This window comes from Cydia pomonella, chromosome 12 (genome assembly GCF_033807575.1).
Source record: "Cydia pomonella isolate Wapato2018A chromosome 12, ilCydPomo1, whole genome shotgun sequence".
Taxonomy (NCBI): domain Eukaryota; kingdom Metazoa; phylum Arthropoda; class Insecta; order Lepidoptera; family Tortricidae; genus Cydia; species Cydia pomonella.
This window is the reverse complement of record NC_084714.1, coordinates 2,375,500-2,447,588: the sequence shown is the minus strand read 5'-3', so window position 1 is coordinate 2,447,588 and position 72,089 is coordinate 2,375,500. Positions and strand designations below refer to the sequence as shown.

The following is a 72,089-nucleotide window of genomic DNA, read 5'->3' as shown; positions in this document are numbered from 1 at the left end:
ATATATATATATATATATATATATATATATATATATATATATAAAACAACTGGTTCGCTAACTCAGCCTTGCCTCTCAACTATGAGTATTATTAAATTATAAGACTTAGCTATAAGCACAATGTACAGTCAGCATCAAAAGTAGCGGATCAAACAACGCTTCATAAGTATCTACCATTCTGTAACAGGTTAACAAAAAGTGATGTCTTCAACATAGAACAACTAAGACTGTAAAAGATATACTTTTCAACGCGAATTTTAGAAATTTATCCATATTTGGATAAGTTATTCGGAATATCAGATACTTTTGGCGCATTGTTTCATCCGCTACTTTTGATGCTGACTGTACCTGATATGTAAAATGTTATTTTATCGATAAAGTATTAAATTGAAATGCTTTGAACTCCAACATTGTAACATGTTGCGAATAAATAACTGTTGATTTTAACGAATTATTGACGATTATATTTGAATGTGTGCATTGGTGATTTAACTTTTATAATAGCTACGCTTGAAAGAATTAAAATTTCGATTGAATGTGAAATAGCTAGGTGTAGAATATGAGTGTATAACAGTCAATTTTAACATTATGTAATAATTATATTTAAGACTGTTTTACGTATGACTTTATTACTAGTACTTTATTCGATATCATGTATAGTTATATATCATTGGTCGGTTGACTGGTAGAGAATACCTTATGGCATTAAGCCTGCCACGGGAGTTATCTAGAAATAGAAAATTATCTAAACATTGACTAAACGTGTAACAACAAAATTATTATTATAATTAAAATAGGTACCTACTGTATATTGGAAAATGGAAACTGTAAATTGAATGAATTAGAAATTGCAATCATGTACAGTCAAGATATTAAATATCAATACGACAAAGTGCCAAAAATAAGTACTCCCACTACCTTAATGTATGGGCAATAAGGGCGAGTATACATATTTTTGGCACTCTGTCCGTATCGATATTTAATACCTTGACTGTACCTATTTGTTATTTTGCTCCAAGTCTGTTCAGGCAGTTTTAACCATCGCATTGTACGCATAACTCAAATATCTAGATATTGTTCAAGCGTGAGCAGTGACCAGAGATGTGACTTATTTGAAATACTTGTATTTAAAATGCAAATACAAAATGCAAAATACCTATTTTGTATTTTGTATTTAAATACCTTTTAAGGAAAACTATTTTGTATTTTATTTCAAATAGTTTTTAAGACCTATTTTCTATTTTCAAAATACAAAATACTTTTTATTAGGTGAAGTAAGTAGGAGTTACAATCTCTTCTGACGTTACAATCCTTGCAACTCTCTCATTCTTTTATGGCGACCGGTCTGGCCTAGTGGGTAGTGACCCTGCCTATGAAGCCAATGGTCCCGGGTTCAAATCCTGGTAAGGGCATTTATTTGTGTGATGAACACAGATATTTGTTCCTGAGTCATGGGTGTTATCTGTTTTTTTTTTTGTGTATTTATTCACTATGAATTTTTTGAAACAGGGTTTAACACAATAAGCCACTATTGAAAACCTCTAGGGTTTATGTAATAGTTGGCGAGATCGCGCGGACCGATCCGCGTTTGCTTAATACTATTATTACATACTTTGTTATGTTTTCTTGTCGAAGCTGTTATTGTATCTATCGTTTAAATATTTATATGTACTTAAGTATTTATAAATATTTATCATTGTCTAGTACCCACAACACAAGCCTTAATGAGCTTATTACTGTGGGACTTAGTCAATTTGTGTAATAATGTCCTATAATATTTATTTATTATTTTAACATGGAACTGGTGAATCTTTTTAGTAATGCCGCAAATGACCACAAGCGTAGCGAGAGATTAAAAATGTGGAATCTTAAGCGTTGCAAGGATTTCAAGGCACGAGAGGTAAACAAACTTTTTTGCCCTGGTGAAACACAAACGAGACGTTTTCACCAACCAACGAGAGGTATATACTAGCTGTAAAACATTACAAATCTAAATTAATGCTTTTAATAATTGACCGTTAAACACCATCACTTAAAAGTCCATTCAACCGGTAAACATGAGGAGACACAAAATTTGCACTGTATAGGACTGATATACACACTATTTTTAAAGAATAAAGAAAGCCTTTCCAACTTGTAAATTCCGAGCAATACTAACTTTTTAATTCAGACTAGGTATTCACTATTTAAGAGTACCTTTTATAGCAAAGTATTTGTATTTTAAAAAAGCATTTTGAAAATACCTATTTTGTATTTAGTATTTTAAATACAAATTTGAAAACTATTTTGTATTTTGCATTTGAAATAGTATATCAAGGAAGTATTTGGATTTTGTATTTAAATACTTTTTATAAACTATTTTTCACATCTCTGGCAGTGACATAATACGTAAACTAAATAGTTTAGGTATTGTGTTATTTGTCTATTAATATGTGTAAATTATACACGGTGTTTTTTTAAAGTCCGTTAATTTCAAGGGTGCATTCCTGAGCTTAAATTAAGTTACTTTCTCAATGAAACCGGTATTTTACGAGTAATCAAATCCATTTTGGAGATAATCAATGATTTATTTTTATTTGATAAGGCCCCAACGAGTGCGTACACTTGCTTTATGGCCTATTTACATACATACTAATTAGTAAAGTATGAGGCACATTTGCTACTAAACGCAAGTACTATCTCGGACGATCGATATTCGAAATGTCATTGTTATGTCATAGTTTTCAATTGTTTTAAGTTACTATGAAGCAAATTCCGACGTGTCATAATTGTTGCGCGTGAGATGCACTGCAAACCGTGTGAAGTTTGTATCATAACAAGATCAGTACTATAACTAACTATTTTAGCTCAGTAATCCAAAAAGAATCCTGGCCTGCGAACGAGAGCGTGCCACCTGTCCCGATCCTGCGAAACTTCCTGCCAGTTACTGACGCGGAGCTGAAGCAGATCCGCTGCCACACTGTCTTCCCAGCGATACCTGGGCCGACCCACTGGATGACTACCAGTCGGTCGTCCCAAGAACGCCCTCTTGACAGCCCGATCCTCTGCCATTCTGATTAGGTGACCGAACCAGCGAAGTCAGTGGACTTTCGTTTCGCCGATGATATTGGGCTCGGCCAACTCCTCGATCTCGGCATTTTTCCAAGATCTTACATAAAACTTTTCTTTCCGCTACCAGGAGTTTTCTTCTTTCAATGCTAGGGACCAGGCCTCAAAGCCATAGATAAGGATAGGTTAGGAAAACTAACAAATTGTTAAATTAGAATCGGCTTCTATAACAGTAAAGTTGCAAACCTCATATCCATAAAATATCCCATACAATTTATACCGAAGCTGGGTTGGCAAGTAAAATAATAGTTCCAATAAATAATGAGTAAAACTGAAAATTCTCAAGTATGTCATTATTTCCAAGCACGTATGCTGACTCGGGGGTGTATTTACTAACGAAGGTATTTTCAATTGAATTGGATTGAAATCGGATATGCATAAGTTTTTGGTAAAAAAAATATTGTACAAGCTTTTATCGTTGACTGTACTATTTTTTCAAAGGCAACTGATACTACACAATTCTAACAAAACCAAGTAGATTGCGTTATTTTATCAGAGTTCCTATGACAAGTGTATGGCCACCTCCTGTCTCCATCATCAGATCAGCTCAATGTCATCATATTATTGCATTGTTACCCTGTGATGGCGCGCGCAGCCACGCATCACAATACCACGCCACCGCCGCGTGATCTGTCCCGAGCTACCCATCGCGCCGCATGCCGGCCGCCGAGCGACTGAGAGTCGCTGCCCCCGCCCGCGCCCCGCGAGCCGCGCACTATAAAAGCCAGCGCGGTCGCCTAGGTAGCAGGCATGGGAGTCGACATCAGAGTCTCGGGCCACGACCTTCGGATTCTCGCCATCTACCGCCCTCACATCAGAGGAACAGGGATCACTGGAGCCCTAGTCAGAGACCTGCTAAAGCTTCTCAGATCCCCTTCGCCGATCATACTGGCAGGGGATTGGAATGCCAAGCACCAGGCATGGCACGCCACAAGGCAGGACGTGGCGGGCCGCGCCATCTACCAAGCCGCCGTGGACCACAATTTCGACGTGTCCGGACCCGAAGAGCCGACACACTTCGACGATCGGTACGGGACCGCAGACACCATCGACTTTGTGGTTCACAAGAACATCGAAGCAGCCATTCACCAGGAGACCCTGCCCGACTTGCCCTCGGACCACCGCCCAGTCCTCCTGACCCTGGAAGACCTACCCATCAAGGCCTTCACGACACGCCCAAGACGCCACACCTGCTGGGAGACGTACACACAAGCCATGGAAGAGAAGCCCCAGTCCATGGCAGTCTCCACAGCAGAGGAAGTGGAGACAGCAGCCGCCACCATCGCCGCCAACATCCAGGACGCGCTTAACACATCATCGCACACCATCCAGAGCGACGGGAGACGCCCTCTCCTGCCGCAAAGGATCTTGGAACTCATAAAGCGGAAGCACGTCCTGAGGAGGAGATGGCAAACCACACGATGCCCAACTCTTCGAGCAGAGCTTAATGCTCTTGTTAGAAGAGTCAAGAAGGAGCTCAGCGACCATGCAGCCGAGAGTTGGGAGAGCCACATCGCGTCCATAGACGGTGATGTCCCCTCCATTCACCGTCTGTGCCGACAGCTCGGCACGACGCGGGACTCGACTCGCCCACTCAAGAACACCGCAGGACAACCCAGATACAAAGCGGAAGATAGGGCGGAAATCTTCGCCGAGTATCTGAGTAGCCAGTTCCAGCCGAACCCAGTCCAGGACCAGGAACACCACAATGCCGTCTTACAACACTTGGAGAGGTTCCATGAGCAGCCGCTGGAGACAGAAGTGGACCCGGTCTTCTTCTCACCCGGCCAAGTGCAGCGAGCTCTCCATCGCTGCAAACCCAGGAAAGCCCCGGGCCCCGACGAGATCCCGAACGCGGCGCTACGTCACTTGCCACAACGCTCCATTGTGGCAGTGACGCGCCTGTTCAACGGGATCATGCGTTCGGGACACTACCCGACAGCATGGAAGCTTGGTCGGGTGAAAATGCTGCCTAAACCTGGAAAAGACCGAGGAAGACCGGAGAGCTACAGGCCGATCACCTTGCTCAGCACCCTCTCCAAGGTGTTCGAGCGGCTCCTACTGGGCCGGCTCCAGCCCTTTATAGAGCCAAGGCCGGAGCAGTTCGGCTTCCGAGACGGCCACTCGACTACCCTGCAACTGACCAGAGTGCTCCACTTTATGACGGCGGCCATGAACCGGAAGGAGCACACAGCAGCCGTCTTTCTCGACATGGAGAAGGCCTTCGACAGAGTGTGGCACGAGGGGCTGATCTACAAGCTGTCGAAGACCGAAGCACCCCGACGGATAGTGAAGGTGGTGGCCTCCTTCCTGTCCGACCGCCGCTTCACCGTAGCAGTCGAGGACGCTGTCTCGGCGGAGCACCCGATCCACGCGGGCGTCCCGCAGGGCAGCGTACTCTCGCCGGCATGCTACGCCCTCTACACTGACGACCTCCCAGTCGCCGGAGATGTCAAGCTGGGCCTCTATGCGGACGACGCGGCACTCTACACCGCGTCCATGAACCCCACGCACGCCGCTAAGAAACTCCAGAGGTCCCTCGACATCCTCCCCGACTGGCTCTCCAGGTGGAGGCTGTCAGTGAACGTGGGCAAGACGCAGGCACTGCTGACAGGATACACCAACAAGCCCCCGCCGCCCCTTCGCCTCAACGGAGAGGCGATCACTTGGATGCCGCAGATCAAGTACCTGGGAGTCACGCTTGATCGGCGGCTGACGATGAAGCCGCACGTGGATGAGGTGGTCCGGCGCGCCAAATCGGCACGCACACTGCTCCGTCCTGTCCTCTGTAGCAGTCTTCCTCGGCGCACGAAGCTGGGGGTCTACAAGACCTACATACGGTCCCGCCTGACGTACGCAGCTCCCGCGTGGTACGCTCTGGCGGCGGAAACCTACAAGAAGAAACTGCGTGCGCAGGAGAATGCGGCCCTGCGCACCATCCTGAAAGCCCCCCGCTACGTGCGCAACGCGCACATACACAGAGGACTGAAGTGGCGAAGCCTGGACGCCTTCGTGAGCCACCTGTCAGCAAGAATGTTCGAGCGCGCCGACCATTCACGCCACCAACACCTACAGGGCATCGCGCCGCTACATGCCCGCCCGCCGGACAGCCGCCGCTCGCGCCAACTCCCCAGGGAACTGGTGCGAGACTCATCGCCTGACTGAGCTTGAAGGGACCGCAAACCGCAAGAGCAGTCAGGCCGAAGAAACTACCACAATGCCATGACAGGCCAGCACAAGTGGCCAGCCAGTCATGGCGCACGATACCACAGCCCAAGGAAAGGGCAATGAATTGACCCGCCCGTAGTCACGGGCGGCGATTTGCCACCGCCAAGAAGCCTAGATAGGCTGGAAAGGCACCTCATATCTCCAGAAGGGAGATATGAAAGAAGAAAGGACCGGTTAGGTAGCAGGCAGTCGCTCTCACCGCCTTCTGCTGTGAGGACCGCTGCTCTCCCGGTACGAGCCGGCGTGTTTTCAGACGCGTTATGGCTCCCGGTCCCTAGCCACCCTACCCTTCCTGATTCCCGTAGGCCAGTTGAGCCGGCGTGTTTACAGACGCGTTAAGGCACCTGGAGTACGTACCCTTCCTGACCCCGTAGCCCAGTCGAGCCGGCGCGTTTTCAGACGCGTGAAGGCACCTGGAGTACGTACCCCTTCCCGATTCCTTATCCCGGTTGTGCCGGCGTGTTTACAGACGCGTGAAGGCACCCGGGGTATCCACCCCTATACTATCTCGCTCCCGTCAAAACCGCCCCTTCACTCTTAGGGGATACCGATCCCAAAACTCGCGAGTAGCTTAGGGTCCGCGCCGTCCCGTAATCACGTTGATATAAATTAGAAGCATCCCCCGCGTCGTACCTAGCCTAGGACATCTAGATTTAAGGAACCTTTATTTAGAATAAACCGGCATAAAAGCCCGCCGATTTGCATTACAGCATTAACTTTGGTTTCTTTGTCTCACCCTGCACCCTCTCTCTCCTCTAAGCTAACTAGGAAACCCTTGCTCCTGTCTGGAACAAGGGAGTTGTATGAGGCCACGCCCGCCCCGGCGAACGTGACCCCATCACAACCCAACTTACTTGTATGCAAAATTTCAGCTCAATCGGAAATCGGAAAGTGGGTTAGATTTAGCTTTCAAGATTTGGCCCACGCTAATTTAAGGGCAAGTTTAATAAAAGTTTGTATAAAATGGCCAATTCCAACAATATAATGTGATATTGATCTAACATGGATCGTATATCATTCCAATATGAGATGGTTCCAATCTCTTTTAGAGAACCTGCTGAATTGCGCATTATGTCGACCTTCAACCAAAAAAGTCACTTATGACACTGACAGATTCATTAATATCATATCAGTGTCATATTGGAATTAGATTTAATAACTAAAACTGGATGATTGTGAACTCTTGCGCCGTTCCATCTTCCAGGAATGTCAAACAGAGCTGGTGCTGCCGTCGACGTGGCTGAACACCTCAAGCGGCGCAAGTATGCATCCATTGTTCTGGCTGTATGTTTGAGCCGTTTGAGGTGGAACCCTTGGGCCGTGAGCCGCCCACAGCATTTTCAATGAACTGGCGAAGCGCCTCATGCAGGCGACGGGTGACAGGTGGGCTGGCTCTTACCTCGCGCAACGCATTGGCATTGTCGTCGGCAGACGGCCTACCCATAGAACGAAATGAAGTACATAGGAACCTATCTAATGACCATCCGCATCATCGCATTTCCGTTAGTTTTTGATCCAGGCTCCGTTAGTTTTTGAATCAGTATCATATTATATATTTCTGAAGAAACTCTTTAAGCAGACTAAATTCAATAGAGGATTCCCAATAACAAAGTTGAAATATGTTTATATAAAAATGGCTGACTTTGAAGCTTTCCACATTTTTGCGTTATTAACTTTGAAAGCTCGCTTTTTCTGGAAATGTAATAAAAGTATAATTTTCCAACTTAATTTAAGAGATCCGTTTTAGCCGAATATACAACATACTTATTGTCCATTATCAATAGAAAAATAATTGTATTTTAATTTCTTCCACAGAAGGATTAAAAAAGGGCTGATAGTATGAGAATTTATAGTTATATTGCGTAGGCGTAGTTGCTGATTTTTTCAAACTGGGTCTATTTGGCAGAAGATTATATGCAAAATTATCTAATATGATAATTTGGACCACGCTTTCTGAATTCTTCGAAATTTCTACGAACTATTGACATTTCAAACATACACCGTGGACCTATTAAACCCGCCAGATTTTAAAGGTGTTCTTGACCGCATTTAGAGACTAAAATGTCATATAAAGTTTCCTGAAAACTATCTCGTTTTTCGGCCCGATTCGAAGAATGATTAAGACACGTTGAAAATCTTTAAAAGATCGATAACTAAACGGCATGTCAAAATTGATGTTTTTTTCGATTCCGCTGTGAGCCCAATAAGATCTATCTACGATATTTCTAACGTCAAAGTGACATTGGTTGCCCGAATAGAGCTGCTTCTGACAATTATACGACATACAAATGATATCTAAATGAGAACATATCTAAACCAGAACTTATCGTTATCCTATCTCATTCTTCGAATCGGGCCGAATGTAAAATTCAGTGAAAATTTGGTTCTGTTATAACTTATTGATAAACGCATTTTCAGCTGTGACGCTGCCACTAAGTAACTTGGTTTAGACATACCTACTGACAGGCATTAAAGTTTTAAAGGAAACTTGCAATTTTCTTCTGTAAATAAAAAAAATACTTTCCTCATTCGTGGTGAAGTGTTTTTTTTTTCACCAAGATATAAAAGAAATAACGTATCGTATGCAGAAAGGACAAAAAAAATATTTTTTCGCCAAAAAAAATTGTTTTGCCGAATTTCACTAAAACATATCAACAAATAATTTTTTTTGCCCCTTATGCCTTCAAGAATACGTGGTTAAAATCTGTCGGGCTTATAGGCCCACGGTGTATAAAGGCCTGTAATCACTTTCACTGTATATTTGATACTAAATGTACTATAATAATATTTCCAAGTGTTCCCAGTGTTTGGTCCGGGCTGTCACCGCGAGACAAGGGTGGGAAGCTGCGTGTGACAGTTGTTTTGTGACGTCACATCCAGCCATTTTTGTTCTACCTGAATGTTATGGGTTCACGGGACTTTGATGAGTATTGGATAATGTAAAATAGGTTAAATGGGACAAAAAGAAGCGCCTGTAATTTTATACGAACAGTTCTTTCGTTTCTTTCAGCAATTATTTCTTTCATTTGTTTCGGGAACATAAAAAATAATAATTAAAAGAGCTTTGTTCCAACATTACCTTGATAGCATTTAACACATACCTATCCAATTTTTGCCTCTACAAATAATTAGACTTTATGATTATTATGTACCTAACCTAGTATAGCCCCACGGATCCCACAGTCAAACTGTGCAAACAGTTTTGTGGGACGTTGTATTTAATATTAAGTCAGTATCCACTGTATTTTATTGAAATAAATAATAATAAAATAATAAATAAAAACATCCATATCTTAGTAATAACTTATATTAGAATATACATGTACGGACATCTCAGCGATCACCTTCAGGTGAGTGTTGGTACTATAAATTTGTATGACACTTGATTTTCACTTCTAATTGTTACCATAAATCGAAAAAGTCAAATGCGAAGTCAATATTCAGAGAGGAAATGGGGACTACTTTTTCATGGAGAAACGGCCGCTTTCCTCTTAAACCTCAATCAGACTCTAGATGACAATTGTATTTCGACAAATATCAATCGAAAAGTAAAACACTTTCTGATTTCGAATTATTGTAATTATTTGGCTGAATTTGGCGTTGAAACTCTAGGTCCATGGGGTCCCAGCGCACAAGTTTTTTGGAGAAATCGCGAAACGTCTGGTTGACGTAAATGGTGACCGAAGAGCTGGCGGCTTCCTCGCACAACGTATCAGTATTGCGATACAATGAGGAAATGCCGCCAGCATCCTTGGTACAATGCCTCAAGGGCCTATTTTAGATATAAGCTAGTTATAGTAATCATCTGTGTATATCCATTATGTATATTGTTATTGTCAATAAATGAATTAATTTGGCTGAATTTGAAACATTTATCTTCATTGACATTTTATATATGCTAAATATTGTAATCAATTGACTGACTTTGTAAATTTTATTTTTCTTGACATTTTATCTGTTTGTATGTTTTTATTTTCCTGACATCTATTTTTCTAGTGTGTAAGCGAATTGGTGTAGTACTATAAGCTTGCACTGTGTTAAATAAATAAATATAAAAATGTATCGGGATCGTTCATTTCATTCATTCATTCATTTCATTTATTTATTTCTTTAACAATAATATATTGTGTTAGAAAACTTACGAACTAATTACATACTTATAATTTAATTAAACTAAGTAGTGAGTGGACATGTCAGCAAATAAATAAATTTTCTATGATTAAATTAAACAATTAATTCATAAGTGAAATGTAAAAATGAAATAAAATAATGTCAAAATAAAATAATAAGTTAAAAATTCAAAATTTGTAGTAATTACAATTAAATAAATATTTGATAACATGTCAATTCATACAAAAACAAATACTTAAATAAAAAAACAAATATAACTTAATTCATTAAATAATTTACAACACAGATCACAGATGTACTTAACGAAAAGTGATACAATACAATGCAACACAAATGCTCTTTATTGCACAACCTCAAATTATTTTTACAGAGATACATAATACATGAAGACAGAGGTGACAACAGGCGGTCAAGAGTGATGTGATCATATCCTTAACCTTTTGAACGTCAAGAACCTAAAGTCGTCGTTACTGGTCGTGCCCCTGTGGCCTGTGTGCCCCGCCAAGATAACAACTTGCTTGCTTGGCTTGGAGGATTTTAGAGCTTGAGACGCCTTGTCTGTAATACATAACAGTCTGCTGATTTTTGCGGGGGATTTTTGTACGTTACGTTGTAGATAAACGCCATTCCATATTATACATAGGTATGATCATTGACCGAGGTTTTCGATGGAGGGGTAGCTGTTAAAGGCGACTCAAGTTGTTAAATACTCCAAGACCCTTGGAGTGGTAGGCCGTCGACTCCCGACCGTTTATGTCATTCAAATTTCAAATTTGATTCATTGAAATAAAATCAAAATTCCAACAACTCAAAAACGACGTATGCCACTTGAAGAGCTATAGGCGGCGTCATGGCGGACCCAGTCAAAGTAACCTTCACACTTTCGAGTAATGTTTACATTACCTCGCTTGCGTTCGAGTGATAGTTGTGTTTATGACAAAGCGTTCAGAGGGTTAAGTTTCATATAGCCATTTCTATAAACCTTTACTTACTTTATAAAATTGTCACTTGGCTAGGCCCCCTGATTCGATTATAATAATTCAAGATGTAAATTTAATACCGGCGAATATTCAAACAGTGGTTAGCAAAGGACCTAAGAAGTATATTAAAGATAAATTTTGCTTACAAATACAATGAAAATATTAACCATACTTTATTCGGCCCACGATGTAAAGCTACACACGTTACGTTTTTAAAGCGCATTGTGATATGCCTACTTGAATAATAAACTATATTTATCTTTATTGGTACAAGCCAGGATTTGTACCCGCGTCCTCCGGACTGAAAGTCGAACGACAGATCCACTCGGCCACCGGCTTCAGATTCGATTATTTTCATTACCAAGAGGGAGATAGCACGCTTGTCCCATCTCGCACTATCGTCTCACAGAAGGGTCGCATCCTATGGAGTTGAAAATAACCGTAATGACGTCACAACAATGGCGTCACGATCTAAAAACACCTGACGACGGTGGGATTTTCTCCGAGCCCCTTTAACGTCACTCTTTCGTAATAGCGGTGAAGATTTAGTATGTGTTTTTACTGCGGCAACATTTTAGATTAGTCAGAGGATGGAAATAAAATCAAGACATTGTTCTTCTTTTATTTAACATTTTGAACCATAATGAATAGAATCAGGCGTTTTTTGCGGAAATGCATATTAATTATAAATACAAAAATAAAATACTTTGTCATCCGCAAAAAGATAACGTTCTAGTCAATTAGTGTTAACCCGTTATACTTAAAGCCTGACTAGTAATATATGATCACGCGCCATATTGAAACTAAAATGTTTGATACTAAACTGAACTGTCATTCTATACATGAAAATAACAGCGCCCTCTTGACAATGATCATATATTTCTGGTCGGGCTTTACTTGCATATTTTTACATGTAATTAATGTTCCCATCCTCTCACCGTAAAAATAAATACGCATATAAATATAACAACCCACCACCGAAAGTACAAAACTAAGAGTATTGTACTTTTTGTTTTAATTTTTTCACACATTATTAATAAATCTCAGAGGATTTATAATTTTTTGAACGAATGAATGATTTTATTACGTATGTGGAAATGCAGATTACAATAACAGGTACAATTGCATATTAGGAAATACCTCCACTAGACACTACCTTTACAGGTGTACTGTGAAGGTTTGGAACCTTCACAGTCTTTTTGTAAATAACTGGCCGCAGTTATAGATTTGAATTTAGAATTATCGCCCTCCTAAATGAATAAAGATTTGGAGACGGCCATTCGGGGGGTGGCAGGCATTACGCGTAGGTGATTTATAATATGTAAAAGGAAGATAACATATTATATCAGAAATCTACTTCTGCATTTACATTTCTCACCGCAGATAGACCATATCCCTCGTTACAATACACGCTTGCATACACTTAGTACTATTTTAATAAAAACTGAACTTATTATAAAATGTCAAAATAAATTAATACAAAGAATACAATTAAATAATTAAAATTCATAATAACTATGTGATTTCAATGTCCATATATTCTCTTAAACTATAAAAACAAATAAGTCTTATTTTATACTTGCAACAAAAAAAAACTTAACATCCGATCGTAACAGTAACTAGATAAATATGCAAAAAAGTTGAAGCAAAACAACGTTTATGCCACATGTTAACACTGTACGTGGTTCTGTATAAACACGCAATTTGTTTGGTTTCGGCCTCCCGAGACGTGTTGTTTAGTAGGCAAAGTTTACTTACGAAATAATTCATACTAGGGATCCGTGAATTAAAACTATATTATTTATTGACGATGCAAAATGAATACAGCCAATAAAGTCATTTTAAAGGACCACCTCAAATCGCATTCAGCCCAAAGGTTCCCTTCATACTAGCAGCGTTTCCACGCTGTATAGCCAACGAAATTCCCTGCACCAGATACGACCCGGAGCGTGGATCGCAGCCCCTATCCCTAAGCCGGCGACCAAGTTCCTTAATAAACGCTTTTACCACCGATCCCCAGGGTCCCGCAGTCTCTACAGCAATCGGCACAAACTCGTACATTGGTTGGGCATTGTACTTAGCGTTCTTGAGTTTGGCCGCATATTCCACGGCTGACCCAGCAGACTTAAGCGTAAGGCTAAGGTGATACGGTGCAAACGTACTGACACACATGGCGTCCCACAAACTGACCCTTCTGCCATGAAACCAATGTGAGAGTTGTGAGACCGTCTGGCCTTTTGCCAGTACGAGACAATCCTGGAGGCTCTAAAACAGAAGGTATATTGGCTGAGACCAGAGCCCAGCGGACCGCATCATTGATTGAATGATGCCTCGAAAACGCCCTGCGCATCTCAGGCAACTAAGTCCATGGTGACCATCCTCCTCCACTCTCCTCCTGTGGTGGACTCCACCAACGCATCGGTGCGACTCGCAGACTACAACCCAACCGCAAGACAACTGCTATTCTCAGGGAGTCATTAGGTATCGAGCAAGGTGCGCAAAGCGACCTGAGGGGAAGGCAAAGCCTGGAACCACGCCCCCGATACAATAACATAACTACCATTGGATAATCGCACTTTACGAGTATGCGCATGTTTTAATTTTTAGTTCAGTACATTAAGTACTTTAATTTCGAAACGGCTATGTATTTTTGCTTGGCTTTTGGCTTCTATTTTATTGACTCCCTTTAATTATTTTTTATCGTAATTGTGCGTGTTTAAAATAAAATGTAAATTTTGAGTATGCAAACAGTTCCTACTGGAATAAATTGATTTTTATTTCTATCTTTATGTTTTTAATTATTATAAGACTTAGAAGCTTTCCAAAATTTGTATCGAATTTGTTTTCGCTGCTCATATAATAATCAAAAAATTATAAACGATCAACTAAGAGACATAGTAGTGGTAAATATACATTAATAATGAATGGTTATAATAAACCGTTTAAATTAAATACCACTGTAACCGAAGACAATATTATGAACAAACATAAAAAAAAAACTCCAATCCAACACGCACTTGGCCGTTTCTTTTCATCGTAAATCATCGCTGCTCATGATTTAGTGAGGGTTCTAAATCTGGCGGTTTTTCATTAATAAATTACTTGAGAGTTCACCTCAGTCTGAGGTGAAGATACATTGTATTTTTGCATGAACAAATCTCATTTGTAATTTTAGTTTTAATTTTAGAATTTATATTTTGCTAATGTATCACAACTACTATCTATAATATCGACCTTTGACGACCATGATACATAGAAAACAATACATAGAAAACATCCATGACTCAGGAACAAATATCTGTGCTCATCACACTAATAAATGCCCTTACCAGGATTCGAAACCAGGACCATCGGCTTCATAGGCTGGGTCACTATTCACTAGGCCAGACCGGTCGTCAAACATACATCGTTGTCTAAATACCCACAAAACAAGCCTTCTTGAGCTTACCATTTATTGACTTAGTCAATCTGTGTAAGAATGTCCTATAATAATAAAAAAATGTTGCCACGAATCTAGTTCGATACAAACCCGACAGGGTTTCACAGCGCTTTTCTGTTTACATACGATTTTTATATACGATTTTATACAAGGTGCACGCGAGAAAACGGAAAAAAAAATCCGCAATTTTTTTTTTTTGTTTACTTTTTTGTATTTTTTTATACAGTCCTTAAGAGGCCATCAATGCTTTTAATATCATAATGTATTCTAATATCGAGTACATGTTCTTGAAAATGTATGGATTAATATGAATCGATACTTTTATTTTCGTAAAAACTAGTCTATTCTAAGTGTTCCTTCTAGAAGGTGACGTCTAGACTAGGTCCAAAATGGCGACATTGCCATCAAAAAGGCGTTATGCACACGATAAAAAAAGATTTTTGTTTATTTGGCATTAACCCTGAAACAAGGCAAATAAAAAAAAAGTATAAATTACATTTTTGTCTCTAAATACGATCCGGAATATACTGTTAAAATCTTTGCGTTTCCCCGCACGGCACCTTGTATAAAATAAATAAATTAATTAAAAATAAATTACATATATTATTTTAGCACATTAAAAATGCGCTCCGACGCCGCCCGACTCCAGCCGGTCGGTGGGAATCGTACATTACATTACAGTATTGTAGGTGAATTTACATTACAAAGTGCTACTTACGATCTATCATAGTTAGTGTATTATTCTGTATTAATCATCTATCACGAGTCACTCCTCACAACTCTTCACCTGAATGACGTCACTGTACTGCGTCATGACGTCACTAACCGTTATCGACACTCGATATTATAATACATTATGATATTAAAAGCATTGATGGCCTCTTAAGGACTTTCTATGACGATATGTAGGTTATCTAAGCTAGATTAAAAAATGAATAATATTTTGTATATAATACATAGACGTATTTATACAGGCATATATACGTGTAGTAAAGTAACTCTGTGTGCTCACCAAATTGCATGCAAACGGGCTCGCGGCATTTTTGTAGGTTTAGCTTCAATCACACCGTTAGAGAGTGAATATTTGTGCCATTTTCAACCAAAACGGTACGTACTGTCGGATGTCAATAAGCATTTCCATCTTCTTCTTGTCGCGCGCAACGCGCATGTAATATATCTGGTGTTGCAGGCAGACGTCCATAGCCTACGGGGACTGCTTACCATCAGCCGGGCCGTATGCTTGTGTGCCATCGACGTGGTATAAAAAAACAGTTCCGTTACTTATATCGGCCAAATACGAACGTACACTGACATAATAATGAAATTGAATGAATGAATTTACTATATAATAAGCATCTCCAACTGATGTCATTCGGTTATCGTGCATTTCACTCGTAACAGTCCGTACATGTATTGGCGCGAGCGAGATGCACGATACCCAAATAATCATTCATCGTATAGATATCAGTGTGGAATTGGCCTAACAGACAGACAACGTACTACTGTAGCTCAACCGTTGAAGGTAGAATCTTGAAATTTGAAACGCATATTTTCAAAGGTTAGAGCTACACAAAGAAACTAAGTAAGTAACTAACTAACTGCTTTGGCTCAGCGATCCAATAAGTATCTTGATCTCCGAAACGAGAGAACGCCACCTGACCCGATCCAGCGCGGTTTCCTGCTATGAATTGGCACTCAGCCACGACATCACAACAGCGGTACCTGGGGCGCCCGATCGGTCGCCCCATGTACGCTTCCTTGACTACGCGATCCTCCCCCATTCTGAGTAGGTGACCGAGCCAGCGAAGTCTGTGGGATTTAGTTACGCCGATGATATTGGGCTCAGCCACCAACTCCTCGATCTCGGCATTTGCCGGATCCTCCAGGAGCCGTTTTTTAAATTCAATCCCTAAAAAACCGACTTTAAATAGGATGTTGTTGTCGTCTTATGGTACCCCATTGGTACAGAGGTCCTTCATGAGACGTCGCCATCCGCTCCTCTCCTGCGCCTCGCGCTCCGCGTCCCTCCAGCTCAATTCGGCTGCCCGCAGCTCGGCGTCGACGGTGCGCTGCCACATGTGCGCCGGCCGACCCCATCTCCTGCTCCATGCGGCCTCCACGTGAACGCGATCCTTGCCGTGTTGTCCTCTGGTCTTCGAAGGGTGTGACCTATCCAATTCCGGTGGGCGACTTCTTACTTGACCGGGTCTTGGTGGCATCGATTCCATATCCTGGTTGCTGATAGTGTTCAACCAGAATATGCGCAGAATGGATTTACAAACACTTGTAGCTTGCCCATTAGACCATTTGTCTCCTTCCAAGTCTCGCAGCCGAAGAGACAGACTTCTCTATGGAATCGAAGAGGGAAACTTCAAACAGGATATAATAAAATATTATCCTTTTTATATGAGCAAGCAACTGATATATTTAAAGTGCCAAGCGCCAACACTTTGTCGAATCGAATGCCGACCTTGGTGTTGTTCGATAAGAAAGAAAGGAAACTATCCATACTTGTTTGGAGGTCCATTAATGACTAGTATTGAAATATTTGGGCTTGGCACCGATTTCAATCATCATCAATTGGTAGCACATATAAAAGAGATAAAATTAGATTTTATCCTTTTTGAATTTTTATGGTTAATTTGTTATTCTTCCATTTCTTAGTTTGTTGATGAAAACACAAAATGCGCTATACCAATGTACCTATGCCTATCACGTTCACGTTTGAGAGGTCCCTCATGGATCATCAAATTCGGATTTTGCCAAAAATTGCCAACGTGAAACTAAAATTTCAAACACACAACATTTCAAATCTGTTAAGAAATTAAGTAAAATACACAACAAAGGGACGAATTTATAATCTCCTCCTTTTTATGAAGTCGGTTAAAAGGCAGAACTCTCAGGCAAATTGTACCTCCCGTGGCGACGTATAGACATTGTATATTAGTGCTTGTATAGCCGTTCCGCAATTCCGTCAAGCCAGCGAACGATTGAGTGGCACCCGCTGCGTCGACAATTGAATGAACACCAATATGTTGTCGCGACGAACAAAGATATTTCTTTTATAAGAAATTTATAATTTATAAGAAAATATGGTTGTTGCTGTTGCGGTTGTGATTATAATTTAATTAATTCAATGTAAAATATTCTGTGTAACATTTGTTAATATTATTATTATACTTATTTTGGTAACTAACAATATATAAATATTAATATGGTTGTTAAGTAATTAGTGAATCCATGAAATTTAAATATAGAGTAAATGCATGTTAGTAATTAAGATTTAAAAAAAAAGGAATTACTCCTTTGAGAGTTATGGCTTTTTTTATTATGTCACTAATTCATACAAACTAAGTAGCGTAAATGAGTTTTACTTTACTAAAATACTGACGTTTATAATTTTATATTTTTGTTAGAAAGTTACACATTATATAACCTATAAAACTTAAAATCTAATTCTAAATAAAATAAAACTAATCTTAAAATAAATAATGCCCTGCGGAATGGTGCCGTAGATGCTGGCAGCATTTCCTAGTTGTATCGCTATACTTATTCACTGTGCGAGGAAGCTGCCAGCTGTACGATCACAGGTGGCGTCTGCTATTTTTTTTTGCTAAATCCTTGAATAGTGTAGACGCGTTCGGACCCCACGGGCCAAGGGTCTCGACGCCGAAAAGTACGAAAATTTTTGTTTATATTTTAAAATATCCTGAGTATTTTATTCTCCATTTTGTTCGAGCCTTCCTCCCCTGGTTATCTTAAACGTAAATTCACTTTCATCACCCCCCGTCCAGGATGTGAACTCCGTTCCTCCCGTTCTCTCAAACTCTCGATTCCTTCACACCGTACTGGTTTTATGTCTAACTCTTTCGCCGTTGAGGCAATCCGTCTCTGGAATTCCCTCCCTCTCTTTATTCGACAAGCCCCAAGCAAACCCGTTTTCAAACGACTACTTCGCAAGCATCTTCTGTCAGAAGAACTTAAATAAGGTTCACCATCATGTATATGTACATAATTATATGTATTAGTCTATCTTTTATACATTATATAAGTAGTAGTATTTAACTATTTATATATTTTTGATATTATTTGACTTCACGTTTAATTTTTTCCTTATTATTTGTTATTATTTTTTCCTGCACCAACATACACAAATGTCTCTGTTTGACCCAATGGTTGACTGGTAGAGAATGCCTTTTGGCATTAAGTCCGCCATTTGTACATTTTTCTTTATGTGTGCAATAAAGTTTAAATAAATAAATAAATAAAATATTTAAATAATTTTATTAATGGCGGGTAAAAATATGGCGGACGAATGTTCTATATGTCACCGTATTTAAGAATTATTTCGCCTAAAATTTAGTTTCTTCTTCGCAAGTGTGCCTGCGGCCGTAGGGAATTACCACCCTCGCTTCCAAAATTTCACTTACCACTCTCGTTGCACAATGTACTATAGTAACATTCATATATTTATATATTATAATTATGTACTGTAGTAATATTCTCAACAACCCTATACCTAGCTACCTATTAATATCATTAATGTGAAAGTAATTTTGAGTATCTGTTTGTCTGTGTTGTCTCACGCTCAAATGAAATTTCGTACCTACCTATGGAAACAGTTTGAGGCCTAAAAAGGACAAAAGATTTTTTTTACTACGTCGGTGGCAAACAAGCATACGGCCCGCCTGATGGTAAGCAGTCTCCGTAGCCTATGGACGCCTGCAACTCCAGAGAAGTTACATGCGCGTTGCCATCAGACGGGCCGTATGCTTGTTTGCCACCGACGTAGTATATAAAAAAAAAGGTTAAATAAATAATAAAAGTACAGTCAGCGATAAAAGGTTGCGGTTATTGTGGTTTAAATTTAATTTTTGATAAAAAAAAAACCTTATTTTATACACTACGGTGTGAAAGCTGAAAGACCCGCTGAACAAACAAAGCGTTTAGTGTAAATCGATGACAGCAAACAACCCCACCCAATTAACACGAGGGGCTTATTTTTACGAGAAACGTAACGGGAATATATTTACACGAATATATCGTGGGAATAATGGAGAAACGAGAAAGAAAAGAAATAATTGGTCTCATGGGACATAACATAAATACTCTTTATTGCAAATCTAAAAAATAAAGAAACACGGTACACGTTACAAACTGTACGTTTTTAGGGTTCCGTACCCAAAGGGTAAAACGGGACCCTATTACTGAGACTCTTCCGTCCGTCCGTCCGTCCGTCTAGCTGTTACCAGGCTGTATCTCATGAACCGTGATAGCTTGACTTGCCGCTATAACAACAAATGCTAAAAAGTACGGAACCCTCGGTGGGCGAGTCCGACTCGCACTTGTCCGCCTTTTTTTGTAATTCGGCACATAACTTAAAACCGCTGGTGGCCTAGCGGTAAGAGCATGCAACTTTCAACCCGGAGGTTGCGGGTTCAAACCCTAGCTCGTACCATTAAGTTTTTCGAACGACATTTACGAAATAATAATCATATTTACGAGTCGCTTTTCGGTGAAGGAAAACATCGTGAGGAAACCGGACTAATGCCAGTAGGGCCTAGTTTACCCTCTGGGTTGTGAAATGGACACATGCAGGCAGACCAAGGATTTTCTACCGGAACTGAACCACAAACTCACCAAAATACTACTGAAAACACCTAGACATCAACTACGTAAAATAGTAGGATTAATTACGGGACATAACACACTTAACAAACACCTACACAATATGGGTAAAACAGACAGCCCCATGTGCAGAGCGTGCATGGAAGAAGAAGAAACAACAAAACATATTCTCCTAGACTGCAAACAGGTAGAAGTATACAGGAACAAATACCTAGGGACTCCGTGCACACTAGGAGAGGCAATTAGCAACCTGAAGACTTTGCTAGGCTTCGTGGAGGAGCTGGGGTGGTTAGAGTAGCGCTACCTCGATTTCACGCAAAATAGGCACAATGGTTGTCGATTTGCGGAAAATGCCCAGAAGCACTAACTAACTAACCCTCTGGGTTGGAAGGTCAGATGGCAGTCACTTTTGTAAATCTAGTACCTTGCTCACATGGAGAGACTTTATACAACTCTAAGTAATTATAATACTTTTAGTTTGAATTGATATTTGCAAATTAAAACAAGAAGTATTATTTAAATAACGTGCTAGTCAATCAGTGCTAACCCGTTATACTTACTTGCGTATTTTAACATGCAATTAATGTTCCCACCCTCCCACCGCAAAAATAAATACGCAAATAAATGTAATAGCCCGCCACCAAAAGTACAAAACTCACACGTGATATTTGCAGTTAGTTGTATTTTATAATTTTTGATGTGTTATTTTTTCTTGTATTATATGTAAATTATTAAATTTACTAAATTCCATGTTGACGCGTAAAAGTGCCCGTGCGGCCTATTTACTGAATAAGTGTTGAAGTATAAAGTTTGAAAGATGTTTTTTATGCCGAAACTGAAACTTCGGTCAAACGCGGCTTAAAAGTGATTATGATGTTTTCATAAAACTTAATGGATGCCTTTTGTACATAAATTGTTCCTTTTGTGCAATAATGTTTAAATAAATAAACCGTGACACTCAGTTTTGTGTTTTTTTTAACCGCGGTACTATAATAAAAATAAATTTAAAAGTGGAAAAATTACTGTCTTGGGTGAGACTTGAACTCATGGCATCTGGATCGATACTCCAGCGCTCTGCCATCTGAGCCACCAAGACCTCATCCCTAGGCAGCAAATTTTTCCACCATATAGTTCTAGGGGACCCTAGCGACATCTACCGTAAGAACGTTACACTTCTTAGACGGCTACTGGAGTTCCAAGTCATTTTGAAAATTCACCAGTAACGATTTCTGCTTGTTAAAATTAATTTATAATAAAAATGTCTATGAAATTTATTAAAATATACAATAATGGAACTTATATGAAAAAATATTATTGGTAAAGAGATTTAGCATGCAAGTGATATTTGTAAAACAAAAATTATGGTAGAATAAAAAGGATTTTTTTTTATAAACCGCGGTACAAGCGATAATAAGCGCCACCAAGCCTATGAAGCTTATCATTCTCTGGGTTCGAATTTAAGTAAGAGAGAGATGAGATAGACACAGATATGTTTAAGTGATATAAGTACTTATACCTAAGTACGAATATTCCTATGTTCCTACGTTACGTACTCTTTTTACAAAAGTTTTTTACAAGCTTTTATTTACTTTCACCTGACCGTTGTCTATTTGTAATCAAATCTTGCAAGTTAAATTTGACCCACTTCCCGGTTTCCGATGAAGCTGGAAATTTGCATACATATGTAAGTCGGGTAACAATGCAATATTATGGTACCATCGAGATGATCTGATGATGGAAACAGGAAGTGGCCATAGGAACTCTGTGATAAAACAACGTAACCTAATTGTGTTTGGGGTTTTTAGAATTGTCTCGATGAGTAATAGTTGCCTGTGGAAAGAAAAGTACAGTCAGCGATAAAAGCTTGTACCAAAAATGAAATTTTTGCCAAAAACTTATTTCCCTTTTGTTTCTCAATGCCTGTGGTATTGTTAGCAGACTTCTTTATATTACTTTTTTTATACTACGTCGGTGGCAAACAAGCATACGGGCCGCCTGATGGTAAGCGGTCTCCGCAGCCTATGGATGCCTCCAACTCCAGAGGAGTTACATGCGCGTTGCTGACCCTAATACTCCGCACCCTCATTGAGCTCTGGCAACCTTACTCACCGGCAGGAACACAAACAACACTATGAGTAGGGTCTAGTGTTATTTGGCTGCGGTTTTCTGTAAGGTTCCCCAGGTTCCCAGTTGGGCTCTGCTCTAGATCTGGAATGACATCAGCTGTGCTGTGCCCTACCACACAAAGCGAGATGACATTCACAATGCCCATACCTCTCTTTTGGAATGTAGTTTAAGGACGTACCCGCAGGCTCGGGTACTTTTGTATTAAACAGAATCTATGCTATTTTTTCTAATTAAATAGATACAGTCACCTGCAATTAATGTTCCACAAATAATATCGTGTCAGCATATTGTTGCAGGTGACTGTAGCCTTCACCTGATCCTGGAGAAAACCACAAATAACCAGTTCTAATAATTAATAGTCAATAGTTATACAAATGATTTAAATTTGCATAAAATCAACCTGCAAAGTATTTTAGCCCAAAACGCTAATGTGAATGAACACTTTCGATGCTGAATATCTAGCTAGTGGAGTAAATACTTGGCCGTAAAGGTTACCGCGGGACGTGACCGAAAAGCTAAGCTAAATAATACCTGTTCATAATAGGAGATCTACTTTAAATCTTATAATAATTAAGTAGAGATCATTCTCATTATGACAATTTTATTTATTTATTATACTTTAGAAAAAATTTGATCATAATTTTACAGCTGCCATTTTGTGTTTTGCAGGAACAAAACAAATGGTAGGTAAATGTTTTTTATGTATATATAAGTATTTATATACACCGTGTTTTTGTTTTCGTTAATTTCAAGGGTGTATCAATGAGCTTAAATTAAGTAACTTTCTCAAAGACTCCGGTATTCTAACTCCATTTCGGAGATAATCAATAATCAATGTTTGTCTTATAAGGCCCTCACGAGCGTGTACACTTGCCTTAGGGGCTGTTTACATATTGATTAGTGTTTAGTACGACTTCATACATTTGCTGCTAAACGTAAGTACTATCTCGGACGATCGATACTCGAAATGACATTGATATGTCACCGTTTTCAATTGTTTGGTTCAGTTAAATGTTACGGTCGTATCACACAACGCTATATTGCAACATTTAATTACTTTTTTAACAATAAAAATAATTAAAAAGTAATATTTACCCACAACACAAGTCTCATTGAACTTACTGTCGGACTAGATCGGGTTTTGTAAGATTACCCTACACTATTTATTTATTTATATAATATAATATCTACTCTACTGTTTATAACAAAGTGATATGCAGTTTATTCATAAATCTTCGGTGATATTTAGTATAAAACTAAAATTGCTTTCAATTTACGTCAGGCGCTTATAGTTTAAAATAAATAAATAAATATAAATATTATAGGACATTATTACACAAATTGACTAAGTCCCACAGTAAGCTCAATAAGGCTTGTGTTGAGGGTACTTAGACAACGATATATATAATATATATATATTTATAAATACTTAAATACATAGAAAACACCCATGACTCAGGAACAAATATCCATGCTCATCACACAAATACATGCCCTTACCAGGATTTGAACCCGGGACCATCAGCTTCGTAGACAGGGTCACTACCCACTAGGCCAAACCGGGCGTCAAGTTTGGTACCTACAGACGCCATAAATGCCGGCAGCGTACTTATAAGCCCTCTAGTGTTGCGGGCGTCTATGGGCGACGGTAATGGCTTACCATCAAGCAATACGTCTGCTCGTTTGTCTCCTATAAAAAAAATAAAAAATAAAAAAAAAAGCCTTTTATTTCTTGCAAGTAGTTACAGTGTCAACATGATTCGAAAAATTGGAAGGAATATCTCGTAATTATGATAAGTAGTCAACAATTTCCTTATATTTACAAAAATTTAAATTGAATTTTTTAAATAACTCTAAGAATATTCCTACGCTACGAAGCAAGAACCCCTTCTCGGGTAAAGGCCTCCTATACCATTTGTCTCCTATACCATAAATAAAGTTTACGGTGATCAAAAAAAAAGAAATGACAGAAAGAACAGAAATGACATTTATTCCATAAAGCACAAATGAATATGAAAAGAAGATGGAAGAAATAAGATAAAACGATAATAATAAGAACAACAAAACAACAACAGATAAAATCATGTACACATTAAAAACAGAAAATGACACACTTGGGTCCAGCAATGTGCGCAGTAGGGCCAGTAGGGAAAAGACCCTGTCTCAGCATATTATTATACTAACAATATGCTTACCTTACCTTATTAGCACATGCTTACCTTACCTTATTAGGATATGCTTACCTTACCTTATTAGCAAACGCGGCAAATTGCAACGTTATTAGTTAGTAGCCTTTCGGCCCTTTCGTGACAGTGCATCCTTAAAACTTGATTCCCATCGGCTTAATACCTAATTTGAAATAATTGAGCACCTAATAGAACAACTTACGTAGACCGTTTTCACTTTGTCTGACCCGATATCGGACGTCGGATACGACTATCAAGAAACAAAAAAAAAAAGTGCCTTTTAATATAATACATTTAATAGGTAATTGTTTGTTATTCAACAGAAAGAATTAATGCAAAATAAAAGGACTTGATGCCACAGGACATTTTCTAGCAGCTGTTTTTCTCCAAAGGGCATCCGACATCCGATATCGGATCGGACAATGTGAAAACCTTGGCGCAAAACCTTTATATTTCGATTTCAACCGTTATTTATAAACCGGTTTCTAGGATAACATTTACATAAAGCTCTTGTCAGATTAACCGGTTTAGAATAATAAAAGCCGGTTTCTTCCTATGGGTGTCTTTGTTTACGCGGCATACCACCAGGCCGAGCGGCCGTCCCGTCTCTCATCGAATAAACCGGTTTATTAAGGTTACAATAAAGTTCTTAAAACGTTCGCGTTCTTATGAAAGTTCCAAATAAAACCAAAATAAACCGGTATTTACCGCTATTTTTAAAACCGGTTCCGAGCCCTGGTGAAGACGCTTTAAACTACGGCTTACCCAAAAGCTAGGTGTGACGGGCCAGTAGCTTAATACAAACAAGAACCTAATCTAGAAAACCAATGTCACGTCCAGAAAGTTGCGCATACTTTTCTAATTCTATCTCCGTCTTTCTCTCGTTAGCTGTTTCATCTCATCAGGAGTTTAACACCGTGTCGTGGTTAAGTATAAGTTGTTTGACCCGATCATTATCTCGATTCGGGCGAAGTTAGGATCTGATAGCCGATACAATATTATAGGTTGGAAACTGTTTACACAAACTAGACTACCTATATGTATACATGTGACATATAATTTGGGCGCATTCCGTTTTTTTTATGATAGTTGAACAAACACATGTTAATTAATATATTTATTTATTTTAATTTAATATATTTTATTTTTAACTGTTGCATTGTACCAATAACTTAATAGATTGCTCTTATTTTTGCATGAGTAAATTTGCAACAAAAAAGTCCCTAAAATTGGAGGTCTAAAAATAAATAGTTTCCATAATTTGTAATAAGTACTTACTTGTAATAGTTGTAATACAGAATAATTACTCACAAGTAGGCACAACAAAGTAAATGGCTGAATGGGTAATGATTTACTTAGCTGTTTTAAACCTTAATGACTAGAGCATAAGAACTAAGTTCCATTAAAAAACCGTAACGATCTTGAGGAAAAATAATCGACCGGTAAAGCTAAACGCGTCTTGATATAGACTTAGAAAAGTAGTAGAAATTCCTACATGTAAATTATTTCTTAATTACTGCAAATATCACAAATAATAAAGTAATTAAAGTACAAATCATACAATTTTTGAAATGGAAACCTTGGATGAGGCATCTTCTGACAGTAAAATTACTTTTTTTTAACCCACTGAGCTACGGAATCTCATTCGATATCAGCGACTATTTAAATCAGGAGTACTATTTCAACCGTTTTCATAGCGGTTGTTTTTCTCATTCCATTTTCTTTTTTAAATGATTACTGTTAGCACCAGAAGTCGTTAACGGCTGGCTAAGTTTTCAAAAAGAAATGAACAGTGAACACAATTTAATTTAAAAATAATTAATTTATTTATTTTATTTTATTTTTAATCGCTATCTGAAGGTTGTCTGGAAGAGGTCGCTTTTTAGCGATAAGTCCGCCTATTGTTACCTATTCACTTATGTCCTTTCTTTGTTTGTAACATGTATAGTTTCTATTTTCCTCCGTGAGCTTCTACGGATTATCGTCTTATCTATTGTTTAAAAACCGCAAAGGCGCGTGCCACTATGAAAAAATGGTCAAGCCGCATAGGTAGCGTTTATTGAATTACTACTCTATTGAGCACGGAATAAGATTCATTATGAACTAATACAGAATTCTAACAGAATAGCTGTCTGATCTCTATTGGTGCGTCTAAGGTAGGCGACTAAACGCTCTCAAACCAGGTTAACTTGTGACACTGCGATCCGAAACAAAGATACGTATTCGAAGACCTCGCTTGCACTGGTAATGCGAGCGCACGGCTAGCTAGCGCCAAGGAAGCAATGTTATGTTTCTCGAGGAGCAGGTAAAAAATAGGGCCGGATTTTCACACAAATATATTTGGGAGAAACATAACATTGCTTCCTTGGCGCTAGCTAGCCGTGCGCTCGCATTACCAGTGCAAGCGAGGTCTTCGAATACGTATCTTTGTTTCGGATCGCAGTGTCACAAGTTAAGCTGGTTTGAGAGCGTCTAGTCGCCTACCTTAGACGCACCAATAGAGATCAGACAGCTATTCTGTTAGAATTCTGTATTAGTTCATAATGAATCTTATTCCGTGCTCAATAGAGTAGTAATTCAATAAACGCTACCTATGCGGCTTGACCATTTTTTCATAGTGGCACGCGCCTTTGCGGTTTTTAAACAATAGATAAGACGATAATCCGTAGAAGCTCACGGAGAAAAATAGAAACTATATTTCTCTTTGTAGTGCACAATAAAGTACTCGTATTTTATTATTATTATTAATTTTTAAGAGTATCCGTTGACCTAGTCGTGCCAGCTGCATTGCTGAGTGGACTTGATTGGAGTTCACATCTCAATCTCGATTGTTTTACCTTTGCTTTGAATTTGCTATGTGCTTACCTTTGGTTTTTCATTTTTCACACCTCACCCTGTTAGCTACCGGCAGTGTTGTCACATACAATTTTGCCGAAGTGGTAGACCAGGGTGCAAAAATAGGTAGAAATGGGTGGTTTTAAAATGAAAAATAAGTAGATGTACCACTCAATAGCAAGTACATTTTTATGATTAAAAATGTTTCAAATTATTTATTAGTTTTTAATATTGTGATGTTAGTACACGTGTTTATTAAAGAAATTGAACAAAAAATAGGATTACCATTGTTAGTAGGTAATGAACCTGCTTGTATAATCTGTTTCTTTGGCAACTTTTCATTACATCGAATCTAAATTCGGTAGAAATTAAGTCATGTTCCGTCACATGTATTGAGAATTGCTTACAATTGTACCCTTTAGAAAAATAGGTAGATTTCAGGCCGAGGGAGGTAGATAGGTAGAACGCAGGCAAAATAAGTAGATCTACCAAAAAGTTGGTAGATGTGACAACACTGGCTACCGGTAAACTGGGGTTACTTTAAATCGCGGGGAAACATTTTGGTTTCTGAACGATTTCATCATGTATTTCTGTTAAAAAATCAACTCCCTATTTCTCGACCTTAACTCCAAACCTATCTACCTACCTAGTCTCTCCGAAACATGTCGCGCGAGTGACTACAAACACGTGAGTGGAATTGGTAGAATTAGTTTAATGTCCTTTTTTCTCAAAAATCGATGATTAATGTTTCCCCACGATTGAAACTTCACACAGTACTTCTGTTGCTGGCTGTATTTTTTGACCAGTTCTTACCATTCCTAGCTCAAACCAGCGCAAACGCACCGACTGACCACATCTATTGTCCAGTCTGCGTTCAGTCACCGCCGCGGTCAGACGTCATGTACAAAGCTATCGTTTATTTATTATTGATCGCCGCGTGCCGCGGGCAGCCCCGGGCGGCGCAGTATATAGTACCTAATGCTCAGTTGGAGGCTATTTACCCTAAGGGACTGAGGGTGTCAGTACCAGGTATGTTAATCCAGCTTATAGTTCTAATTGCAGAAAAGATTACACCCTTAATTTTATCACATTAGTGTCCATGTTCGGAATTACCCGGCATCATCTTTTAGGAAATCTATTAATCAAGAACGCGCCGGTAAAAATTATAATTTTATTTTTTATTTCAAACACCTTTAGTTTTATATGTAATTTGGATGCCATCAAAAACATAACTTGAAAAAAAAACCAAGTCTCAGTTCTTCTACCGTAAAAAGTATTGAGATCCATGTACTTAATACCAAATCGGTTAATTTATTCAGTCCCTACTTAAGGGATAAAAGATTTTAAATATTAATATGGTCACTATAAGATGTTGTTAGGTTACCTCATTACGTAATAACTTAAGCCAGAAGGTCCTTTAAGTAGGAACTGAATAAATTAACCGACTTGGTATTACATGGATCTCACAACTTTTTTTTTACAAGTTATGTTTTTGATGGCATCTCATTTATTTTTCTAGATAGTCCTATTTTTTCCTTTCTGGTACCTTCTACTTCTTGAATTCCATTATATTATACATATACAGGTACACTGATTCATTCACTGCAAATGTAACTTTTGCAATCCTATACGTTTATATGTAATTCTATACAGTTATTTAATGCAGTTGGTGTATCTAGAAAACTGGACCTAAATTGCAAAATATTTGAGTTTTTCTTTGATTTATACACTAAACACTAATTGTTTTCCAAATTTGAAGTATCTATGTCTGCTAAAAGTGCCTTAGAGTTTTGATGATCGGTCAGTCAGTGAGTGTGACAAAATCAAGAAACATTGACTAGTTATAATTCTTACACTACTCGTTCAACTTTAATGAAATTTGAAATATACTGTGCCTGTAATATAATGCCTGCTTGGTTACTGAAAATTCAGGCTTCTAGTTTTATCCATAACGAAGTTATAGGGGGGGAGGGGGGGGGGGGGTCGAAAATGGGCTGAACTGCTTCGAGAAAAGAATGGTACGGCCGTGCCGCTTTTCTTATAGACTTGGCGGGGGCACTACTGTGCCCTCAGATGTTTTTCTTATAGGTAGGTACCTATATTCCTCCCTATTTTATAAACGGGCAAAAACATATTTTAATAGTCTTCATTATAAAATGGTAAGTACAGCGGCATCATAATAAGTAATTAATGTCAACTAATTTTTAAAGGAAATAATATTGCTTTAACCAACAACAAAAATATTAATTTAACAACTGATATCAAATGATCGTCTCAATTTCCCGTCCATTAGAGTAAAGGTTGACTCACGCTACACAGGGGCAGGGCCGGGCCGGAGCTTCCGGCGCTTCGTTTTCTATGGAAAGCATTACGTCATCACCGGAGCTCTGTAGTGGCCCGGTGCGGGCTCGGACCTGAGACTAGCCGGTCATGCTATGAGCAAAAATCGGACTTCCCGGAGCCTCCGGGCCACCCGGTGACTCAATTCTTCCTTTCGGGTGATATTCCACTAGTCTAAGATCTTTGTCCAATGTGCATTGCGTCTCACTCTCTCATTAAGCAAAATGTCAGACGCAAATACACATTGGACCAAGATGAAAAACCAGAATACCACCCTTCGCAATGTGCATGCTCGGATGTGTCGGTATATATTTGCCAAAATAAGAAGGTTACAAAACGTCATAAATTTGTTTGTTAAATATGGATGGTATAGCCAATACATTACTTGGTCGGGTTATATTTTACTCGGCGCAGAGAGAAGTTAATTAACAATGACTGCCAATCTCTATATGAAACCAAATTTCTGTAAATAAAGCTACACAATTCTACATATTGCCGGTTTTGTGGAAAGCAATAAAAAAATAGTACTTATATTTATTTTAGTCACGCTGGCTCCACATTTTACTTGAGATAGTTGATAGCGCCAGACAAGTTGCCTAAGAATTTGTTACCAATTTTAATAGTAAATGAAGTGGAATAAAAAAATGTTCAGAAGAAGCAGAGCTTTAAGAACTAAATACTGCCGTTTCGTACATATTGTCGGATTATCATATTATTGACAATGAAATAAATTATATAACAAAAGAATAACGTACTATAAGTATATAGAAGTCGTTACGTAGCCGCCTGTTGTCTGCCTCTACATTTAATCAATTGTTTGTTTTTTATTTTCTTTTGTATCTTTTTACTGAGGTGTTCCAATAAAGAGTATTCTATTTATACATCTATCTATCTACGCAAGGTTTATTACAAGCGACTTAGTTAAGTATTTATTTGACCTATGTATATTTATTTCCCGAACAACGCGGTATCCGTGAAGATTCAGTCTTTATTATTTACTTTTCCATGTTAGGTGTTACTACATGAAAGTCGCAACGGTCGCAATACGGGCGACTCGGATATATACGTCAAAATTATATAAGTTGCATAATGTCTTGATTTATTTTGTGAAATACGGAGGTGTTGCGGAAATGTAATTTAGTCGGATTATATTAAATGAGATATCTAGTAATGTTACTGCTTGTAAAAATTATTCATTAATGAGCATGTAGGTTATAAATTAATATAAATATATTAATTTTTTCTCATATTCCCACTTTTCATTTCGTACGAAGTTGATAATAATAATAATGAAATATCTCGTTAATAAATTTGTAGATTACGGGAAACTATTTCTTTTACTTAATTTAGAGTCCAACTGATCTTCTGTAAATCTGCCTGCAGAGAGTACGAACATCATATTTCAGTGCAGTTATTGAATTACTCATAAAGGTGCCTATATTTCATTTGCAATCTGTCGTTGGCGATATTATTGCTAACTGCTCGCGTACGATGCATTCTCCTGAAATAGATAGGCCATACATTTTTTCAGGCTGTAGAGAGCAGCACTAGCATGTATTATAAACCTGAGAGTAACTTATGCATACTATGCCTTAAACAGTTTTTTGACAAGTTTTCACTATGGCATTGATGCATCAAGGCGTTTTGGTTACAGATGGTCTAACGCGAAACGAAATTTCGTTACCTATCTGCCTCTCTGTCTATCGAATATGCAAGAATGATGGAGGCAGAAACCACAATTTAGATTTTCCATTTCGCGGTAGGCCCCGTGTGCGTTAGTAACGCCCTCTACGCAGAGTTTTGCGTAATATTCCCTATTTTATGCCTATTATTACTGTAACTACTGAAATAATACAATAATACTCTTCGTATGTTTTATTGTTCTTAAATTAATGATTAAGACGTGGAACGCATAATTTCATCAGGGGGAAGGGGAAGCCTATGTGCCTCTCTTTCGCACAAAGAAAGATCGCGCAGTGATAGAGAGGCGAATAGATGAACTAATGAAGTGGTTCGCGGTTATAGCCCTTACTGTATTGTAGTATCGTAAGTGTCAGGATGTCAGGACCATGATAGCTATTTAAAACGATATATCATGGTCCTGACATCCTGACGCTTACTCCCAGTTTTAGTACCTTTTTTGTATTATTTGGTACATGACATCAAAAAAATTTTACCTCGCTAAAAATCGAGAAATATTGAAAATAATGTGGTCAAAAAAGTTACAGTTAGAATAAACTTTGTATGTGCACAGTGGTGCAGCCACTCAATGTGAACCGGGCCTTCAATATAGTTCAACAGTTAATATTGTTGGCTAAAACAGTTATGTATTTTAGAGAAGTGTAAATCTTGAGCGTTTCGGGGGTTTGAAGACACGAGGGTTAAACAATTTTTTCTAACGACTGAAACACAACATTTTTTATAGTACATATGGTACTACTTTACCGCACTAGGGCGTTAATTAGCACTTTACGCGCCTATGTCGAAAATTTAAAGTGCCATATGTACTGTAAAACGTTGTATATGTGCGAATAGATAATTGGCAACTCGTTTCGATTTAAAACACTCCTTTCGATCGTGTTTTAATTTACTGCCACTGGTTGTGAATAATTGAACTCGTTATGAATTAATGTATAATTACCACACCAACGCCAAAAAATATTTAAACTTCAAAATCATCACAAGTCGTCGTCGTCGTTAATTTTACATTCCTAGGTGATAAAATATTTCAAAATTTGAATGATTAAATTACTTTGCATTTCTTGTGAATAAAATGTAAGTAACTTTCCCATCCGTTTTTAAAGAATAACGGCAATACATGCGAAAGACCGACTATGACTGTTAACCACCGAATCCCAGCGCTCAAAATGTATTCCACTGATGTCATGCTTAAAACAATCCAACATTTTGAGAATAATATGGTTAGTTATAATTTTTTACCCCTCTCATTTCTTGAAAATATAAGTAATTATGTTGAAACTCAGTAAGAGTTGCTGGAGAGATGCTATCTAGCAACCCTTACTGGACTTGTACTCCCTAACTATAGAGCTATTTTTTAATAAGTAAAAAGAAATGCAAAAATGCAGTTACTTCTTTTACAGTCAAATATCCATTAACTTTATAACTTTTTAATATTTTGTGTTATACGTTGTATCGATATATGTGTACCCGAAGTCGATAAATGAGAACTCTCTATGACAGTTCAAGAATGCCACAATAATTCCGGTCTCTGTTAATAATAGTTTGCTACCTTATTGACGTGCATTTTTACATATCAAACAAACAATAAATAAAAAATATTGAATGTGGATACATTCATCCTCCTTAGACGTGGCTGCTACAGTCTTCACGATTTTATTTGCCGTGTGATCATCGCTTTCCAGTTGCAGCTTGGTGCCATCGAGGAATGTCCATAGTATATGAAAAAAGAAAAATGTTTATAATACCATTCATTGTATCACAATATCGACTAAGTACTACTAGAGGGCACCTTTAACCTTATTTTGGCAATGTTAAATATCCTTACAATTGTCTATTAATGATAGTTTTCAGTAAGTAGCTCATAATTGGGTAGTTTCTCCCCTACACCCTAAATTCATCCAACGAAATAAAATGTTCCGTAGGGTATACATGGTGGCCTATTTAGATCGTTCAGTATGGGAAAGTTTGAAACTATAACACATACGAAGATCTGTTCCTAGGAATCATGCCATCGATTTTCTATATATAAAGACGGGCCAATAACACCTGCTTTGTATCTACTGTTTTATTTTTGAAGATTCTATACCTATGTTATAATTATCACCTACTAAGTTTTTGAAATTAACAAAACTAAAGCTATTTTAGTCTAACAAGCATATTGTTATACTTTCTCTTTCACATATGTAAACTATTGAATGAAAAACAATAGCCCATAGGTAAGCCCATATAATATACCTAAGCCCTAACTCGTAAAATACTTGTCAAGGAGAAGTTATATTCTAATCTTCATGACCACGTTTCACCAAATAGCACTGTTTAAATGCAAATATAAAAATATACTATATGTAAAATATTTGAAGAGTTTCATCCATTATTCCTGGGATCCATTATCAGAAATAGATCTTGACTAAAATGAAGCTTAAAAAATAACTTGCAGAACAATCTCAACGAAGAAGATATCGCCAAACGTGAAATACGCGTAGTTGAGGTGTTCCGTCTGGTCTTCATCAGCAGTTCCACTTAATTAAATGTCACTCACTTTTTTAATGTAAATGCTTGATTTGTTGATACAACAACAAATATATACAGGGTGTTTATTTAGTCACCTGCAAATAATTTACGAGGTGAATAATAGGTCATACATTCCTTTGTACATCTCTACAAATCTTATGATATGAGCTCTGTTCATGGGTTCTGCTCGTTTGCCTCCTATATTTAAAAAAATACTTCTACTTAACATAACGCCATTCCTTTGTACATCTCTATAAATCTTCTGATACGAGCTCTGTTCATGGGCTCTGATCTTATGCCTCCTATATTTAAAAAAATACTTCTACTTAACATAGCGCCATTTCTATGTACATATCTACAAATCTTAAGATACGACCTCTGTTCATGGGCTCTGCTCGTTTGCCTCCTGTATTTTAAAAAATACTTCTACTTAACATAACGCCATTCCTTTGTACATCTCTACAAATCTTATGATATGAGCTCTGTTCATGGGTTCTGCTCGTTTGCCTCCTATATTTAAAAAAAAATACTTCTACTTAACATAACGCCATTCCTTTGTACATCTCTATAAATCTTCTGATACGAGCTCTGTTCGTGGGCACTGCTCGTTTGCCTCATATATTAAAAAAAAAAATCTACTTAACATAGTGCCATTTCTTTGTACATATCTACTTATCCTATGATACAACCTCTGTTCATGGGCTCTGCTCATTTGCCTCCTATATTTAAAAATATACTTCTACTTAACATAGCGCCATTTCTATGTACATATCTACAAATCTTATGATACGACCTCTGTTCATAGGCTCTGCTCGTTTGCCTCCTGTATTTAAAAAAATACTTCTACTTAACATAACGCCATTCCTTTGTACATCTCTACAAATCTTATGATATGAGCTCTGTTCATGGGTTCTGCTCGTTTGCCTCCTATATTAAAAAAAATACTTCTACTTAACATAACGCCATTCCTTTGTACATCTCTATAAATCTTCTGATACGAGCTCTGTTCGTGGGCTCTGCTCGTTTGCCTCCTATATTAAAAAAAATAAATTCTACTTAACATAGTGCCATTTCTTTGTACATATCTACTTATCCTATGATACAACCTCTGTTCATGGGCTCTGCTCATTTGCCTCCTATATTTAAAAAAATACTTCTACTTAACATAGCGCCATTTCTATGTACATATCTACAAATCTTAAGATACGACCTCTGTTCATGGGCTCTGCTCGTTTGCCTCCTGTATTTAAAAAAATACTTCTACTTAACATAACGCCATTCCTTTGTACATCTCTACAAATCTTATGATATGAGCTCTGTTCATGGGTTCTGCTCGTTTGCCTCCTATATTTAAAAAAAAATACTTCTACTTAACATAACGCCATTCCTTTGTACATCTCTATAAATCTTCTGATACGAGCTCTGTTCGTGGGCACTGCTCGTTTGCCTCATATATTAAAAAAAAAAAAAACTACTTAACATAGTGCCATTTCTTTGTACATATCTACTTATCCTATGATACAACCTCTGTTCATGGGCTCTGCTCATTTGCCTCCTATATTTAAAAAAATACTTCTACTTAACATAGCGCCATTTCTATGTACATATCTACAAATCTTATGATACGACCTCTGTTCATGGGCTCTGCTCGTTTGCCTCCTGTATTTAAAAAAATACTTCTACTTAACATAACGCCATTCCTTTGTACATCTCTACAAATCTTATGATATGAGCTCTGTTCATGGGTTCTGCTCGTTTGCCTCCTATATTTAAAAAAAAATACTTCTACTTAACATAACGCCATTCCTTTGTACATCTCTATAAATCTTCTGATACGAGCTCTGTTCGTGGGCACTGCTCGTTTGCCTCATATATTAAAAAAAAAAAAAACTACTTAACATAGTGCCATTTCTTTGTACATATCTACTTATCCTATGATACAACCTCTGTTCATGGGCTCTGCTCATTTGCCTCCTATATTTAAAAAAATACTTCTACTTAACATAGCGCCATTTCTATGTACATATCTACAAATCTTAAGATACGACCTCTGTTCATGGGCTCTGCTCGTTTGCCTCCTGTATTTAAAAAAATACTTCTACTTAACATAACGCCATTCCTTTGTACATCTCTACAAATCTTATGATATGAGCTCTGTTCATGGGTTCTGCTCGTTTGCCTCCTATATTTAAAAAAAAATACTTCTACTTAACATAACGCCATTCCTTTGTACATCTCTATAAATCTTCTGATACGAGCTCTGTTCGTGGGCACTGCTCGTTTGCCTCATATATTAAAAAAAAAAAAAACTACTTAACATAGTGCCATTTCTTTGTACATATCTACTTATCCTATGATACAACCTCTGTTCATGGGCTCTGCTCATTTGCCTCCTATATTTAAAAAAATACTTCTACTTAACATAGCGCCATTTCTATGTACATATCTACAAATCTTATGATACGAACTCTGTTCATGAGTTCTGCTCGTTTAGCTCCTACTTAAAAAAAATCGATTCTACTTATGATCGATGATCGATCGATCGATGATCGATTCTATGATAAGAGTATGACCTCTGTTCATGGGCTCTGCTCGTTTGCCTACTATATAAAAAAATCTACTTAACATACCGCTGTTTCTTTGTACATATATATCTACTTATCCTATGATAGGTACGACATCTGTTCATGGGCTTTCCTCATTTGCCTCCTATATTTAAATAATACCAGACAAATGCGAGCCGGACTCGCCCATCTAGGGTACCGTAGTTTTTAGTATTTGTTGTTATTGCGGCAACTGTGAAAATATCAACTAACTATCACGGTTTACGAGATACAGCCTGGTGACAGACGGATAGACGTACTGACAGCGGAGTCTTAGTAATAGGCTCCCGTTTTACCCTTTGGGTACTGAACCCTAAAAAGGAACTTTTACTTATCATAGCGCTCTTTTTGGATATACTGTATAGTAATATTGAATTTACTGCTCTTCTGACCTATTTCGGTACCTTTTATGTACTTAGTACTTACCTACATACATATTAAGGTTATACAACTATTATTTCTAGAATCAAAAAATCAATACAAACAAACCTACGTAATATACACGTATTTTAAAAACATAATCCTCGAAACTCGAAAGCTCCTCTTTTTGTAAATGCAATGCAAATAAAACGCATTAAACTTAATCATGACGTCACGATCAAGTATCATTTAATAAGGGGCGTTTCGTGTGTAGATAACGATTGTCAGATTTGACTCTCATTTCTAACTTTTGTATTGCTTCAATGTTATGGGTCCCATAAAGACATGTTTCTTTTATAAAAACTTATTATCTAGCCGATCAACGCAGTTGATTGAGGAAGCTGCCATACAAGACAAAAGCATTTTCAAAGCGACTTTCTCTTAGAACACCCCATCTATCCGTGTATCTATCATAATTTATTTCAGGCAACTAGCGGCCCATAGATAAATACCTTAAGATTAGCATACACATTATAAAAATATATTTTAAAACTAAATACTACAAATCACATTATTTTACTGCGGCATGAAACTATTTATCATAAGACATACCCTTTGAGACTGTCTACCCATTGTTTTTGTATATGACAGCTACACATCCTTTCAGCAATGGCTTTTAGGAACTGCAAACTAATAATCTATGGCCCGCTGATTTTACCAGTGCAATCAGTCAACTTCGGGCAGCTTGTGGCATGCAGTTGGGGAGTAACGATCTCACGTACCCGAGTGTTCCTAGGGAGTTCTGTCATTCGAAGGAGGGTGGGTGGGACAGGATTATCTGCTTCTGGGTTGCCTTGGCCGGCCGGCCAGGGTGGAGTCGTTAGAGCTATAAGTTCCAAGGGAGGAAGTGCAAGACGCGAGTTGGCACAGTGGCTGTTACAGCCACTGGGTTGAAAGCGGTGCACGCCTCTCGATACCCCTGAGCCGCTCACACCAGTGTTACTCTTGAGCCATCCCAGATGTCGCTTTTTGTGTCGTCTGCCGGAAATAAAATTGTATACCGTTTTATTAGGTAGGCGTCTGGTTTTTTATCCCATAGCTCAGTGTTTAGCCCATCGCTTTCACACAATAACCTAGTTTATTTTAGATTCCAACAACTCTCAATAGTCCTTACACCCTGTCGGGCCTGCCTCTGCGTGCGTCCTATGACATGGGCAAGGGCAGCATCAGCTCGGTGTACATCTTACATTTCATGAACGTGTCAAAAGGGCCTCTACGTTAGGTTAGGGCTCGGCGCACGCTTCTCAAAGGTCCGGAATACCATTGTTCCGTGATGGGAAAGACATACAAATTAAAATAATAATAATCGTTAATGCAATGCAGTGCTCTATTTGTCAAAGAAAATAAAATTGTTTCAAACTCACAAAACATTCATTCTTATTTTTGCTTATTTTTTCATACATTAAGTATCTTTCTGTAAATAAGATCACAATTTTCTCTCTTGTCAGATTTATTTTACTATTTGAATAACATGACAGCGTCAAATGTCGTAAAAAGTATACAAGTAAAAAGGTTTAAGAAAAGAGTCCGCAACATATTATTTATTAGACCTATTAGCAAAGAATATCCTATTAGTACGGTCGCGGAAATTGATTCTTTAGCAACTTGCTGTTCAAGTAAATTTGGCTGTACATACTTATGGTAAGAGCTGTCCATTGTAACGTGACACGTTAACTGCTAAAGAATCAATTTCCTCAACTGTACTTACAAGCTAAGCCTAAAGTGCCATGGCAATTAATGCAAGCTTACGAATAAATACAAAAACCGGACAAGGGCGAGTCGGACTCGCCCAACGTGATTCCGTATTTTTTTTAGTATTTGGTTTTTTATATACTACGTTGGTGGCAAACAAGCATACGGCCCACCTGATGGTAAGCAGTCTCCATAGCCTATGTACGCCTGCAACTCCAGAGGAATTATATGCGCGTTGCCGAGCCTAACAACCCTCCTTCCCCTCGTTGAGCTCTGGCAACCTTACTCACCGGCAGGAACACAATACTATGTTGTTATAGTGGCAATAGAAATACGTCATCTTTGAAAATTTCAACTGTCTATCACGGTTCATGAGATACAGCCTGGTGACAGACGGACGGACGGACGGACAGCGGAGTCTTAGTAATAGGGTCCCGTTTGGGTACGGAACCCTAAAGATGAAAACTGCTGCCATGTTACTATACATTTAAGAAACACAGAAAATCTGGAATTGACATATTGAAAAAATTATATTGTTATCTTCTTCTGCACGACTTTTTAGTATGAGGAAGCTACTTAGGTACGTAAGGCTACCCCCGATTCATTTGTTATGAGGGGGCTTAGAGCACGCATAGCACAAGGGCTACGCCCGACTTTCTCAATATGAGGCCGCCGCTGTAGCCCGACGTCAGAGCGTTCATATCATTTCGGGCTAGCATGACGGGCTACGCAAGACTCCTTTGCCATCTCACTTACTTAAAAAAAATCTTAAATTTAATACTCTTTTACTTGAATAACCTTTTCACTTTTAGTACATGTATGGCGTGCCTAAAAATTATATTTTTATACATTTGAACTTCTAAACTAAGTAGTAGCTTACCATCAGGCCGGCCACCAACGTAGTATAAAAAATACCTACTTTCCACTTTTCTCTTTTGGTTATCTTATAGTTTTTGAGTAAAATAGCTGTGACATACGGACAGACAGATAGACAGACAGATGGACATGACGAAACTGTAAGGGTTTTTGCCATTTTGGCTACGGAACCATAAAATGCACACTGTAAATTTCAACTACCTAACCCACTCGTATTATAGATCAAAAATTCATTTTCCGCAAGAAGTAAGTAAGCCAGTAAGTAGTTTATTTTTTGTACTTGTTAGACAATTCTATCTTAGTGTACCGAACTCAACAGTTATTTTTTTTACTTTGAGAGCGCACCACCGACATTCTTAGTGGTGTACGCGTATTTCTCTATAGCTGAATGTTTGTAGATGATTATCTTATATCGATACTTTAAAATGTTGTGGTATTCCTACAGCCATTTTAAATATCTTCTCTTTTAAACTTAAGTTTTTCATGCATTCCTGAAACGGAACAAGTCTATGATAGGATTGATGGGAGAAAATAATGCAAAAACGCGGCATTAAGCAAAATGATCATTTGTGATTCAGGGTTAATATCTATCGGGTATCACTGAACCCCAACGGATATATTTTTGCAATACAACACAAATGCACACCTCAATAGAAGAAAATAATACTGAAAAACAATAGGCCTGTCTACTCGCTAAGAAGCACTTAGGGCAGCTTGTGATGAGTCAATCTCTAAGTAATCTGCCTAGTTACCTACCTCAAAACGAGACCGCTTTTCCATACAAACGTAGTCCCCATTACGGATAATATTTTTACAGTACATATGTTGCTACTTTACCGCACTAGTGCGAAAATTAGCATATTACGTTACTGTGTCGAACATTTAAAGAGCCATGTACTGTAAAACGTTGTACGATACATGTGCGAATAAGTAATTCGCAACTCGTGTCGATTTAAAACACTCCCTTCGGTCGTGTTTTAATTTATCGCCACTTGTTTCGAATTTCCTATTTTTCGCACTTGTATCGTAATGTACTATTACAAAATTGGATGTAGAACGAAGAGAATATCAATATCCAGAGAGGAAAATGGGAACTATGTTTGTATGGAGAACCGGTCATCCCTTTTCCTTTTAATAGTTTAATATGCTTCGGCACATGATTATTTGAGACAATATACACGCATTGTATTTCCATTACCTTAAGCAGAGAACACGGTGGCTTCGAAAGAGTCTCGGGTCATGTGGAAATAAAGCTCTTCACATAATGTTGTGTAATTCTCCTTTTTCCGAAAGTGTCCGCGAAATGTCCAAATGCACAATTGCCCAGAGTATGCAGTATTCTCTTCATCAGCTATTATGGCAGCCAGGGCCAATATTTTGATTTTATTATTTATTTCTATATCGACTTGCTTCCCATCGAACCAATTTTTTCAATATGATTGACATTTGTGACATTTGTCATGAACAGTCCGTTATTTGGACGGCTCGGTGAGCTCGGACAGCCCGGCCCGGCCTGTCTCGCGCTCGGAGACTCAACGATAGTGTCAACGCATAGAGATACTATAATATAGAGACGATGGCCCGGTCGCCCCGGCCCCGGAACGGTCCGGCGACGGTGGCGCTCCTGAAAGTCCGTGTGACGGCTCGCTCCGGTCCGCCCCGGCCCGGTCCTGGCACTGTGTAGCGTGAGTCATCCTTAAGTTGACCTCCGGCTCTAAGATATGACAAGCAAAATGAGAAATAAACAATTGTGTAGGTATTCTTATTTATCGTGTATTACATGTAAATACCTATGTAATAACATCAATCTCTTAAGGAAAAAAATGAGTATTTTTGTTTTTCCTGTTAGTGTGTCAATCATTGTACCAATCTATGTTCAATTAAGCAATTAGCATTAGAAACTAATAGACAGGTAAATTCATCAAGTGAATTCAACTACAAAAGTATCATTCTGCCATCAGAATATTTAATTGATTCCATATTTGTAATCGCATTTTGTAATTTTTGGCAATTTTTATTGCTTGTGAAAAATTGATATGTAAAAGTACACCTGTGGCTTATTTGCTGAACTTTTGGCCTAGGGTGTATGTATATATGGAATATACAGACACCCTTATGGAAACAAGTTGACATCAAAATCAAAAAAATATTCAGCAAGTAATATATGATAATTGACACCATCCACACTACGAGTGTCAACTGATAATTTACTCCATATTAAGAGTGGTACCTAGTGGTAGTGGTAGTGGTAGTGGTGGTGGTGGTAGGGGTATTAGTATACCCCTATCTTAAAAAGCCGAATTGTTGGATTAAGTTATACTATTAAAATTCCCAAATCGTCCAGTCATTGGCTCAGCACAACGCAATTACCGCTAGCTCTCTAAAAAACTGCGCTAGCCAAAGGCATTGACCTATTATAGACTGAACCGAATTGCCTTATAAACTATGAATCCCGTGTTAGATACGCTGTTTTTATCTCAGATCTCGAGAGGTTTATTAGCCCGGGGTACCGGTTTGGATGGATGTTATTGTGGCTTTTCTAATTTAGTTACTTCTAAGTCGTTTAGTTTAAGTTTTAGAGAAGTATGAAGGCAATTAGGATTCTAGGAGGCTATTAGTTCCGCCGTGTAGGAACCGAATACGAACATTCTTTGCATACAATGCTGTATTACATAGATTTTTGTATATCGCGTGTTAGTGTCGCATGTATTTATACTTTTTTTTTAATTAAGCAATTATGACATTTATGACACATATATTCTACTCGTAATCCACATGTCTTCTTTGCTCCAATGGATTACAAACAATGCTATTGGTTAATTCCCACACGTCTCCATTCATCTCCGCTCTTCTCCGCCTCAGTGGAGAGGCATCATTAAGACCAGCTACACCAAGCTACACTTCTCGTAGTTAAGTGTCAAACTTATAATTTAAGCAACAAACATTTGGTAGGTAGGTAGGTCATTCACAAGCCCCCTATTATTCAATACAATACAAATCCTGTTTGTTGCACAACCTCAAAATAATATTTACAGAGACATATATATTACATGATACATGACAACAGGCGGCCTTATCTGTTATTTAATAGATTTGGGTAAAAATATCCTACAACATGCCAACTTTATAATATAAATCTAATTTCCAGACGATGGCTTCTCCCTCTTCGCCTTCCACGGCAAGTTGAACGAGGAGATGGAAGGCCTGGAAGGCGGTCACTGGTCCAGAGACATCACCAAGGCCAAGGATGGAAGATGGACGTTCAGGGACCGAGAAGCGCAACTGAAGCTCGGGGACAAGATATATTTCTGGACGTATGTCATCAAGAACGGCCTGGGGTATAGGCAGGATAATGGGGAGTGGACTGTCGAAGGTAGGTTTTACCTAAAAGTTGGAATTGTCTTCTTCTTTATCGTATCCTCATGACTAAAGCACGTGACGATTGTGGTCAGTTTTCACCAGTGCCCTCTCCTCCGCTCTAGATCTTAGGCCCAACTAGGCTGTAATGTGGCTGTAGTTTCCAACGTTTTTCTGTCCATCTCACGAGTTCCATACGTTCTTGCACCTCCTTGTCTTACGATTAATGATCATGAGTTTTTTCTTAAATGTAAAGTGTATAACAAATCATGCTTCGAATTTAAGAGTGTAGATGGCTGAACGGATCCGTACATTCCGCGATAACCGATAGGTACCACAAAATTTAAGGTATGGTATAATGTTTTGGGGAAATGCGACTGACCGTGAATTGGTTTTCAAGAGTCAAAAGAAATGTTTAAGATCAGTATGCGGTATTACAACCATGGATTCATGTAAAACTCATTTTAGAGAATTAAAAATACTGACAGTTCCTTGTTTATATGTGTATGAAATAGCAACCTATGTTAAATGTAATATATATTTCATACCATATATTTCACCTGTCAAACTCAAAGACTCGATTTATCAATCTTCTTGATATCCGATGGAGCTGAAAATTTGCATACATATGTAAGTCGGGTGACAGTGCAATATTATGGTACCATCAAACTGATCTGATGATGGAGATAGGAGGTGGCCATAAGAACTCTGTGATGAAACAACGCAACCTTATTGTGTTTGGGGTTTTTTGAATAGTCTCGACGAGAATTAGTTACCCGTTGTAAAAAAAGTACAGTCAGCGACAAAAGCTTGTACCAAAAATTTAATTTTTGCCAAAAACTTATTTAACAATGTACAGTCAGCGTCAAATACTCTGTAGCAGTCAAAGTGGCCAAATAGTTCGGTACACCATACTAAATATATGGTGTACCGAACTATTTGGCTACTTTGGTTGCTACAAAGTATTTGACGCTGACTGTACACACTGTCTGTCTAGTAATATTTTTTCTCGTATCGTATTTTAAAATAACATTGATATATTAGAAAACACAACTTCGTATGATGCACCGATAACACTACTTACTGGATTTTACTCCAGTAATATTGGGCATTTCTAAATCCCTAAGGCACAAAAGCATGTTCAATTTCAGCTCTGAACTAAATATGCGATCGAATAATCGGACGAAAAGTCTCCAGGGTCTGTTAGGTTTTCTAATAAAATCAGAAATTGAGTTGGTTATTCGCGTGCTGCGGCTAATGAGGTTTATTTTTAGTTCGGTAATAGTTTTGTTGCTAAGTTTTGTGCCGGAAAACACGCAGTCAACGCACGTTTATCCAAACGACAAGTAAAATTGGACACAGTTTTTGTACCACTATGTAACAATGAGCAAGTTTAGTTATATCCACAAACAACGACGATTGTACAAGCTTTTTTATTAACTTGCAATGTACCTATGTATATACGGGTCAAATCTTGCAAGTAAAATTTGACCCACTTCCCGACTTCCAATGAAGCTGAAAATTTCCATACATATGTACAATACAATATTATGGTACCATCAAGCTGATCTGATGATGGAAACAGGAGGTCGCCATAGGACCTCTGTGATAAAACAACGCAACCTAATTGTGTTTTGGGTTTTTAGAATTGTCTCAATGAGTATAAGTTACCCGTGGAGAAAAGGACAGACAGTGATGAAAGTTTGTATCAAAATATGTCATTTTTGCCAAGAACTTTGTAATTTTCATCTCTTTTTGACATAACTACTACTTACGACAGCGCTTCAGGGATGTTCGCCGCGGAACGAACTGATGTTTTCTATGGCATCAGGCGCTTCTCTGGTGTGCCGAATGCGAGGCAGGCACAACAGCATACTCAAGTTCATAGCTGACAGGGTGGATTGTACCTTCCTGAAATTTTGGGTTCAATTAATTATAAATAAATAATGTAGTAGTTAAGTTACTACGTAGCCATAAGCCATATTCATCATCATCTCCTTCCTTGCCGTATCCGGCAATGGCGACTCTATCAAACAATTCTTATCCGGATTATGAAATGCCCTTATGTGGCTCGCAAAACCAAACTTTGTTTTGAAGATGCGGTCACACGATGCGCAATGGAGTTGTCCAGTCGAGTTGCGGGTGTATGTGTAGGAGGGCTTAGGTCGCGTCTTGCGGATATGACGCTTAGCATCTAGTCTTCCAGACGCTGCTGCTCAAATTGAGCTACTTTCTTGTGAACACTAGAACGCCATTCCGATCTTTGCAATGCAATGCCCTCCCAGCAGTCAGTCGGTATCCCGCAAGCGACGAGGTGGCGTTTGAGAACGTCTTTATGTCGCAGGTATTGGCCCCCCTGCTTCCGGATTCCACAAGAGAGCTCCGAGTAGAAAATTGCTTTGGGCAGTCTCTCATTCTCCATACGCACGACATGGCCACACCACCTTAGCTGATGCTTCATGACATCATATTAACAATCAGCCATATTAACAATTATACGGATAAAATTTATCTGAAATAAATAATTAATAATAACTCTCCCGTACATTTCGTATTTATTTATTTATTTTATTTTATTTATTTCAAATAACAAATTGTACACTAATGCCAAATCGGCACAAATTGGAACTTATGAACGTATGAACCTAGGTACTTTTATTTATTGGTGTGACTAGCGGCTGTAGCACGGTTGCATTTTTATCACTTGTCACTATGTCTGTCACTTTCGCACTTACATGCTTGTTAGAACGTGACAGGCATAGTGACAAGTGATAAAAATTAGATCATGCTCCAGCCGCAGGATTCGTTGCGAGTGCGAGAGCGAGAGAGCAAACCAAAAATATTTAAAGTTGTAATGTCAATTAATGCAATCCACACAGGTTATATTTTGCACAGATAAAATAAAATTAAAATTATAGGTAAGTCACTATATTTACAAAGGACTTTCACTTTTACACAAGTAACTGAATTATATACATATGTATGTAGTTATTAAGTTCGCCTTTACCTCTTATGAATTGTCACTATATTTTGTACAATATAATTACCCTATTTTCAGAATTCGTCTACGAAAACGGCACCAAAGCCGACACAGGCAACAACCCGAACTACCAACCAGAAAAACCACTACCAACCCCAACCTCCACCCCTATCCAGCCCACCCAACCTCCCCCCAGTTGCCTACCGACCCCTACGGTAGTGCTGGGGAAGACCGTATGTAAGGGGGCGCTTATCTTTAGTGAAGAGTTTGATAAAAGTGCCGTGAAAGATTTGAAACTTTGGGAGGGGGAGAACAAGTTTCCTGATGTGCCGGTAAGTTCCATGAGACTTAGACTAGAATTCGAATTTATTACAAGTTTTAACGTAAAAGCAGGTTTCCTCACGATGTTTTCCTTCACCGAAAAGCTAGTGGTAAATATCAAGTGATATTTCGTACATAAGTTCCGAAAAACTCATTGGTACGAGCCAGGATTTGAACCGCGATCTCGTGAGGAAACCTGCATACATCTGCGAAGAAATTCAAAGGTGTATGTGAAGTCCTCAATCCGCATTGGGCTAGCGTGGGGACTATAGCCCGAGCCCTCTCGCACATGAGAGGAGGCCTGTGCCCAGCAGTGGGACATATATAGGCTGAATTATTATTTATTATTATTATTTTTAACGTAAAAGTCAGGATGTGTTCCTTATACTGGTTTTCTAAACAAAGCAGCAATTGAACAGCCATTGGACGTCCAGTTCTTCTAATTCACGTTCAGTTTATAAACTATAGTAAAACTTTCGCCAGAAATGAGCGATCAAGATATTTAGGATAGTGTTGTGTTCCTGCCGGTGAGTAAGGTTGCCAGAGCTCAACGAGGGGGGTGGGGTTAGGGTCGGCAACGCGCATGTAACTCCTCTGGAGTTGCAGGTGTACATAGGCTACGGAGACTGCTTACCATCAGGCAGGCCGTATGCTTTGTTTGCCTCCGACGTAGTATTAAAAAAAAAAAAATTTAGGAGACGCCACGTCATATCCTCGAGTTCACGACAGAGCAACGATGCCGCAATGGTGGTCGTAATTGTGGTTCCTCATTTTTTTTTCAAAGGCACATATACATAATCAATCAATTTTAAAGTTACTCGCCAAACTGCTTATGCGGTTTGTTGGCGAGTTATGCGTTTGTTGGCGAGAATAATATATGTCATATATGTGTAGATAAAATCATAATACATGTGTAGATAAAATAACTCCACAAAATTAGGTATTAAAACACTGATTCAATGCCTACTTATACGTACTTCGTTCGTTTCATTAACCCATTCGTAGCCTTTCATTATGTAGCAGTCACATAAACTACTATTTCTAAACACACTTTCATCACTTATCCTATTAGATTTAGTTTATTATTTCAACATATATTGCTAGAAAATGTTCTCTTCGGATACATCTGTCCGACGTTGTATCTAGTCTAGTGAATAACAATATATCACTAGATCTGTCTTGGATCTATTGGTTGGATCTATAGAGAATGAAGGCTTTTATTACGGCCTGGGGATGCAGTGGCGCATCGTCCTCCCAGCCTGTGTGGGCGTATGAAGTAAACCTATGTCATTGCATAAGAATAATATTAAGTAATACCTACATATTGTAGTAAGCACCTATTTGACATTTAATTTTATACGTTCAGACGTACTTTCAGAGTAACAACAGTTGAAACCCTACAATGACTAAACTATATTACTGGTTTTTTTTTTCAGGATTACCCGTTCAACGTATACATGACGCGAGGAACGATGGAGCTAGAGAATGGACAACTGGTCATCAGCCCTAAGCTGTTGGACACTATGTATCATGACGGCTTCGTTCAGGAGTCCTTGGATTTGAGCGATATGTACGTTACACATAGTGGCTTTGTGAGCTATATATCTTACAAAGCGAAGACACATGGCTCTGCTATTTTGAAGAAAAAAAAAAACAGATGTGTAACAAAACTATACCTGTTCACCAAGTCGCTCGCTAATGAGTGACTTGGCGAACAGGTATAGAGCGAGAGAATTGGATCAATTATGAATAATAAACTAAGGTCAATGTGGAAAAGACCGTTTATAAGGGATGTAGATGTAGTGTAGGGACGCTCGGCCGGAAACACAGGCGGGCTATCGATCACGTGTCGCGTTCATTCAGCCCAATTCCCTGAGGATGAACGTGCAGGTTACTGTCCCGGCTGCATTCCCACACTATTCTCCTCAAATCTTGTTTTGCCGTCTATAAGGGAATACCGTCTACAAGCTTTTTCGTCGCTTTTAACTCTTGCGTTTTATACATAGGTACTCAACTTAGAAGGTTAGTACAGCAGAAAGAGTGACACTCTTTCTTTTTGGCTGTCTCTGAGCGACGTACGAAAATACGAAAGAGCAAGCCCTATGGCGGTCTTCCCTGCAATAAATTGTAGATGCCGGTTTTGCCCGCATTGACCTTATTTTTATTATCTGCCACCTAGATAGGTGCGTCAAAACTCTTTTGGTTGTCTTGTTTCTGACCACTCTGTCACTCTTGTATCTGTCTTCTATCAAATAAATAAATAAAATCGATTGCTATTGTATGTCTTTCTAGCTAAAGATTATATTTTACACGAAAAAAAATTAATCTCATACACGTGACGGAGTGGAGTTTTACCACTATGTCACATTTATTAAGGAACAAAAACGAGACAACAAAATGTTGAAAAGTTTGACTTGTACAAATCGCATTTTGCATTTCGCAGATGCACAGGCACCATAGACACCGCACAGTGCAAGCGAGTAGCGAACGGAGCGGATATTCTACCCCCTGTCACTACGGGGAAGATCACCACCAAACACAAGTTCAACTTCAAGTTCGGCCGAGTGGAGGTGATGGCCAAGATGCCCGCTGGGAGCTGGTTGATACCTGGTTTGTACCATATTTAGTGTGATTGTCATTTTTCCTCCCAAAAAAAGTGCTGATGATAGTGAGAATAGAGAAAAAAAAGTTCATAAAGCGAACCTTGGGCTCTGAAGCAGCAACAACAGGTCGCAACCGGGATAAACGCTAAAATTAAGGAAATATGCCCTAAAAATAACAATTCATCCGTATTATATTTGACGAATTCAATCCCTTTTGTCTTCATCCTGTGCCAGAATGAATATAATAAATATCAATTATAGTTTCTAAAATATGATCTTAGGTTAAATAGAACTCACCGCTGTTGCTTGCTGTGCAGATACCTATAACATAATACGGAGACGGTCGACCCAGACTGGTTTAGCAAGCTCATTCAGTTGCCTTATAAAAGCCACATAACAAAACGGCTGTTGATTTATAAATTAGTGCTCAGAATTGTTCGCAAAGACTCAGTTCATATTACACAAGCATGGGCCGAGCAATCGAATTCTCCTTAAAATTACATTTAACACACATAACAATATTAACAATATACATACAAATATATCTCCCCGATTTTATAGCGAGTTGTTAGGGAACCCATACTTCTTCTTCTTTTAAAATATGGCCTCCATCAAATCTATGATGATTTTACCAATGTCAAATGTCGTTGTTCAGTGGTAAATTTTAAGTGTGCTCGTAAAGCATGACGTCGTTCGGTACTTGCTTTTAGTAAAGATATAGCTGGACTTTACTAAAAGCCACGATGGATTGCCAAGTGTTGATTAAAACATGGCTAAGCACGTTTCAAGATTAGTTTTTCATTAGCTGCATACTTTCACGATAGTTCACTGCATAATAAGCTATCAATATTACACTTTAAACGACATTAATGAGCAAAACACGAAAAAATATTCTCGAGACGACTTTGTCATCTTGAATCTCAACGACAACTCCGGGAACTCATACATTCCACGACTCTTCTCTTTCCGCACAAACTCTAATGTCGCTAGAGTCCGGCGTCACGTAAATATTTCATAAAGGCCAGTGTTCCGTGTTTCGAACTGCAATTTTTAAACATTCACTTTTTTTGCTACTAGATAATTGGTATTTATTACCTTATTTTTTTAGAAATCAACTTAGAGCCCCGTGAAAACTTCTACGGTTACCGCCGCTACGAATCCGGTCTAATCAGGGTAGCCTTCGTAAAAGGCAACGCCGAGTTCGCGAAGAAACTGTACGGAGGTCCGGTACTGTCCGACACGGATCCGTTCCGGTCGCAGTTGATGAAACAGAAAATTGGCATTGAGAATTGGAGCAGTGGGTTCCATAATTACACCATGATATGGAAACCAGGTAAGAGTTTTGACTTATTATTTACTGAAGGGTGAAACCAAAATGGTCAAGTAGAAAATGTGCATTGATAACAAGAACAGTAAGCTCGGTAATTCTATGTACACTCAAAGAGAATTTGAAATAGAGGTGGATTGTCAAAGGAAACTTTGTAGCGACGTAAATTTACTGCCATCTTTCGGCACATAATTAAAACTTTTAGAACGCCATTTGACTTTAATCCTTATTACTTGACTGATATGCGTTCAATTTGCTTAATATCAAAAAGTGGCGCCATCTAATGGATCAAAGGCCAAAGGTATAGCAGCATTGTTTCGAGCGATGGCGCCATAACCTTTAGGTAGTGCCCGGTACTCTTTGGAACAGTATACTTAACAAGTATGCTATATCATCTTTTAAATTGTAGTTTGTAAACTTGTGAAAAAAGAAATTGTGCCATTACTTATTCAAATAATTGATTACGCGTTTTAGTTGATGACTCGAGATTTCCAGCGGGACTTGAAACCCACTCACAAATCTCAATCTTAGAAGTAAATCTTTGAACGACTGGTTTGGCCTAGTCGGTAGTGAACCTGCCTACGAAGCTGATGGTCCCGGGTTCAAATCCTGGTAAGGGCATTTATTCGTGTGATGACCATGGATATTTGTTCCTGAGTCATGGGTGTTTTCTATGTATTTAAGTGTTTATAAATATGTATATATTATATATATCGTTGTCTAAGTACCTTCAACACAAGCCTTATTGAGCTTACTGTGGGACTTAGTCAATTTGTGTAATAATGTCCTATAAAATGCCCTTCTTTTTCTTATGGAGGATAAGCAGGCGTTTGACCACGATCTCACCTGGTGGTAAGTGATGATGCGGTCTATAGTGGAATACGCTTACCTATGAGATACCTATTTACTCTAGCCTCGAAGAGATCCGTTTAGCTGCCTCCTAAGCCTAGTCGGTAGTGAACCTGCCTACGAAACTGGGAGTCCCGGGTTTAAATCCCGATAAGGGCATTTATTTGGGGTTATCACGAATATGTGTTCCTGAGCTATTGATGTTTACTGATGATCCCTATGGATGATCTGTATAAAAAAATGTTGTCGTCTAGTACCATCAACACAAGCTTATCGAGCTTACTGTGGATTGTCCAATATTTATTTATTTATAATGTTCTGAGGATCGAACTTAGTCTTCGCAAGCAGAGGCAATGGCCAACTATTCGACGTAGGCCATTAAATAATTTTTTCTAAGTATGAAGTTTATTTCGCAGATGGCATGGTGATGCTGGTGGACGGTGAGGAGTACGGGAATATCGAACCCGGCGAGGGATTCTACACAGTCGCGCGGCAGGCCGCCGTGCCGCATGCCGGCAACTGGTTACGAGGCAGCAGTGTCATGGCTCCTTTAGATCAGCTGGTAATTATGTATTCTTCTACCTAGCGTTGTTTCAGCCTTTGCCAGGGTCCGCTTTCCTACTTGATGTCCTCAACTTTTCGCGACCCTGGGCGTCCTCTCGTGAGAGCCCGTTTACGCTCATATCTGCTTTCACGACATGGAGCCGTCGCTTTTTTGGTCTGCCGTGGGGTCGGGGGCCGTCAAGGGCTAGGTGAAGGCATATGTTTCCTTCGTAGTCAGCTGGCCTGCGACAAACGTAGCCGAACCACCGGAGGTGACATTCTTGTACGGAGATACTGGTAATTATATATATATATATATATATATATATATATATATATGTTATCCATCCATCTAAATTACCTCTACAAAATATGGCAACATCGGTATATTGGCGCTTTCAAGCTATCGCTCGCCAAGTCAGTTCAAGAATTAGATTTCTAGGAGTAATGTTAAATCATAGATAAAAGAAATAGTTCCATAATTCTAGCCTCTTAAAAAGTAAAACCACTATACGACTATTTCCATATAATATATATTATGTATGTATATCCCTAATAAGTACAATAATAGAGAAAGATTGATAATACAATGTGTGAATAAGACCAGTTCTTATCGAACACCTCAATTGAAACAATCGCTCACGCATCATGATATTAGAATAGAATAGAATAGAATAGAATTTGTTTTATTCATAAACACTCAAACAGTAATAGACACATACACACACACACACGCACGCACGCACGCACGCACACTCACGCACGCACGCACTGAGATGGTATTGGGGTTGATTAAATATACCATACTTTAAATTTTGGATATTAAAGGTCTGTGATTGGATGTAATCACGGTTGTATAGAAGAGGTCTGAACTACTTTGGGGGTGTCGATAGAAAAAGGCGCATGGCGATTTATATAATTGATATTTATTATCGCAATTTTATTAGGTATGGTGCGTTCCTATGAAAATAAACTATAAGGCATCAATTACGTTAAGCCAATTATTTGGACATGAATGCGAACTCGTAAATTTTACACTGCGGGAATATATATATGCAATACAAACTATGCCTTTTATTGTTTGAATCATAATCAGTATTTGATGAAATCTTTATACAATATAAATTAACGCCCATACCTATCTGGGAGAATTACATTTGTCGTCGGCTCGTCAAATCAAGTAAAAACCCAGAAAAACCAAGATTTGACCCTTAATCATCTAAATTGGTACATATAATTACATCTGTGCTTATGCACTTTAATACGGTAACGATACAATAACTCGTAACTTTATCAACCGAAATTTCCAAGACAGTATACACAGTTTAGGTGAGTAACTATTTAACATGCACATGTTAAATTCAATCTACATGACATGAATGATACAATATCAGGAATTTCCATCGGCAATTCACCATCAAAATATCTGTAGAGATTTGAACCTTTGCGTCGAGCAATAATCATAATATATAATAATAATGAGAATCGAACTCATTAAGGCATTTATTTAACATTGATTGTCTCATCATACATAGGATGTTATAAGCTCAAAATAGATCATACAAAATAAGTGAGCTGACTTGAGCATTTTAACTAAGATAATTCACTGATTAATCTGCTACTAATTCTCTAGAATCGCCCCAACAATGAATTCAGATTATCAAGCAAGAATTGAACTTGTAAGGGTTAAATATGCTGTCATTTGATAAAATGCAACTTGGGCGGTTATTTGTGAAAACCTCATGAAAAGGAACTTATTAGCTTCATGAACAACACCCTAGGTACTTAACTGGATTATGTCGCCAAGAACGGGAACCACTTTTACAAGTACTGCCAATAATATATTATTTGTGTACAATAAAGTATTTTACTACTATTACTAATATTGTCGAGACAATTTAAACTCAGTCGGAAACACTTCTCCTTGCCGGGTCTAAGATCAGAGTGTCCCATCATTAACTCACTTGGCCAACTTAAACAACTACAACTTTATTATCTACATATTATCTTAACCTTAGGTATAATGTAACAAGAGTCATTTCCACTCGACACCCCTCCAGGGTTTTCGACGTCTCCTTGCAAGTGCGCCGTCTCGCTCCTTCTTACTGTGACTCGCATTGTATCGCTCGCACAGGACGCGTTCGCGCCGTCTCCTTCCAACGCATGGCGTCATCAGGAAGCTGGTACTGCCTCGCTCCTCTCGCTCTCGAAAGGAATTTTAAGCGCCATCCACCAACGCCCGTAGCAGACGCAGAGTGTCGTGCACATGTTGTTTGCCTGAAATCATTTGAAAGAACCACGGTAGATATCGATACATATTGCGTTATGAACCGTAAGGTCATGTGCCGAGATACTAGATTAGTTTGATCCTGTGTACAGTAACGTGATATTTGCTAGCATTTTATTGCCTTTAAATAAATATTGGGAAGGCAGATCATAAATTAGACCTTTCTAATTGCTTGTCTCCGTTTTGTTGTTTATTTTAAACAGAGCAGATCATTGTTTGACTACTCATCCAGTTCTTAGAAAGGGTACCTTTTAAACTAGTTGCAATAGCGTATCAATATTTCTAAATTATTAACACCTACTATGTACGTCAAGCTATGTTGCCATCTCACCACGCACGCACACACACACACACACACACACAGTACAGTACAGTACAGTACAGTACAGTACAGTACAGTATTTTGTAACAAACTTTCAAAGCCCGACCAGAAATATATGATCATTGTCAGGAGGCCGCTGTTATTCTCATGTAAACGGTGACAGTTCAGTTTAGTATAAAAAATAGTTACAATTAAATTCCGCAATATGGCGCGTGATCATATATTACTGGTCAGGCTTTACAGGTTGATTTTTTTTCCACCGGCCATACTCTGCGTAGTGAATTTACAGGTCATACTGAACAACTTACTATAGGACCAATGCCGAAAACACAAAAAAAAAAAATTTACTGTCCTATAAAAATCAGCGGCTTCACATCAGCCGGAATGTATGAAACAGACATTTTTTTTGCGGCATTTATCAAGCCTAATTATCACTTGGCATACACTTTAACTTCACTAAATCCAAACAGTAAAGTCGCCATCAGACATGTCAGAGCAGCCAAGGTGCTCAAAAATATCTGAACACGCGTCTATTGTCAAGGAGTTAGAGTGCGTGTTCAGATATTTTTGAGCACCTCGGCCGCTCCAATATATCTGATGACCACCGTACCTATTCCCATCAGCCACTTGGCGACTTGATCAGGATAGAGCTAGATTGAGTTTTATCGCCCTTGGTTACAGTTTTTTTTTACCCAAATAGCAGTTTAAAAAGCCGGCCAAATGCGTGTCAGACCACATATAATGGAGGGTTTCGTACCTATTCCTCAATAACTGATTCATGTTTTCAGTTCTACATCTCCCTGGGCCTTCGAGTGGGTGGTGTCCACGATTTCGCGGACACCGCGGACAAGCCGTGGAAGAACAAGAACAACAAGGCTGTCCTCAAATTCTGGGAAGCTAAGGACACCTGGTTCCCGTCCTGGCATGACGCTAATCTTAAGATCAAGTCTGTTAAAGTTTACGCTTTATAAGTACAAAATTTAAAAAAAAAGTCACTTCAAAAAACTTATAGTAAACCTCTATTTAACTACCGGCTAACGGGTCATAAAAGGTAATATAAACTCGATTCTAAATTTAAAATTTAAACGTAACTGGCTGGCAATTTTTGATCACGGGAAGTTGACAAATACAAATAATTGAAATTCGAATATCCTTAGTTCACCTCATTTTTACGAGATTCTCAAAGAGGTCACTAGATGGCGCTGTGCTTTAATTCATTGCTTAAAATACCGTTAGAGTCAAACCAAGATAAGTTGACAGCGATTTTGATAGCCCAGACGCTGCAAGTGTCAAGTAAACGTCATAATTACATAGAATTTTGACGTTTAAAATAACCCTTGCACCGTCTGGGCTATAAAACTCGCTGGCAACTTATCTTACTTTGACTTTATAAATTTTTTGACTGTGATACAAATCTATCCAATTTTAATAATATTGCTGTAGTGGACAAAACAATGTTTACTTGTGGCATTAAACAATGTATTACCTTGAATGGTTTCAAGAATATTCCTATTTACTGAATTATGTGTATGTTAGTTGACATAATTGTAAGTATGAGAAAAAGACTTCATTATGAAATACTCTCTTTTTGTAGCATAAGAAAGTGTTCTGAAAATAAAAATACAAATAAGAAACAAATGCATTTTATTTATGTACAGTCAGCATCAAAAGTAGCGGATCAAATAACGTTTCATAAGTATCTACCATCATTCTATATGTTAACGGCACCAATCATGGAACATTTAAGAGAAAATTTGGAGTATTTTCGATATTTTACCGACATCTGTAAAATTTCTACCGCTTTGTGCTTTAAAAGTTGAATGTCCTATTCGTTATTTATGTATTATATGTATTTAATTAAAGCTACTGAAATTCGTTTCAATATTATTAACCAATTAAAACTATGTTTTTTTGCTCCAGTCATGGGATGTATAGCGCCATTAATTTTCAATTTCACAAATATCAATGAAAAATTAAACTTACGCAGCTCTTTGGCTCTTATTTATGATAAAATGTTGCCAGAGATTAAAAACTGATGGTAAATACTTGTTTTACAGGATTTGTCATACCATGAACCATCCCATTACTGGTGCCTGTTCCATTATAGGGGTATTTACTATAACAGCTTAACAAAAAGTAATGTATTTAATAAATAACAATTGAGACTGTAAAAGGTATACTTTTGAACGCGAATTTTGGAAATGTATCTATATTTGGAAAAGTTATCATCGTATATATCGTCTTCAAGTACTTGCAACACAAGTATAACTGAGCTTATCGTGGGACTAGCTCGATCTGTGTAAAATTGTCCTATAATATTTATGTTTTTTTTTATTATTTAACTATATTTACCCGACTACGACGAATATTTCTAGTTCTTTCATTATTTACACGTCTTAAGAAGTCTTCTAGCGACATCTACCGAAAGAGTAGGTACATACTAGATTTTCTTAACGGTAACACATTTCAAATTGGTCATCAAAATACTTACATAATAACATCACTCTATACGAGTAGAACCTATTCTACCCCATCAAAATCACCCATCCACACCCACACACTAGCGTCTCCCGAGCGTCGGCGTCTAGCCAACTCTATGGCTGCTGCTCGACGCAACGCAACTGCGCAGCGACGCCATTTCCTATAGCGCTGACTAGACGCCGACGCTCAAAAGACGCTAGTGTGGGGTCTCTCTAATATTGTAAGTGACGACAACGGTAAGTAACTATGCATAACGGCTGTTATGCATAGTCGGGTAGTTCAGGAGACATTTTTTGTAAAGCTGCCTTAAGTACTGCCAAAGAAGGCAAAATTTCATTTTCACTTCTCAGACTCGTAAAATTGACATTTAAGTCGCGCGGTATAAAATTGCGTATTATGCTCTAGAGCATAAAGTAAAATCATCTATTACGACCAAATCTGCCATACAACTGCCCCCTCCCGCACGCCCCCGACTGCCGTGCTCCCGACCGGCGTGCCTCGCGCCCCCGACCGGCCCGAGTACGATTTTCTTTAGACTTAAACAAATACGGCAATATAACCTAAAATATTGTTTTTTTTTTGTTCTCACAATCAAAGTAAAAAGTAGAGAATACAACTTGGACATATATATATCCTCGACCTGCAAGATAATAAAAGTTGCTTTATGCCCTAGTTGTATAATCTTAAATCAGATCAAATGGTTTGAGGAAAATCGCCTCAATGCCTTAGATACCAAACGCCAACAACGTAAAGAGAGACCGAAGCCCTCTTACACGTATATGTATACATGCAACGCGTCTGGCCAACTACACACATTTTAGTTGTATAATCTACTATTTATTTTTCTTTCTTCTATAAAGCATAAACCCGCACGTAGTCCACTTGCAGTGCGCTGGTGTCATCGTACCACGTGGAGTACCACTGGTCTCGGCTGTTCCAGAAATTCAACATGGCCTGGAATATTACAAAACAATTTATCATTTTAAAGATGAATTTATTTTAGCCTTTTTGTTGTCTCTACGTAAGTATGTAACGGAGGAGAGCTTTTCAATTCCATATTTAATTGTAATTCGTCTGGTCATTTGCCTTCTACATATATAATATTATATTATATATTTATAATAATTTTTTGAATATTTTTTCTTTAAATCATAACCAACACTGTCTTTTTACAGTCCTTTATTTTATAAACGAATTACCAACACCGAAATAGCGTTTACTTTTCGAACAGTTTTGTTCCTATCGCGGGCCAAGCGGCGTATCCATATTACCATTTCGACTTGATATCCCGCGGTGTGGCATAGAAATCCCCGATCACTGATTAATATAACAAGAAAAATCACTACAACAAAATTTATTGCGCGATTTAAGAGCCGGTACAGATGAACTGCAACTTGTATGGGAACTGCTCGCCGGCGTTGCAGTTGGCTTATAGATCCCATACAAATTGCAATCGAGTTGCAGTCCGCTGTATAGGACCTAAGTACAAAGCTAACGCCATCTACCAATGATGTACGGAATATCGCACACTGACATTGTGATCAGGAGGCCTACCGCAAAAACCGAATTTCGCAAATTGCGGGGACCTTTCTCTTTTAATTTCACTAAGACGTAATTAGAGTGACAGAGAGAAATGCCCGCAATTGGCGAACTTCGATTTGCGCGGTTATAGCTCTGCTGCGGCGAGCGGCGACATGAAAATCCCACGTCTCCGTCCCGATGTGTCCTTAGAGTGTTGTGATAGGCAGTCAAGGTATTAAATATCGACACAGACAAAGTACCAAAAACATGTGTACACGACCTTATTGCCTGTACATTAAAGTAGAGTGTACATATTTTTGGCATTTTGTCCGTGTTGATATTTCATACCTTGACTAAGGACATTTCAAATGGTTCATACCTTGTTGGAAAGATTCTTCCAGGGTTTGTTGTCGCTGTCTGGGAACTCTCGTATTCCACCCACGTTCAGACCGAGGGATATGTAGAACTATAAACAAGACAGTATGTTTAAAATTTGGACTTTACAATAGGAAGATGATGAAACAAAGACTTGTCTTAATAGATTAAAAACAGATATCATACTAAATAAATAAATAAAAAATAAATAAATATTATAGGACATTATTACACAAATTGACTAAGTCCCACAGTAAGCTCAATAAGGCTTGTGTTGAGGGTACTTAGACAACGATATATATAATATATAAATATTTATAAATACTTAAATACATAGAAAACACCCATGACTCAGGAACAAATATCCATGCTCATCACACGAATACATGCCCTTACCAGGATTTGAACCCGGGACCATCAGCTTCGTAGGCAGAGTCACTACCCACTAGGCTAAACCGGTCGTCAAAAATACTAAAGAAAGCTGAGTCGGGATTTATTTAAGAGTTTTCAAGCTTTGCGGCAAATTATATATTGATATAGTTCTGTTAGGTATCGATGGGCGGATGTACTGGACACTGATCTGCGCGAGCTCCAGGTTGAAGACTGGCGAGAAACTGCACAGGACCGGGATCAATGGCGAGCAGTCGTGTTGGAGGCCAAGACACACTTTGAGTCGCTGCGCCAGAGGAGTAAGTAGGTAAATACAATTCTGTGGTTACAGGCAAGGCTCAGAAACCGGTTAAATTTTCAAACCGTTATCATGTACTTGGCGCAAAATCTTTTAATTTCGGTTTCACACGAAAAACCGTTATGTTTAAACCGGTTTTTATGAGAACAGTTAAAGTTTTTATAAGAACTTGTAAAATTAACCGGTTTAGAGCAATACAAACCGGTTTCTTCCTATGTCGGTGTCGGTTTACGTGGCACACCACCAGGCCGACCGGCCGTTTCGTCGTTCATCAATCGTCAGATAAACCGGTTTTTAGGTTACAATAAAGTTCTTAAAACGTACGCGTTCTTATAAAAGTTCGGAGGAAAAACGAAATAAACCGGTATTTTACAGACCGGTTCCGAGCCTTGGTTACAGGAGAGTCAGGTCCCTCCCCTACCCCCCGCCAAGTCCCCCGCTTTATTTTTCCGTACTTGACTTACCAGCTTATCGAAAGGGGCCATGACAGAACCTTTCAGCCAACTGGACGCGGCGGTGACATGGTTGTCCTTAGCGCTCTGATAGAAGTTGGGCTCGACTGTTCCGTACTCCTCTCCGTCCACGTAGAGAGATATGCCGGCTGCAATTAGCAAAACAAAGATTGCTCAAAGGTTAACTGGAAGAGATTTGTACAAATCGCCTTTATACAAATAATGTGTGTTCTTTCCTGTTTTATGTTTGTTTTTATACAATAAAGTGTTTTACTAATTTTACTACTACTACTATTACTACTACTACTACTAAAAACAATTGAGAGAAAAAAAAACTTCGAGGTAGAATACACGTCTGACTCATCATCTTCCTCGTGTTGTCCCGTCATTTTATACCACGGCTCATGGGAGCCTGGGGTCCCATGAATTGGCGTAGCCAGGAGTGTTTATGCAAGCGACTGCCACTGCCAACCCAGAGGGCAAACTAGGCCTTATTGGGGATTAGTCCGGTTTCCTCACAATGTTTTCCTTCAACGAAAAGCGACTGGTAAATATCAAATGATATTTCGTACATAAGTTCCGAAAAACTCATTGTTACGAGCCGGGGACTGACCTGCGACCTCCGGTTTGCAAGTCTCACGCTCTTACCGCTAAACCACCATTGCTACTAATTACTAATTTCACTAATTTTGTGCGAGTACGTATTTGTACTTACTTGGTTTCCATAATATTGTGTAGTTATGAAAAGCTGAATTCCAATTGTCAAACCCAATTTTTTCTTTCAAATGCATTGATCTGAAAAATAATTGAAGTATTTTAATTATAAATGAACTTTGTTAAGACGCCTAGCGACATCTACTGTAAACTAGACTATCTTAAGTATTCTTAACAACTTGATGTAAGGTTTCTAGAGTTGAATATATTCATACCTGTAAGGTTCCGTATCGCACATGATAGGTCCTCCATACAGCTGCTTAGAATACTGTTTGTTGCCCTTTAGATACGCTATGCGAAGAACACCGGAAGCATACTTCCATATGCCGTATTCACTGTCCCGGGGCTCCAACTGGATCTCTACAAATTAGAATATCTATTAACACAAAAAGAACCGACTTCATTATAATATTTGAGGAGTTCTCTCGAATAGCTAGATGACATGATCAGACGCAATGTTTCCTTAAGTTTTTTTCCAAATATCAGCTTCCCATGTCAAGCGATTAAACAAAATTTTTCACTGTGTCTAATTGGTAAAGAACACTTAATAGTTAGGGAGGTGGCGAGCAAAATTTCGATATCATCAGCACACATGGCAGACGTTATTAATAGCAATAATGATACCTTGAGAAACATAAAGGACCTCGTCTGCCACCACGGTGGCGCTGCGTTGTCAATTTACAGCGTTTCAAATATGTTAAAAAAAAAAGGTGGGCGATATTATTTGCACATGTCTGCCTCTGGGGCTGATGATCACAGTCATCCTGTAAACACAAAAAATCGAAGAGGCAGACATCCAGGGCTCTGACTTTTGAAGTTTTCAATTTTTTAAGTTATTTTTATTATTTAAAAAACTGTATATGAAATGCACACTTGGCAGATTTGAATTGTTCGATTAAAAACAATGAAAAGGACCACGGAAAAATAGTCTGCCAGCGTGATGCCGCTGCGTTGTCTATTGACAGCGCTTCAAAAATGTAAAAAAAAAAGATGTGCTATATTATGCGCACATGTCTGCCTCTTGGACTGATGTTTCAATTTATCATGAAAACGAAAAAAATCGATGAGACAGACGTTCAGACCCCTGATATTCCAAAGGCAGACCATTTGAATTTTTTTTTTTTTTTTTTTTTTTTTCAACTCGACACTCGCGCCAAGCTGCAAATACAAAATTTTGCATCTACTGAATATTATTGAAAATAATTAATAGAATCTATACGAACGATTTTCAAAATACCCGCTTCCCCTTGATTACGTCCATTTCAAACCGTTATAAAGTTAAATATCAGTGAGCAAAGTGTCTGCCAAATGTTTTTTTCGTATCCACGGAGTCGTAATGAATCGAATGGGGGCAATGAGAACCGTGTGCAAATGACTTAGTAGAGTTTTTTTTTCAAACACTTTTACAACTCCGTCCCATGATAATGCAGAGCCCTGAATGTCTGCCTCCTCGATTTTCTTCGTTTCCAAGATATTTGTGACCATGAACCCCAGAGGCAGACGTGTGCAAATAATTTGATACCCCTTTTTTTTTTAACAACTTTAATCGGCTGTAACGCGAAAACGCAGCGACGTAGGACCATTATTGACTGGACCAAATCGATTCGTACTGACGTAAACTGCAATCTACCTCGATGTGAAACGTGTGCAAATCATATACCGAAATGCTCGCCACCTCCCTAACTATAAAGCCTGGCCAGAATTACATTTGAAGATACCATTCCGTCTGCAGCTGTCGAGTTATCAGACACCGATACATTTGCTATAATGAATTTTGCTTTAGAAACAAGGATCAGAACATTAGTTAAAAATTTAGAAAATATTCTACTAGTAGGTCTTATGATAACTCACGCTAGACTGGCAAGGGGCCAGGCCGGGCGTCTGCCACTTAATTTTCTATGACGACTGATCGGTGATCACGTGGTGCTTTCCAAAAAACGAAGCGCCGGAGGCTCCGGCCCGGCCCCGGCCCGGTCTAGCGTGAATCATCCTTTAAAGGCTCATTTAAAATTCAATAAAATATGACTACAGTGGCATCATATAGTGACAGGTGTAAGGAAAAACAATCCCCTCACTCTACTTGTTTCCAGCCTACTGGTTGACAACCAAAACTCAAAAATTGCCAAAGAAAAAACCTTTTTTTGGAATGGTACGATTCAATATAGGTCTGGACTTATGGTAATAGTTAATAGTTAGTGTGTTTTGGTTGCCACCTGACGGTATGGAGGAGTCCAAAATTTAATATTGTACTTGGTACTACCCATTTCAAGGTCTTACCTGGATACAACCAGTCCCCCAGAGGCATTTTGGCGCTGACTTCAACCCTGCCGTACTTGAAGCTGAACTTATTCTTAGTCGTGATCTTGGCTGTGATGATAGGCGGCAGGATTTGAGGTCCAGAGGCCATTTGCTCACATAGCGACGTTCCAAGTAAGCCGGTACATCTGAAATTAAACAATTGATTATTAAAGTTGTTCTTCTCAAACTTTGTTTAATTTTTCGAGGACTGCTAGTCCGATTTGGGAAATTCTTTTTTGTCTAAAATTGGAATTTCGGACCCTATTATCATCATCAGGTCATGAAACTTTGAGTCTCCAAGTTGGAGATATCAAGGGAATTCTGTAAACATTATATACACACCTACTATAATGTGGATATACTTATTTATAGAAACACGTGCATAATTTACTAAAAAAAAAATATTCTAATATTCAAATAGAACTTCTGACAACCAACATTTAATTACTTTTTTTTAATCCATATTATTAAGTCCGGCTTTTATTATTTTCAGTAAGGACATGACGGTGGTCTCTTTTTTATAACGGTATTTCTCAAGATCTCCCGTTACAATCAGTTCTTACCAGCATACCCCATTAATAGTTTTACCTCCAACTTACCTAGTCGACAAATCCAATGACTGCCTCACAAAGTCGTCTCCATATTTGGACTCCAGAAGGATAGGTTTGATGATCAGCCGTCCATCTTGAACGCGGAGGTTGCGGTCGCTCAAGTACACGTTGAACGGAAAATCCTGGGGATAGCAGAAAACAAATGAATAAGCAAATCATGGGATACAAGAATAAGTTGTGATTCTTAAGGGATTTTAACCGTTTATTTTACTTCGCTACATTTTAAAACTATAGCAGCTAGGACCGTACATTTCAAAGGTCAAATTAGCTGTAATAAGTAAGTGAGGCTGGTATGACATACATATAATAACAACATAACTTATGTACTCACGGGCTCTTGAGGGAACTTAATTTCCGGCGTCCAAATATTTCCCTTCGCGATCCCAGAGTTAAAGTTATCTTCAAACAGCAGCTGCCCCTTGCACACATAGCCAGGCATCGAGACTTCCGTGGTAGATATGGCGCAGGGGAAGCCGGATGGTATATATTCTGGCTCGTTGTTGACGGGGTTACCCGCTTCGTCTACGTATTCTGGGTGAAATAAAAATTTTGCTTTTTTACTTAGGTACTCATGGGTACGGCAAAGCCAAAATAAGGGGTGTAATTTTAGACATCATCTATCGTGTGGTGTGTTTTATCTTATAGAGCCTCCTAGAATATAATTATTATCATTTGACGACCGGTTTGGCCTAGTGGGTAGTGACCCTGCCTACGAAGCTGATGATCCCGGGTTCAAATCCTGGTAAGGGCATTTATTCGTGTGATGAGCATGGATATTTGTTCCTGAGTCATGGGTGTTTTTTATGATTTAAGTATTTATACATATTTATATATTATATATATCGTTGTCTAAGTACCCTCAATACAAGCCTTATTGAGCTTACTGTGGGACTTAGTCAATTTGTGTAATAATGTCCTATAATATTTATTTATTTATTATTATTCATTATCATCTGAACCTTAAAGACAACTACCCCAACACACTACCTGCTTATTATAAATCCGAATTTATTTGTCCGATGTTTAATATGCCAAATTTTTATTGGTTTTCAAGCGTTTTTCTAAAACGTCTTTTCCGTAGGGCCGCAACTCTAAACTAAACCTAACTTGAACTTAATTCTTCTAGGCATTCATTCCTTTACGATGTCACTTAAAAGTGTCGTAATATCGTGAAGTCACAAAAGAGATGGTCCATGGCAAATACCGTTTAATACTTGTATAACACTTATACCTTTTCATTGCTCTTACCTGTGACAGTCCACTCCCCATTATCCTGCCTATAGCCCAGTCCATTCTTGATCACATACGTCCAGAAATATATTTTATCTCCGATCTTCAGCTGCGCCTCTCGGTCCCTGAACGTCCATCTTCCGTTGACGGCTTTGGTGATGTCTCTGGACCATTGTCCTCCTTCAAGGCCGTTCATTTCCTGGTTGAGATTACCGTGGAAGGCGAAGAGGGAGAAGCCATCATCTAGAGAATAAATAATTGTATATTTTTATCTACTGTTTATCTTTACCTAGTGATAGAGATGGAAGATGATATCGTCATCATGCTAGCCACACTGTACATGTTCAAAGTCAAACATAAAGACAATCTACCTTGGTGACTGTAGGTCCTACACGGCTACCATGAGTTGGCAATATCGCACCAATAGATCAGTGCGAGCGAGATGGACTGCGATCGAGTTAACGCAGGCGCTAATGTAAACGTCAAGTGTCAACTCGTGGTATGGCTAATTAGACTCCCTCGCATATAATATAATCTGGGAAGCCATTTTCTTTAGTAAGAAAAGGCAGCAAATTTGAAAAATGTAGGCGAGAAGTGTTGGTTACCCATAGAAAATTTATGAATTTCGCTCCTTTTTCTATTAACAAATTACTATTACTAAATACCAAGCTTAATACATAAAAAAATCATTAATGCCTGGCTAGATACCGGACTTGACGCATTCTCCTCTTAACAATTAATGAAGAAACAAAATTAAGTATTGTTAAATTGCAAAATAATTAAATTCAGATAAACAATGAACTATTATGATATACTTGATAATACAAATCACGATTTGTTGGTAAGTATACCAAATAGTCGTGAATTAAATAATTGTGTTGAAGTAATACGAGTAGAAAAAAATATAAGTACAGTGAGCTCGACTGAGCACTTTTGACGTCATATACCACACCTATTGACCATCACTGAGGACTACCGCAAGAAACTGTTCAAACAATTACTAATTAATTTTTCCTGTTTTAAATTGTTTATAAAAAAATACCCATGCGTCATATCATGTATACAAATGTAGATTATACAGTCTTTATTTTATATTGTAGAAAGTTCAAAATCAAACGCATCTAATTATCTTATTAAATGATTGGCAGTTAATGATCTTGTATTGTCGAGATTATTTTCAAGAATTTGTAGATGTCAAAGATGAAGGTCAGAGATCCTGTACGGGTACCACCAGTTTGACACTGACATATTCGCTAGCGTGTGCGTATTAACTTACTTTCTATGCATCTTGCTCGTACTCGCATATTAGTGCGAGCGAGATGTTTGACACTCCTAAGGAAGTCGTGGTAAAGCTACAGATACTATGCTATTTTACGTACTAACATATTCTTTCTATCCCGGCTTTCGTAACCTGTGGTACGGTCACGTCTGAAAATAAAGATACGGACGGCAAAGTGCCAATAATATGTGTACATCTTAATATATAGATTAGATTAGATTAGATTAGATAGGACTAATATTTTTAGGACTTTGTTCGTATCGATATTTTCAGACGTGAGTGTACTTCGTTAACACAGGCTAGAAACTTAATGGTATAATCCAATGATTTATGAGTACATCTAGATAGATGTACTAAATAAATAGAGTAGATAAATTAAGTAATGCATCTACTATAATTATAGATTAAGTAATTATTTACTATACTATAACTTAACGATAATTATATATTAAGAAATATTTACGCAATATGTAACAGTTTATTTAACTACTACTCTGGTTAGATTATAGGATTTATAGGGATCATTATTAGGGAATGCAAACCGGTTTTAACCGAAACCGAAAAAACCGGTTAAAACCGGTTTTTTGACGGAAACCCAAAACCGGGTTTTTAGAATTTGAAAAAACCGGTTTCGGTTTTTTTCGGTTTTTTTATTTATTTAATAAGTTGCATGTTTTATTCATTATAAGGGTGTAAATCGGTCCTAAACCGGTTGAATCGACATCAAATCAAATAATGTGGTGTTGTGTTAGTTTGATCAACAAACCAAAAAAATAATTTAATATAATTGGTTTGTTCCTATTCCTAGTTACAAATAACATTAAGTCATTTGACAATTCCCATACAATACAATAAAATAGACAGATATTCTGTCTTTAATTTCGTGATAAAATCGTGTATATACGAGGGCTGCTATTTATATATCCGGAAACCGGGATTACAATCTTCTTAAATAGTATATTTGACCTCCATGGTAAAATTTGAACTTGTTTAAGTACTGGCCGGTATATTTTTTCTTTCTTATTAACGCTAGTGTTTTGTTTTTGACGGGTTTTAAATGTCATCAAACTCACTCGTGAAAATATTCGTGCTATGATTTATTATGATTTTCGGCATGGTTTAACGCAACAACAGTGCATAGATCAACTAACTTCAACTTTTGGTGATGAAGCTCCATCTAAAACTACTGTTAAATGTCATCAAACTCACTCGTGAAAATATTCGTGCTATGATTTATTATGATTTTCGGCATGGTTTAACGCAACAACAGTGCATAGATCAACTAACTTCAACTTTTGGTGATGAAGCTCCATCTAAAACTACTGTGTATCACTGGTTTAGTGAGTTCAATCGTGGACGTAGTATGCTTACGGACGAAGTTAAAGCAGGTCGCCCGAAATCGGTCGTTGTACCACAAAATATTGAGGCTGTGCGAAAACTTATAATGGACGACCGACATGTTACGAACCGCGAGATAGAGTCGACTCTGGGTATTTCTATGACTAGCATTAATAGCATATTACATGATCATTTAGCTGTAAAAAAAATTTGTTCGCGTTGGATACCGCACAACTTAACTAAGGAGCAAAAAGATACTCGCGTTGAATAGTGCAATAAAATGTTAAAAAAATATAACCGTGGTGACTCAAAGGCCGTTTATAGCATCTATACAGGTGACGAATCCTGGATCTGCATGTGATCCCGAAACGAAGCACCAATCAACGGTATGGGTGTTTCAAAATGAGTCGAACCCTACGAAAGTTACTCGTGCAAAAAGTACATTGAAACAAATGGTGGCCTGCTTCTTCGGTATTAATGGCCATGTAGCTACAGTGCCACTAGAAAACCGTAAAACGGTTAATTCAGATTGGTACACGACCATTTGCTTACCGGAAGTATTTGAACAAATTCGTAAAACTAACCAGCGACGAAGAATCATTCCTCATCATGACATTGCCAGCTGTCATACGTCACGCGAAACAACTCTATTTTTGGAAGGTCAAAATGTGGAATTAACGGGTCATCCGCTGTACATCCCTGACTTAGCACCCAATGATTTTTATTTATTTCCCAATATAAAAAATAAATTACGCGGTCAACGATTTTCGACCGCTGAAGATGCTGTCGACGCATTCAAACAACACGTTATGGAGGTACCTCAGGCGGAGTGTCAGAAGTGCTTCAAAAATTGGTTTACACGAATGCAAAAGTGCATAGATCATCAAGGGGAATACTTTGAAAAACAATAAAACCATTTTCAGCCGTGTACGTTTGTTTTTTTGTTTCCGGATATATAAGTAGCAACCCTCGTACACTATACTAGCATTCGTTTTTACACGTGAAGCAATCTTTTCTTTATTCCATGGCGATGAATTTAAGAATTGTTGATTCTAAAAACCGAAACCGGTTTTAACCGGTTTCGGTTTTTTTTGTGGTAAAACCGAAGAAAAAACCGGTTTTGAAAAACCTCCGGTTTTTGCATTCCCTAATCATTATCCGGAATAAAAAAGTGATTACGATACTCATTTTCCATTTCCATGGGACCAATATGAAAGCACTTTCATATTCATTATCATCTGAAAATAATCTGGTTGTTTTAATATGTGTCGTTCGGCGGGTTTTAGTCTAAGTCTGAGCTCTCAGAGTTATCTGTGGAATAGATAATATTTTTGTAGTGATTTTGTCGTTTGTTTCACCCATCGTTATATCATCTAATTTGTTCTACTCATTGTCTACTTCTCTACTCTCTCTCTTCTGTATTATATAATTTGCTTGTAAGGTAAGGTGGGATAAGACGGACATAGTTTATTTTGCTCGTGGCAAGTCAAATAGTATGAGGATTCCATACAAGTGTTTGTCTCGCCCCGGTGATAGATTTACCCCACCTTACCTTAATCATTATAAAGAAGAATGCCTCTAGCAATATCAACTGAAGAAGATCGCAGGAAAACGGTGATCCTTGGTTTGAGTACTTTATTGTTATTTTAACCAAAATTGGTAAGAAAGAACTTACCAGGGACAGACACCCTCAATCCTTTAGGATAAATCGCTTCCAATTTAGCCGGAGGCACTTCATAACACACCACCACACTCACACATACGCAGAAATACAATAAAAACATTGTATGTTTATTTAAATTTCTATTACAATCAAGTATTATGTTTTATTCCCCGAGAATGTCACTAGTAGGTCATATTTATAAGAATAAAATAAATGTTCTATAGGATACAGCAATTTAACACTCGAAATTGATCATAAATGAACCTTATACAGTTACAAATAAGGTTTACGTATTGCCAGTTAACTATGGTACTATAAATGATGACCATACGCATCTACAGCTAATGACAAACTGACCACAAGCTAGACATCATTCTTTGTAAACTATTCCTCATCAGCAAAGAAATTTATGCCTTATACTGTAAAGTTTAAAGTCTTATTTCGTATGGCTGGTTCTGTGTTTGTATTATTACCGGATCTTCCCAAATGAGTGGCTATGTTAATAAAGATGGTTCACTTATGGCAAAAAACGAGTTTTCTGATGATTTAATTGATTACGTCAAATACGTAAGCATCATTAATATTTGAGCCAAAGTATGGCTCAACTGCGAACAATATAGAGACAACAAAAGTCCGCATTCAAGCTTTTCGACAACTTTTAGTTTTATATAAATTTTGTACAAAATTGGTACTAAGGTTGCTTATGTACCAATTATTTCATAGTAAGTTTTCCGTATCATTTTAGTATCTTTGGGACATGAAAACAGAAGGCCTACCGCGAACCACGTTCGACGTGTTGCCTCCCTGTCACACTTATGTACATATTTACAAGTGCGACAGAGAGGCAACACGTCGAACGTGGTACGCGGTAGGCCCTCAGACTTTAGTTAGAGTTAGGTAATATACTTTTCACGTCAGCAGCTCGAACAAGGGTAATTTGCTGCTTAAAAACAGTGAGCAAAATCGCATTTTGCTCACCGAGTGAGACAAAATAACATTCAAGTGACCTTTAGATTCGAATGTCATTTCAACGTGCGGGGCCGAATACAAGTTCGAAATACTTGGATTCTATTGTCTTTATCCCTTTCACGTCATTAGCAAAAAGAAAGAGACAAAAAAATGCATACGTAATTCAACGGTATATTGACGGTTTATAATAGACCCCCGAAATAAGTCAGACCGCATCGTTCCAAATCACCCTACGACTCCTACGAGTCTTCATTCGTAATAATTAATAAATGAAATAAAAGTTTAAAATTTAATAAAAACACCATATTTTACGTATTTTATTATACAATCAAAACAATGAACTTATACAAATTTACGCAATTGTTACGCAGTAAATAATTCTACTTAACTACTTTTAACGATCTCTACTATAGTTGACAAATAGTAGTATCCGCAATTCGGACCGGATCTTACAAAGTTTTTTTTTTACAAAAAAAAAGTTGTCGATTGAACTGTCAATTGATGTTCGTTAATTCATTATTTTCGTATTATTTTATTGAAATTTCTTTCGTTTTGTTTTATTGCGGTAATTAAAGTTAATTGTTAGAATACCTTCAGAAAACATGAGTGAAATAGTGATCCGTCCGTCTGGATAAAAAAAATTCAGGTTGTATTTTTTGATGGCTGACTGACGTGAAAAATTTTGTGTACTACACGAGATCAAAGTTATTTACATCTCGTGTGCTTTTGAGTCCCTTACTACGCTCAAGATTCTAAATTAGATTCACTCGCTACGCTCGTGAATCTATTATAGAATCTTTCGCTTGCACGGGACTCAAAACAAGCACTCGAAGAAATATCAAACTTTGCTCTCTTGTTGTACAAATAACTATTGATTGATCGATAAGGATAGACATCCAAATTAATATTTAATGCATTTTCTTGATAATAGTTTTTCTGGGAACGGAGCTGTCTCAAAGAGAACAAGTTTTTATTTATTAGTCTTAGTAACCAATTCTATAGGTTTGAGATCCGCGGAATACCTAATTGACCATTTGGGCCATTCTCCAGATTTGTGCCGGCGTCTAAACTCCATCAAATCATACTAAATATGTATATGAAAAGTTTGACGGAGTTGAGTTAAGACAGACCGCAGTCATATAATTTGAGAATGACCGATTAATAGTTGGGGTTTTTTGTCGATGTCATACCTACTGTTTATAATGTTTTTTTTTCACTATTATTCCACGTAATCGTACACGTAACATACATCTCGTTTTAATATTTCATTCGATTATATGTGGCTTTCCATCTCAGAATAGTCCTTATAAGCTTAAATGCTTCAAGTGCAATAAGGACGTTTCCATCTGAAATTCTGTTTTTTTTTTTTATTTATTAAAGTTCTAAACATTAAATTAATCGCAGAGTTTCTTATTTCTTAACTGCTAAGCCAAAGATGGCTTGTTTACAGCCAGAGTTCGGACTAATGCACTAAGAATTTAGTTATGTTATAATATTGTACACATGTTACATTAATATTATTCTAATGTTATCCTTTATAAAATATGTTCATGGTTATTAGATGATAACAAGTATTTTTTTTATATCTTTAGTTGATTCAGGATTGGTTAGGTATAAATCTTGTAAATGTTTCGGAAGGCTGTTTAGTGTTTTTGGAAGCAAGTAATAGTTGGTTCTCATACCGTACACATTTTTTACTGTTGGTAATATAAATCGATGTGAGTTAGGTTAACCTCTTAGCCTATTGTTACGATGGTATTCCTTTAGATCGGATACATCCTTGCAATCTTCTTTAAGCATTGTTAACTTGACTAAGTTTTGTACGGGAAGCACATTACAAAATTGAAAAAGGTGGGGATAGCCATCACTATTATTTATTTGTATGTTTTTGGGCACAATGGTTTTCAACAGTGTTTTCTGTAGATTGTATATTTTAGCAATATTAGTTTTGTATGACCTTCCGTAGCTATTCAGCCCATATCGTATTACCGATTCAGCCAGAGAGAGGTATAACATTCGTAGGGTGTTGTATGGTATCTTATGTCTTAAAATTGTTAGCCTTCCTATGACAGATCT

General features: G+C 38.1%; 2 protein-coding genes and 1 long non-coding RNA gene across 3 annotated transcripts; 1 reads left to right on the top strand and 2 right to left on the bottom strand.

Moving 5' to 3' along the window:
* Nucleotides 1-28,520: 28,520 nt before the first annotated feature.
* Nucleotides 28,521-55,893, top strand: LOC133523272 (beta-1,3-glucan-binding protein-like). Its single transcript, XM_061858763.1, has 8 exons — nt 28,521-28,691; nt 42,954-43,178; nt 46,221-46,474; nt 47,900-48,033; nt 48,907-49,073; nt 50,175-50,399; nt 51,659-51,804; nt 55,183-55,893. Exons 1-8 carry the CDS (start codon nt 28,562-28,564, stop codon nt 55,363-55,365), a joined length of 1,464 nt encoding a protein of 487 aa, XP_061714747.1. The 5' UTR covers nt 28,521-28,561; the 3' UTR covers nt 55,366-55,893.
* Nucleotides 33,115-39,543, bottom strand: LOC133523283 (uncharacterized). The gene is made up of 2 exons (XR_009800209.1): nt 38,602-39,543; nt 33,115-38,215 (listed from the first exon to the last, which is right to left on the bottom strand). It is a non-coding gene; the product is annotated as an uncharacterized LOC133523283 (long non-coding RNA).
* A 128-nt stretch (nt 55,894-56,021) lies between the features above and the next one.
* Nucleotides 56,022-69,394, bottom strand: LOC133523276 (beta-1,3-glucan-binding protein 1-like). The gene is made up of 10 exons (XM_061858766.1): nt 69,057-69,394; nt 64,783-65,007; nt 63,866-64,065; nt 63,523-63,656; nt 62,903-63,069; nt 60,841-60,985; nt 60,627-60,706; nt 59,924-60,060; nt 58,776-58,862; nt 56,022-57,829 (listed from the first exon to the last, which is right to left on the bottom strand). The coding sequence occupies exons 1-10, from the start codon at nt 69,163-69,165 to the stop codon at nt 57,728-57,730; spliced, it is 1,386 nt and encodes a 461-aa protein (XP_061714750.1). The 5' UTR covers nt 69,166-69,394; the 3' UTR covers nt 56,022-57,727.
* Nucleotides 69,395-72,089: the final 2,695 nt, after the last annotated feature.

Bases quoted from the DNA above. Each gene is read 5' to 3' on its own strand.
- LOC133523276 (XM_061858766.1), bottom strand. From the start codon at position 69,165: ATGTTTTTATTGTATTTCTGCGTATGTGTGAGTGTGGTGGTGTGTTAT. The intron at 63,657-63,865 runs GTGAGTACATAA...TGCTATCCCCAG, and splicing joins TTAAGTTCCCTCAAGAGCCC to GATTTTCCGTTCAACGTGTA. The intron at 58,863-59,923 runs GTAAGTCAAGTA...TCTTGTTTATAG, and splicing joins TGGCCCCTTTCGATAAGCTG to TTCTACATATCCCTCGGTCT.
- LOC133523272 (XM_061858763.1), top strand. From the start codon at position 28,562: ATGTACAAAGCTATCGTTTATTTATTATTGATCGCCGCGTGCCGCGGG. The intron at 28,692-42,953 runs GTATGTTAATCC...TCTAATTTCCAG, and splicing joins ACTGAGGGTGTCAGTACCAG to ACGATGGCTTCTCCCTCTTC. The intron at 46,475-47,899 runs GTAAGTTCCATG...TTTTTTTTTCAG, and splicing joins ACAAGTTTCCTGATGTGCCG to GATTACCCGTTCAACGTATA.